We start from the raw sequence: 72,089 nt of genomic DNA, 5'->3' as shown, positions 1-72,089 counted from the left end.
CTGGCGGATGTAAAACTGATTGAGGACATCTGCTGACTTCTGGGAGCACTGCTTGGTCATCCTTATCTGTGGGCCCCAGCCAAGGCACCGCAGAAAGCTTGGTCTCTGGCTAGCATTCTGGACTGTGAGGCAGCATGGCAGCAGCTAGCACTGGATGGAGATAGTACAGTGTGGTGAAGTGGTGATAGTGGGCATTCTGCCACATGGCCTAGGGTTTCTCATGACTCTGGACTGTCCAGGTGGGGTGACCAGAAGGCAAACTGTTTGTAGGCAACAGCTCAAGGAGGGAGAACCCAAGCTGAGCCTGGTGATGCTCCTGAGTTGAGGAGATAACCTCAGAGTCCAGGGAGAGTAAAGAAGCTCAGATAAACTCTGCAGGGCAGCGTATTCAGGGCATGAAAAGGACAAAGTCACAAAACTGAAAAGCTCCAGAGTCTTCAGCTAAATAGTGATCAGCACATGTATGTGTGTAAACTACAAGTCTGGGGGAAAAATACCTGAAGGAAACAGGAAGAACAATGCTTGAAACTCCCACAGAACCATGCATATTTGGTGTTCCCGCCAGCAACAGTGGACAAATCTTATACTTCCCAGACCATTGGATGGAACACTCAGAAAAGAATTGCCTCAGTAGTGTGGAAGATTAGATCTAGGCAGAGACTGCTAAGTTCCTTCTTAACAAGACCTCAAAGAAAACACTCAAATAACCAAAATCTTTCCAGATAATTTAACTGCATCCTAGAACATAGCTCAATAATATTTACAGGAACCCAACAATATCCAACACACAATAAGATAAATTTCATGTTGTCTGCCATCTAGCTGAAAATTACCAGGCATGTGAAGAAAAAGGAAATGTCTCAGTAATGAGAAAAAATCTTGATCAATAGATACAGAAATGGCAAATAAGATGGAATTAGTAGGCAACGATATTAAAAGAGTTATTGTAACGATAACACTCCACAAGAAGAAGGCAAAGGGAAGCTAGAACATGGAAGTAGAGACATGGAAGACCCAGCTTGAACTTCTAGAGGTGAAAAATACAATGTCTGAGATGAAAAATATACTAAATGACATTTAAAATAGAATAGATATTATACAAAAAAGGATTAATTAACTGGAAGATGTGCAGTAGAAACTATCAAAAATGGAACATGGAAAAAATTGAACAGAAAATCAGCATCAAGAAGACAAATATGTGTGTAATTGGAGTTCCTGAAGAAGGTGGGGAGGAGTAGAAGAAAAAATATTTGAAAAACTGTGGCTGAAAAAATTTAAATTTGAGAAAAACTGTAAACCCAGAGATCTAAGAACCAATGAACCCATGGCACAAGAGACATGAGGATGGCACACTGAAGCACATCATAATCAAATTGCCCCAAACCAGTGACAAAGAGAAAATCTGAAAGGTTACCAAAGAGTAAAGGACATTATACAGAGAGGAACAAAGATGAAAATAGGCTGAGCATGGTGGCTTACACCCGTAATCTCAGCACTTTGGGAGGCTGAGGCAGGATGATCACATGAACCCAGGAGTTCAAGACCAGCCTGGGCAACATGGCAAAACCCCGTCTCTACTAAAAATACAAAAATTAGCAGGGCATGGTGGTACGCATCTGTAACCACAGCTACTCAGGAGGCTGAGGCAGGGAGAATCGCTTGAACCTGGGAGGTGGAGGTTGCAGTGAGCTGACTTGGCGCCATAGCACTCCAGCATGGGCGACAGAGCGAGACTCTGTCTCAAAAAAAAAAAAAAAAAGATGGCAGACATCTGGTTAGAAACAATACAAGGTCAGGCTTGGTGGCACGTGCCTGTTATCCCAGCACTTTGGGAGGCCAAGGAAGGATGATCACTTGAGCCCAGGAGTTCTACACCAGCCTGGGCAACAAGGCAAAACCTGGCCTCTACATAAAATGCAAAAATTAGCTGGGTGTGGTGGCACACGCCTGTAGTCCCAGCTGTGGCTGAAATCATGCCACTGCACTGCAGCCTGGGTGACAGAGCGAGACCCTGTCTCAAAAAAAAAAAAAAAAGAAACAATGCAAATCAGAAGATAGTGGAGTGACTTCCATAAAATACTTAAGGATAAACGATCATCAGTCTAGAATTCTACACCCAGCAAAAATATCTTTCAAGGATGATAGTGAAATAAAGACTTTCAGACATTGAAAAGCTTAAAGAATGCATTACCAGCAAGTCCTCACTACAAGGAATATTAAAGGAAATCTTTAATATTTCCTTTATTAAAGACAATAAAGGAGAGAGAAAGTGAAACCAAATGGAAGTCCAGAGCTACACAAAATAATAAATAGCACCAGAGATGGCAAATGTGTGAGCAAAAATACAACGTTAAAAAGCATTTCTAAAAGATAATTGACAGTTTAAGGCAAAAATCATAACAAATTAATATGAGTTTACAGCACATATAGAAGTAAAATGCATGAAAACCATAACACAAAACTCAAAAGGAGGGAAATGAATTGGCACTGTTTTAAGGTTCTTATCCTCTATGTGGAGTAGTATAGTGTTGATGGCAGCCAATGTTAAGATAAATACATATACTGTATTAGTCTCTTCTTGCACTGCTATAAGGAAATGTCTGACACTTCTCAAAAGAAGACATTTACTCACCCAAAAAACACATGAAAAAATGCTCACCATCACTGGCCATCAGAGAAATGCAAATCAAAACCACAATGAGATACCATCTCACACCAGTTAGAATGGTGATCATTAAAAAGTCAGGAAACAACAGGTGCTGGAGAGGATGTAGAGAAATAGGAACACTTTTACACTGTTAGTGGGACTGCAAACTAGTTCAACCATCGTGGAAGTCAGTGTGGCAAATCCTCAGGGATCTAGAACTAGAAATACCATTTGAACCAGCCATCCCATTACTTCGTATATACCCAAAGGATTATAAATCATGCTGCTATAAAGACACATGCACCCATATGTTTATTGTGACACTATTCACAATAACAAAGACTTGGAACAAACACAAATGTCCAACAATGATAAACTGGATTAAGAAAATGTGGCACTTATACACCATGGAATATTATGCAGCCATAAAAAATGATGAGTTCATGTCCTTTGTAGGGACATGAATGAAGCTGGAAACCATCATTCCCAGCAAACTATTGCAAGGACAAAAAGTAAAACACCACATATTCTCACTCATAGGTGGGAATTGAACAATGAGAACACATGGACACAGGAAGGGAGATATCACACAGTGGGGACGGTTGTGGGGTGGGGGGAGGAGGAAGGGATAGCACTAGGAGATATACCTAATGCTAAATGAGGAGTTAATGGATGCAGCACACCAACATGACACATGTATACATATGTAACAAACCTGCACATTGTGCACATGTACCCTAAATCTTAAAGTATAATGATTAAAAAATAAATTAATAAATTAAAAAAAGAAATGTCTGAGACTGGGGCTGGGCATGGTGGCTCACGCCTGTAATCCCAGCACTTTCGGAGACTGAGGCGGGTGGATTACGAGTTCAAGAGATTGAGACCATCCTGGCCAACATGATGATACCCTGTATCTATTAAAAATACACAAAAAATTAGGTGGGCTTAGTGGCATATGCCTGTAGTCCCAGCTAAGCTACACGGGAGGCTGAGGCAGCAGCATCACTTGAACCAGTGGGCTGAGGTTGCAGTGAGCTGAGATTGGACCACTGCACTGCAGCCTGGTTGACAAAGCGAGACTACGTCTCAAAAAAAAAAAAAAGTTTGATACTGGGTAATTTTTGAAGAAAAGAGGTTTAATTGGCTCATAGTTCTTCAGGCTGTATAGGAAGCATGATTCTGTCATCTGCTCAGCTTCTGGGGAGGCCTCAGGGAGATTGCAATCATTACGGAAGGCAAAGGGGAAGCAGGCACAACTTATGTGACTAGAGCAGGAGGAAGAGAGAGAGGGGGAGGTCACACACACGATTGAACAACCAGATCTTGTGAGAACCCACTCGCTATATAGTACCAAGTTGGGATGGTTTTAAACCATGAGAAACTGGCTCCATGATCCAATCACCTCTCTCCAGGCCTCATGTTTGACATTGGGGATTACATTTCCACATGAGATTTGGGTAGGGACAGAGATCCAAACCATATGATATACCGTAAACCATAGAGCAATGAATTAAATCTCAAAACCAAACGAAGCAAAAATAGTTATATGTAAAAGGTCAACAAAGAAGATTAAATGAAATAAAAATACTCAACAAATTCAAAAGAAGTCAGAGAAAGAGGAAAAGAAGAAGAAACTACAGATGGGACAAATAGAAAGCAAACAGGAAAATGACAAATTAAAACGAAACTCTCCGGCATTCCACCAGTTGCGTGTGATTATTTAGCAACTCTCTTCCTCCGACAACAATACCTGTCACACAGGTTTGTCATCAGAGCTTGCCACATGTGATATGGAAAGCCTGCTGTTTGCAGACCTGCAATCATTATACATTAGCTTGTATTGTTGGTAGCAGAGACCCAGGTCTCTGTGTTGGTCATGCTGACAGCTCCCTTCTCATTGCTCTGTTTTCCTCCTACTTCGATCCCTTTCTGTACTTCCACGCCCCACACCATCTGGTTTGAGAAGATTATGAGCCTCTCGGTCTGCAAGTGTTCAAAGTCCATGAATCAAATAGCCAAGAAATGTATTTCTGTACGTTTATCTGCTACCCAGGGATCCAGGAGAAATGCTTTCTTTTCTGCAAGAAGTCCGTGGCTGCTGATGCCAAGAATGTGTTCTGTCGGTCCTCTTCTCTTTTCTGATCTGCATATTCTCAACTGCCCTGCACTTCTTGGAAGACTTTAAACAGGTACAACTATGAGTTTTTGTAAGAAGATGAGAAGTCACCACTTTGGGAACCATCCATTAGACGTTCCAATATTGCTGCAGACATGGAATCTAGCATGTTCCCTTCTTCTCTGACACCCACCCCTTCCCCCATTGGCCACAGCAACTTAGGTTTGCTCTTCAGCTATGGCAGGGCCTACCTCTGGGGAACTGTGAGTTGCTTTATACCCTATCCAATAACACAGTGTGTCCTTATACACAGTAGGTGTTCAATATACATCTGTTGAAGGGATTTAATCATAGTTAAATCTGTGGAGAGTTCAGCAGATAAGTGAGTTGCTCAAGATGGTCAGAGGCTGTCTTATTCCATTTGGGCTACCGTAACAAAATGCCTTAGTCTAGGGGGCTTACAAGCAGCAGAAATATATTTCACATAGGTCTGGATGCTGGCAAGTGGAAGGTCAAGGTAGTGGCAGATTGGGTGTCTGTTGAGGGCCTGTTCCTTATAAAGGGTACCTCCTAGCTGTGTCCTCACATGATGGAAGGAGAGAACAAGGTCCCTTGATTCCCTTTTACAAGCCCACTTATCCCATTCATGGGGTCTTTGCTTTCATGATGAAATCACTTCCTAAAGTCTTTGCCTCCTAATTTAAACCTAAACTATCAGGGGTTAGGTTTAAACACACGGATTTTAGGGGCACAAAAACATTGACTATAGCAGAGACATAGTTGTACCTGGATATGGGACCTTCTGGGTTCAGCTCCATTATGACACCCACACTGCCCATGGTCTCCCACATGATGTAATTCTGTTCTGTGACATTTTGCTCACGAGGCAGGGTTGCAGTAGAGGCCTCTGCAGACATGGCTTGTTCTTGGGACGTCTGCATGGCTTTGTGCTGCAGGCCTGGAAGAATCCACCAGCTGCCCACTCTCATGCCTGACTCAGGTTCGTGGGTCCCTCCAGGCACATGTCAGATAGCCCACTCAATTTTTTACTTGCCTCACCTCCTGGGTTCCCTTCTGAACTCAGGGACCATGGAGGGAACTGGAGTCTCTGTTTTTAGTTCATGCTCTTTTCTCCTATTTGGGAACAATGCCCAGGCAAGAGAATATCTTTCCTACTGTTTTCTAAGAACATCAGGGGCTTCCTCCAAACTCTTCACCTACTCCCTCCACTAATCCCCACTCCCTCAGGGACACAGGGCAGAAGCCCACTTCCTGTATGAAGATCCTGACATAGGGTGGCTCTTTGGTTTTCTGCAGGCATCCAGAAAAGAAGCTAAAGGTGAATGCACTCCGGAATCCAGGAGCACTGGCGGTTTTCTCACCTTAGCTCAGAGAGCATCCCCACAGATACCCCTCGCCCCACCCCGGGCCCCCAGAATCCATACCATAAAATGTATGTCAGATTGTTCAACTAAGGAACCCGCTGAGTATTTAATCCCTATTTAAAGATGATGTTTATTTTATTTTTGAGCTTAAATTAATCAGCCGCAGGATACAGAATTAGATAAGGCCGGGATTTAGCTCCCCTGGAATGATTCATTTCACATCAAGCCTTCTTAACTCTTTGGCTGCAGAGGGGAAGTGCCTGTGCCGTTCTCTGCAGAGTAGCCTAGGGCTGGCCAGCTGAACAGACAGGCTCTTTCTTCCCCGTCCTGCCAGACAGAGCACGGTGTGTGCTTATGATGCATGGAGTTAGAATACTATCCTTTTCATCACAACAGTCTTAAATTCTCACACAGGGAAATAGAGATAATATACAAGTAGGAAAAAAAGAAAAAGAAGCAGTCTTGAATTCTGCTACCTAAAGATAACCATTGTTACCACGTAGGCAAGCTTCCTTTCATGCTGTGTCAAGTGTTTAAAAAATATGGCTCAATATTACAAACACACAGGACTATGTAGAGGATAATGATATCAAACATTCATGTACCTCCCAGTTAAAATTCAAACGTGGTAGATTTTGGATGCATTTGCTCCAGAGTTTAAGGGAAGAAAACTATGGATTCAGCCATAATGTTCACGCTGACGCTCGAGTTATATGTCCCTTTTCTAGTCCAGTTACCACCTCCCTCCCCACTATTCTGAAGTCAATGTGCGTCTTCCCATCCATGTTTAATACCTGGTGTGCCTGTCCATGAAGAATGGATAGTGCTCTTTGGTCTGTTTTTGCGATTTTATACAAATATCAGTCCGTACATACTCTCCTGAAAGTTGCTTTTCCCTTCAACAAGATCTTCCAGATGAATCTAGAATTCTGCATTTCTGGTGAGCAGAGGGCGCGTGAAGCCCCCTGCAAACCCCACCCCAAGCTGATGCTGATGTTCTGGTCCAAGGTCTGCACATAGCGTGGTGAGGCTTGGGTTCTTGGGACAGGTCTGTTGTCAGCCCTTCCTTTCTTGGAAGCACAGCCAGATGATCTTGGGGCTGGAGACCTCACTGTGCCCCTCGCCATCAGTGCCCACATCCGTCTTCACTCATCTTCATCAATATTTGTTATTGCACTTTCTGATATTGTTCCTAGATTTTGCTGTGCAGCTGAATGCGTGCCTTGTGTTTCCCAGCCCTTTGGGTCTCCTCCTCTGTGAATTGCTCCTGGTCCATATGTCTGTTCGGTCTTTGGTTTCTCCTTGCTGACTTGTAAGTGTTTTTTTTTTTTTTTTTTTTAGATGGAGTTTTGCACTTGATGCCTAGGTGGGAGTGCAACGGCATGATCACGTCTCACCGCAACTTCTGCCTCCCGGGTTCAAGCGATTCTCCTGCCTCAGCCTCCTGAGTAGCTGCGATTACAGTTAAGTGCCACCACGAACGGCTATTTTTGTATTTTTAGTAGAGACAGGGTTTCTCCATGTTGGTGAGACTGGTCTCGAACTCCAGACCTCAGGTGATTCACCCACCTCGGATTCCCAAAGTGCAGGGATTACAGGCATGAGCCACCACGTCTGGCCAGTTTTGATTTTAATGATCTGGATATCAATGCTTTTTTGGCCAACTACCTTACAAATATGTTTTCCCTATTGATGCACTGTATTAGTCCATTTTCACACTGCCGATAAAGACATACCCCAGACTGGGAAGAAAAAGAGGTTTAATTGGATTCACAGTTCCACAGGACTGAAGAGCCCTCAGAATCATAGTGGGAGGTGAAAGGCACTTCTTACATGGCAGTGGCCAGAGAAAAATGAGGACGATGCAAAAGTGGAACCCCCTGATAAAACCGTCAGATCTGGTGAGACTTATTCACTACCAGGATAACAGTATGGGGGAACTGCCGCCATGATTTCAATTATCTCCCACCAGGTCCCTCCCACGACACAGGAGAATTATGGGAGGACAATTCAAGATGAGATTTGGGTGGGGACACACAGCCAAACCATATCATGCACTGTCTTTGTCTTTTAACTTTATTCATTGCCTTTTTTATCAGATCAAAGCTTCTACATTTAATACGATGGAATTTATCAGTAATTTCTTTTATGGTGTCTGTGTTTTATTTCATATTAAAAAAAGTTTTTCTCCACTTAGTGTCATAAAATATGTCCTCTGTTTTCTTCTAAAAATTGGAAATCTGTTTTTCACATTTGGTTTTATTTCCTCGTTCTTTGATTCGTAGGGCTGTGAGGTAGAAATCTCTATTAATTAACTCTCGCTTTGTAGCAAGTAACCCCACACCTCAGAGGCCTACGGTCATAGGCCACCGTTTCTCACATGGGTTGCTTGGGAGGGAGGTTTCAGCTCGAACTGTGGTGGCTGAGCTGGATCTACTCCAAGTGTCTCTGATCCTCCTGGGTTTGGGGCCTGCCAGGGTGCCTTCTTCTCATGGCAATGGCAGGAGTGCAAAGAACGAAGGGAAATGTGAAGGTCTATTATCTTACCACCCAGGCTGAGAATGGGCAGACTACCACTTTACCACATCCACTGGCTAAAGTGAGTCACATGGCCAAACCAGAAGTCAAGGGCAGGAAGTTTAAGAATGAATCCCATCTCCATGTGCTATGATTTCCTGGTCTTTCAACTTCTTAAGGCTGAATTGTTTTATTCTCACCTCCCCAGACTGCAGAAAACACATTTTCTCCAGGACTCGTCAAGCCATAGGGCAGAATGATTGTAATTGACAAAGACTAGACGGAACTCAAGTCTCCAAACTCTGTGCAGTGGGCATGTGCCATTTGGCCACTGAGGACACTTCCTTCCCCTTGTCCCCATCTAGGGCCTCTGTTCTCCTCCAATCTCCCTGACATTCTACCCAGGCCTTCCAGGCATCAGCCTCTTAATAGTTCCTGGCTTCGTTCCCTCTCTTCACTTCTATTATGTGAGGGTTTCCATCCTTATTTGGTGTAGCAGGACTGGACTGAGTCAACTCAGCCTGTCACGTCCCCACTCTCGGCACCTGGGTACCCCTGAGTGCTCAGCATGAGTGGGGTCCCCTGGTGTCTCCCTCCACGGCACGTTCTGAAGGCATAGGAGCTGGACTGACATTCGGGACACCTAAACCTTTGCTCCACTTCTGCATGACAACTTCATTGGTTCAGGCAAATCATGGCAGCTCTCTATGCCTCATTTTTTCATTCCTCACACAATGGAATAACATAAGCCTCAGTGCTTACCTAAGGGAGGAGAAAGGATTCCCCTGCCTTCTCCCCATTTCTGCATTTGCCAAAGCATCAGATTTTTATGTCTGGCCAAGAATATAGGGAGGGAAGAGCAGGTAAGCTTTGGGCACAAAGAGGGCGTTTAGGGGTTTCACATAAGGAAAGAAAGTCAGGGGTCAGAGAGGGTTGGTGGAGCATGATCTTGGGCCAATGGTGAGGAACTAATGAAGCGCAATGTGCGTGGGTTAAGTTGTGTAGCAGCCTGGGTCCCATCAAGAGATAGAAACTACAAAGTGGGTCTAACGGTGAATTGTAGTACAAAGGATTGCAACCACGATAAAGGAGTCACTGTAAGACATAAAGCAACTCTGTCTGGTGCCCTAGTACAGAGGGAAGTACCCAAGGAAGCACAGATTTGAAAGGTGTTCAGATGTCATAAAATGTGGTTCAGCCACCACATAAGAGACGTTTGTGGATTTGGGCAGGCCGGAGCTCATCAGCAGCTTTTGCACAAGCACTAGGTCACCCACCGGAGTGCAAGTGAGGGAGCCGGTTGCGAGCCACTGGAGTGCAGTGGAGGGAGCCTGCTGTGAGCTGCTGGTGCAGGTAAGGAAGCCAGCCTGAGCCACTGGAATGCAGGGGAGGGAGCTGGCCATGAGCCGCTGGCGTGCAGGGGAGGGAGCAGGCCGTGAGCTTTTTGGGCAGGTGAGGGAGCTGGCCATGAGCCACTGGAGTGCACGTGAGGGAGATGGCCATAAGCCGCTGGTTCAGGGATGCATGGCAGGAGTCTCGCTGCCTTTGTAGGGCAGGAAGCCTCCCGAATACGTGAATCCCTCAGGGTCTGGCAGAACGAATGGCAGCTCTGTGCGGACCCTCTAGAATACAGGCCACTGTGTGCAGGTTGCACAAGCGGTACAAGAGGGGGTCTGGGAAACTTTACATGAAATTTCAGATCACATGGGCCCTGCAGCATTTTGGTTTCCAAATCAAGATGTTGCAAGCCAAGGCTGCAAGGTTGCTGAGGGACCACGCCTAAGTCTGTGGTTTTGGCTTGAACATGATCAAGGCCCAGCCAGAGAAATTCTTCCCCCTGCAGTCTCTCCATCCTCTACCTAGATGCCTGCAGAATGTTCACTTCCAGAGAGTATATTGAACAGTGTTTCCCAGTTTATCACAGTGCGTGTATTGAAAGGTGCACTAGGAGCTGGGAGGCAACAGACTGAAAACTGACACTGGAGACGCTGGCTCATAGCAACGAAGAGAAGCTGAAAAGGAGTGGGAAGGAACTAACTGTAATTTTACATCAATGAACTGCATCATTGTTTGGATGGTTTGTGGTAAACAAAATGACTATTCTTTCTACCCTCCTAGTTCAGACATAAACTGAGACTTTTTTTTTTGAGATGAAGTCTCATTCTGTCACTCAGGCTGGGGTGCAGTGGCCTGGTCTCAGCTCATTGCAATCTCCACAACCCGGGTCCAAGGGATTCTTCTGCCTCAGCTTCCAGAGTAGCTGGGGCTAACAGGCACTCGCCATCACGAATGGCAAATTTTCGTATTATTAGTAAATATAGGGTTTCTCCATGTTGGTCAGACTGGTCTTGAGCTCCTGACCTCAGGTGATCTGCCCGCCTCCGCCTCCAAAAATGCTGAGATTACAGATGTGAGCCACTGTGCCCGGCCTCCTGAGACATTTTGGGCAACAGCTGTGACAGAAGAAATGTGTATCCCTTCCGGGCAGGGGATTTAAGAAGTGGCTCATGGCTGATTGTGTCTTCTTTACTCTGTTTCTGGAACTGTGGGAGCATCATCTGGGATAAGGGTCTATCTGTTTGACTACGACTACAAGAGGCCCCTTGTTGACCCGTGATGGATGTGAAATCAATTGAGAAGTCAAGGCCGGGGGCGGTGGCTCACGCCTGTAATCCCAGCACTTTGCGAGGCTGAGGCAGGCAGATCATGAGGTCAGGCAATCAAGACCATCCTGACTAACACGGTGAAATCCAGTCTTTACTCAAAATACAAAAAATTAGCCGGGCATGGTGGCAGGCCCCTGTAGTCCCAGCTACTCAGGAGGCTGAGGCAGGAGAATCTCTTGAACTCAGGAGGTGGAGGTTGAAGTGAGCTGGGATTGCACCACTGCACTCCAGCTTGGGCGACGGAGCGAGACTCCATCCACCACACCCCACCCCCTGAAAAAGAAAAGAAAAGAAAAGAAAAGAAAAGAAAAGAAAAGAAAAGAAAAGAAGTCAACTTTGCTGTTGAAGCCACTGAAGTTTGGGGTCTTTTTTGTCAAACTGCGTCACCTGTCCTGACCAATGCATGACTCAATTCATCCTTGGCACAGCTCCTGACAGAAGGGGCTTTATCCTTATTTCACAAATGAAGGGTCAAGTCTCAGAGAGGTTAGCAGCATGAGCAAGGTCACACAGCGAGGGGTGGAGCTTGGATTTGAATCCAGGTCTGTCTAACCTCAAAGACTGATTTGGGGATGAAAATAAGTTGCCCTTGTTTTTTGCCTGTCACCCAGGTGATGTAACTCTTGTCTAGGCTCCGTCTACTGGGGCTTTGTGACATATCTCTGCCCTGATCACCCAGATGATCACCCAGATGATGAGACTATTGTCTAGGTTCTTCTATCCTTGTTTTGTAACCTTGTAGGATCTTGGACTCATATCATTTCAGGGATCATAGAAGTGAACACATCAAAGCTGCCAGGATAAAGTTGTGGAAAAGTGGGCAATATTGCCAAATGCAAAATATCTGGGCTATATTCCTGGAAGTTAGGGAATATGGAAGCTGACTCCTGTAAGGATGTTGTATAAGACTCCAATTCCTAAGTCAATGATCTCAACCCTGTGGATCAGCACTCACCATGTAATGGGACATCTTAACCCATTTTGTGCTGCTATAACAGAATACCATAGACTAGGGAATCTATAAAGAAAAGAAATTTATTTCTTAGAGTTCTGGAGGCTAGGAAGTCCAAGGATGAGGGGTCGGCATCTGGTGAGGGCCTTCTTGCTGTATTATCTCATGGCTGAAGGCAGCAGAGCAAGACTTTGAGAAAGAAAGGGAGCAAAAGCGGCTGAACTTGCTTTTAATACAAGACCACTCCCAAGGTAACTAACCCACCCCCAAGATAACTAGCCTATTCCTGAGATAGTGACATTAATCCATGCATGGGAGCAGAATCTCATAACCCAATCACTCTTATTAGGCTCCACCTCTCAACACTGTGACATAGAGGATTAAGTTTCCAACACTTCAGCTCAGGGGGACACATGCAGAGCATACATGGGGGATTGATGAATATATGGGAGGGACCAGTCATGAATATTTTGTCTGTGAGTTGTGTTTGGGAGCTGGAGCCATGCTCCATCATGGCAGGGCACACATAGACCTTTGAATGCTCTGAGGAATGAATATTGAACAGTGTAACTCATTGCAGAAGGTGGAATTTTTAAAAGGCAGAACTGAATGGGTCAACTAAAAGAGTGAACAAACAGCCTGTAGCCTGTGGCTGGCTCCTCTTCTCTTCCCGTCCCTACCTTTCACCTTTCTCTCTTTCTTTCCCTCCCTCTCTCTCTCCCTTCCTTCCCTCCCTCCCTCCTTCCTTCCTTCCTCTAACTTCTTCTTTCTCTCTTTCCCTGCTTCCTTGTTTCTTTCCTTCTTTCTCTTTCCCTCTTTCTCTCCCTCCTTCCTTCCTTCTTTCTCTCTCTCATTTCCTTGTCTCTTTCTTTCTCTCTCTCTCCATCTTTCTCTTCCTCCATCCTTCTCTCATTCTTTCCTTCCTTCTCTCTTTCCTTCTTTGTCCCCTTCGTTTCTTTCTTCCTCCCTCCTTCCTGCCTTCCTTTCTTCTCTCTTTCTTTGACTGATGTGTTCTGAGCCCAAGCACCCTGTGGGGAACTAAGTGGTACCAAAATTGACTCAAGAATCAAGAAGAAATAGAAAACCTAAGAAGTACTATAACATGAAGAACATAAAACCTCTAGTAAAATAAAATCTTTCACAAAGGAAGGACTAGGCCCAGAGGGTTATATGAGCAAATTTTACAGACTTTCAAAGAATGGATCATTCTAGTTATGTCCCAAACAACTATAGCTAGGAATATTAATGCTTGATTTTTCAAGAGCTTCGTTTCCTAAAATCAGTAGGTTCAAATGTAGATTGGCATGTGTTGGAAATCCTCAAATGTTGTGCAGTTCCTTGGAGTTTTAGCATTAAAAAAGAAAGGCCTTGCTTGCCTTAACTTTGAATTTTGTAAAAGTTACCAGTTAATAGAGATACTCTATGCATTTATATACACTCTGATTTCATAGGAATGGAGGCATATCAGACAATTGGCTCTGCACCCAGGTTTTTTACTTTGTAACATATCTTGGACATCATTTTTGAGCATCCTTTTAAAATTTATTTTTTTAAATAGCTGCATAGTGTTCTATCATATGAATAACCATAATTTCAATAAAAAATAAGGTGATAATCATTAATGTGATTGATAAACATTAAGGTGATTTCTACAATTTTTTTAATTAAAAAGGTGGTATAATACTATCTCCCATTCATGTATAATTCCAGGCATCATGAGTATGTCTGTAGGGTAAATTTCTGGAAATGAAATTGCTGAATCAGAAAGTATTTCCATTTATAATTTTGGTATATATTGTTTAATCACAATTGATATAGTTTGTAGGAATTTATAATCCCAGTAACAAGATATGAGTAACCTTTCAAACTCCACAACTTCACTGGCAGTGCTTGAAGTCATGATGCATATTGCCAGCCTCCCTCCAAGTTAAGTTGTATTAACTTTACAAAAATTTTATAAATAGCAGACGTTACATTTCCAGACAGCTTTGTGGTAACTAAAAAAGAATTGATTTATTAGAAATTTGTATATCACATTGAGACAAAATATATTTGTGATAAACATCATTATTGTTACTTATTTAAAACATCTCATGTATTAAGAAATCATACTTTAGATGGGGCCAAACTGGCCGATTAGAAGCATCTGTGGCCCGTGGTTCTCACAGAAAGCAATGAAAACTGTGAGTGAATTCTACACCTTCAATTGAGCTATTCAGGTTCTTGCATTGGGACTGACTAGGCAGACAGCTCGACCCACAGAAAGTCAGGAAAAGCAAGTGGGTCAATGACCCACACGGTTTTGGCATGGAGCTAGCCGAGTCCCCACTTGCAGACAAGGCAGGCCATGAGTGATTGTGTGACTCTGCCCAGGAAACCATGTTTCTCTGATGGATCTTTGCAACCTGCAAATCAGGAGGCCTCTTCATGAGCTCAGCCACCATGGCCTCGGGTTTGAAGCACAGAGCTGTGTGGAGTCTCAGTAGATTGCTTGCTGGCTTTCTTGGGCATGCATGGAAACCCAGGATTTTTGCATACTCTGCCCTGAGAATTCCAGAAAAGTGGGAGATACGTCTGTGCATTCCCCTAGGAAGGGGGCTGAATCCAGGGAGCCAAGTGACATAATCCTGAGGTCCCACTCCCACAGCACATCACAAGACCCATTGGCTTGGAATTCCAGCTGGCCAGTGGCAGCAGACTGGAGAAAGCTGGAGGTGGACCGAGTTCCCAGGGGGAGGGGCAGCCACTCTATCTGTGGTTTGAGTTGGCCGCTCTAGCCTGCTGGCACCAAAGACCAGAAGGAGTCCCCTATAACACAGTACAGCTCTTGTGACTGATTGTGGCCAGGCTGCTTCTTTAAGTGAGACTGAAATCCATCTCTCCTCACTGGACAGGGCCTCCCTATCAGAATTTTAGCAACTCCAGCCAGAGTTCTATGGACAGAACTCTGATTTCTCCCTGGGATGAAGTCCTCAGGGAGAAGAGTAGCTGCTGTCTCCCCAGTTCAGCCAACTGAAACTTTCCAGCCTACTGGCTCTGGAGACTCCTGGGGGTCAGAACAACACAACTCCTCTGTGAAAGAGCAGCCAGACTGCTTCTTTAAGCAGTCCTTGATCCTGTTCCTCCTGACTGGGTGAGACCTCCCAACACGGGTCTCCAGACGCCTCCTACAGGAGCGTTCCAGCTGGCATCAAGTTAGTTCCCCCTTGGACTGGTGCTCCCAGAGGAAGGATCAGGTTGCCATCTTTGCTGTTTTGCAGCCTTCACTGGTGATACCTCCAGGTGCAGGAGAGACTGATGTGACTAGGGTCCAGAGTGGACCCTCAAAAACCACAGCAGCCTTAGCCCTAGGGAAGTGTGGTCTGACTGTTAAAAACAAAAAGAAAGCAACAACAACAACATCAACCAAAAGACCCCATGAAAAACTCCGTTCAAAGGTCAGCAACGTCAAAGATCAAAGGTAGATAAGCCCACAAAGATGAGAAAGTATCAACACAAAAACGCTGAAAACTCAAAAAGGCAGAATGCCTCTTCTTCTCTAAATGACAACAACACTTCCCAAGGAAGGGCAGAGAACTGACCCCAGGCTGAAATAGCTGAATTGACAAAAGTAGGCTTTAGGAGGTGAGTAATAACAAACGCCTCTGAGCTGAAGGATCATATTCTAACTTAATGCAAGAAGCTAAAAATCATAAAAGAACATAGTAGCTGATAACCAGAATATTCAGTTTAGAGAGGAACATAACTGACATGATGGAGCTGAAAAACACAACATGAGAATTTCACACCACAACTATCACTCACAGAATAGGCCAAGTGGAGGAAAGAACCTCAGAGCTTCAAAACTATCTGTCTGATATAAGACAGGAAGAGAAGAATAGAGAAAGAAGAATAAAAAAGAAAGAACAACAAAACCTTCAAGAAATATGGGATTATGTAAAAAGACTGAACTTAAGACTGATAAGGGTACCTTGACCCACCACGATCAAGACGGCTTCATCCCTCGCATACAAGGTTGGTTCAACACAGGCAAATCTATAAATGTAATTCATCACATAAACAGAACTAAACACAAAAACAACACGATTATCTCAATAGATGCAGAAAAGGCCTTCAATAAAATTCAACATCGCTTCATGTTAAAAACTCTCAATAAACTAGGTATTGAAAGATCACACCTCAAAATAATAAGAGTCATATATGACAAACCCACAGCCAATATCATGCTGAGTGAGCAAAAGCTGGAAGCATTCCCCTTGAAAACTGGCACAAGAAAAAGATGGCCTCTCTCACCACTCCTATTCAACGTAGTACTGGAATTTCTGGCCAGGAGAATCAGGCAGGAAAAAGAAATAAAGATATTTAAATAGGAAGAGGTGAAGTCAAATTCTCTTAATTTGCAGATGACATGATCCTGTACCTAGAAAACCCCATCATCTCAGCCCAAGAGCTTCTTAAACTGATAAACCACATCAACAGAATCTCAGCATACAAAATCAGTGTGCAAAAAATGCTAGTATACCTATACAAAAACAACAGGCAAGTAGAGAGTCAAATCGTGAATGAACTTCATTCACAATTGCTACAAAGAGAACAAAATACATAGGAATACAGCTAACAAGGGAAGTGAAGAACCTCTTCAAGGAGGACTACAAACCACTGCTCAGAGAAATCAGATAGGACACAAACAAATGGAGAAGCATTCCATGCTCATGGATAGGAAGAATTCATTCCTGAAAATGTCCATGCTGCCCAAAGTAATTTATAAAAGAATTCAATGCTATTCCAATTAAACTACCAATGACATTCTTCACAGAATTAGAAGAAAGAATTTTAAAATTCTCATGAACCAAAAAAGAGCCCCAATAGCCAAGGCAATTTTAAGCAAAAAGAACAAAGCTGGAGGCATCACACTACCCTACTTCAAACTACACTATAATGCTAGAGTAACCAAAACAGCATGGTACTGGTACAAAAACAACCGATGAAACAGAATAGAGAGCTCTGAAATAAGACCATACATATACAACCATCTGATCTTTGACAATCCTGACAAACACAAGCAGTGGGGAAAGGATTCCTTATTTAATAAATCATGTTGGGAAAACTGGCTAGCCATATGCAGAAACTGAAAATGGACATCTTCCTTATACCTTATACAAAAAATAGCTCAAGATGGAATAAAGACTTAAACATACGTCCTAAAACCATAAAAACCATTGAAGAAAACCTAGGCAATACCATTCAGGACATAAGCATGGGCAAAGATTTTGTGACTAAAACACCAAAAGCAATGGCAACAAAAGCCCAAATTGACAAATGGGATCTAATTAAACTAAAGAGATTCTGCACAGCAAAATAAACTACCATCAGAATGAACAGACAACCTACAGATTGGGAGAAAATTTTTGCAATCTATCTGTCTGACAAAGGGCTAATATCCAGAATCTACAAAGAACTTAAACAAATTTACAAGAAAAAAACAGCCCTATCAAAAACTGGGCAAAGGAAATAAGCAGACACTTCTCAAAAAAGACATTTATGTGGCCAACAAACATGAAAAAAAGCTCATCATCACTGGTCATTAGATGAATGCAAATCAAAACCACAATGAGATACCATCTCACACCAGTTAGAATGGCGATTATTAAAAAGTCAGGAAACAGCAAATGCTGATGAAGCTGTGGAGAAATAGGAATGCTTTTACACTGTTGGTAGGAGTGTAAATTATTTCAGTCATTGTAGAAGACAGTGTGAATATTCCTCAAATATATAGAACCAGAAATACCATTTGACCCAGCAATCCCATTATAGGGTATATACCCAAAGCCTTATAAATTATTATACTATAAAGACACATGCACTGTATGTTTATTTCAGCACTGCATGTTTATTTCAGCACTGTTCATAATAGCAAAGATTTGGAACCAACAAAAATGCCCTTTAATGATAAACTGGATAAAGAGAATGTGGTACATATACACAATGGAATACTATGCATTTATGTCCTTTCCAGGGACATGGATGAAGCTGGAAATCATCATTCTCAGCAATCTAACATAAGAAAAGAAAACCAGGCCAGGAGCAGTGACTCATGCCTGTAGTATCAGAACTTTGGGAGGCTGAGTTTGAGATCACCCTGACCAACATGGAGAAACCCCGTCTCTACTAAAAATAAAAACAATTAGCCAGGCATGTTGACACATATCTGTAATCATAGCTACTTGGGAGGCTAAGGCAGGAGAATCGCTTGAACCCAGGAGGCAAAAGTTGTGTTGAGCCAAGATCACACCACTACACTCCAACCTGGAGAACAAGAGTGATATTTTGTCTCAAAAAAAAAAAAGAGAGAGAAAGAAAAAGAAAAAAGAAAAGAAAACCAAACACTGCATGTTCCCACTCAAGTGGGAGTTGAACAATGAGGACACATGGACACAGGGAGGGAAACATCAAACACTGCGGCCTGTCATGGGGTGGGAGGCTAGGGGAGGAATAGCATTACGAGAAATACCTATGTAGATGACGGGTTCATGGGTGCAGCGAAACACCATAGCACGTGTATAACAATGTAACAAACCTGCATGCTCTGCCCATGTACCACAGAACTTAAAGTACAACAAAGAAAACTTTACATAAATGCATAAAGTCTAGAACAGCTAATAAATAATAATGAAAAGTCAACTATAATCTCAGCTCAAAGAGAACACCATTAAATTATAAAGAGCTCTCCACAAATCTCTAAATTTATGTCCTCATAAGATTACATTTCTATTTCTTCTTGAATAATTTCCTCATTTTAGCTATGATTTAGTGATAGTAAGATGGTAATTATGACGAGAAAATTCTCCTAACATTCCATTGAGAAAATTCTGCCTCATTTCACCACACGCCTGAGTCTTAAGCAGTCACTTCTAATGTAGATGAATAATAGATCCTCACCCAGCTGAGTCTATGAGTTGAATCCATGTATGTGAGATAAGGCCCCCAAGGAGAGGAAATAAGCTGGGAATGCCATCAGCTCATTTTTTTCAGGCCTATATTTGACATTGTCACTTGTAGAAGCAGAACAGCCCTGGCATTGGGACTAGAAGTAACAGAGAGCATCAAAGGGAAAACTAACCTTACCTAATTTTTGGAAAAAAGCAGATTGGAAACAGATGGGCTCCAACGTTTTCCACGTGTGAGGTCATTGTCTCAGGTAGTCTTGCTCAGGACACTTCTTGTCAGCATAGCAGAAGTCAAACGATATTCCTACCTTCCAAGAGAATAGAACATAATATCAGATTTTCTCATGAATTCCTAGAAGTTCAAGAAACTTTCATGGCCTTATTTAACTGCTTAAGCATTTCAACTAAAAATTATTTGTCTTTCAAATACACAGGAATCTGTTTGGAAAAATTTTAACCAGAAAAATTTGGAATTCTAAAGTAAAAAATGCATAAGGCTATAAAAATTTTTTACATCTTTTAATTTGTATGTCAACTGTGGAAAGAAAAACATTCTCTGAAGTTTCCTTTTACAACATTAAAGACTTATTCTTTATTACCGGCAATACAGGGTGACTTATTCAGGTTGAATCTTGAAGGTAAACTTTAACTGAATTTTAAGTTTTGGTTAATTTTTAAGCACTTCTCAGTCACCTACCATGATTTCAACTCAGAAACCAAAATCTCAGTTTCATTTAGAACATTGAAATATTAAAACAGAAGGTTAAATTCTTCAAAATAATATTCATGTAGATACTTACATATGTGGACCAGGAATCTCCAGGTATTGCAAAGTTTATGAGAACATAACAAATGTTGATACATACATTTAATTCTGAAATAAAAACTTACAACAAATAAAACTAACAAATCAAGAAAATTTTGTAGGTTACACATTTTATGTCTAAAAATATAGGTATGAAACACTCAAGGATGGATAAAAGAAGAAATCACAAGAGAAAATAGAAAACGTGTAGAGACAAATTAAAAATATGAAATACCAAAAGTGAAGACATACATCAAAAACAGTACCATAAGGGAAAAATTTATAGGTATAAGTGATTATAAAAAATAAGATACCGAATCAACAACTTTACTCCTAAGAAACTCAAATCATAGGGAAAAAGAGGGACCATTAAAGAAGGACAACTAAAACTTGCAAAATTTAAAAAACGATAAAGATAGCAGTGTAAATAAGTGAAATAGAGAATAGAAAAACAATATCAAAAATCAACAAAGCCTAGTTTGTTCTCTGAAAAAGATCAAAACTGACAAAATTTTATCAAGATTGACTAAGAAAAAAGGGAATATTCAAATTACGAAATTCAAAATTAAAATGGGTATATTATTAACAAATTTTTGGAGTAAAAAAGGGATGTAGGAGACTACCATAAGGAAGTATACACTAAAAAATTGAATAGCCTAAATAAAATGAACAAATTCCTAGAAACAAAAAATCTACTGAGACTGAATTAGAAAAGTTGAATAAACCTATTCAGCAAGGAGATTCAGCAGGAAGATTACATCAGTAATCAAAAACCCAGCAAAAAAGAAAAGCCTGGACCAGATGGCTTCACTGTTGAATTCTACCCAATGTTTAAAGCAGAATTAACACCACTTTTTCTCAAACTTTTTCAAAATATTGAAGAGGAGGTAATTTTTTCTAACTTATTCTATGAGTCCAATATTACCCTGACACCAAGCCAGTCAAAGGCACCATAAGAAAACTACAAACAAACATCCCTTACAAATGCTGATGCAAAAATCCTCAACAAAATACCAGCAACTCAAACTTAGCACTACATTAAAAGGATTATACACTATGAATGAGTATAATTGACTCCTGAAATAAAAGTATGTTGCAAAACATGAAAATCAGCATAATATCACATTAACATAAAGAAGGAAAAAACCCTCATGTGATCATCTTTATCAAAGAAGAAAAATCATTTGTCAAAATTTAACCCACATTCATGATAAAATATAGTTAATAAACTATAAAAAGAAAGAAAACACCTTAATATAATGCTATACAAAAAAACAAAACTAAACAAAAAAACACAGCTAACATGGTGAAAGACTGATAGCTTTTACCCTAAGAGCAAAAACAAGGATGCCTGCTTTTATTAATTCTATTTAATATAGTACTGAAGGTTCTGGTTAGTTAAGACAATAAGGTGAGTAAAATAATTAAAGATATTCCAATTTTTTAAAAAGTAAAGTTATCTGTTTACACATGACATAACCTTATATATTAAAAATCTTTTAGTTTCTGTGAAATAAACTGTCAGATGCAATAAATAAAATTAAGCAAAGCTGCATGATACAAAATAATACACAAAAATCAGTTGTATTTCTACAATAACAATAAACTATCTGAAGAAGAAATCAAGACAACAGTGTCATGTACGATAGCATCAAAATAATAAAATACTTAGAAACCCACTTAACCAAGGAAATGAAAAACCTGTACAGCAAAAACTATAAACATGGCATGAAAGTATTAAAGATGACACAAATAAATGAAAAAACATCATGTGTTTATGGACTGGAAGACAAAATTTTGTCAAGGTGCCATTGTTATCTATAGTCTTCTACAGATTCAATAAAATCACTACAAAAATTCCAATATTTGCAAAAATAGAAAAATTTATTCTAAAATTCAGATGAAATCTCAAAAAACCCCAAGCAGCCAAATCAATCTTAAAAACTAACGAAGTTAGAGGACTAACACCTCCTGGTTTCAAACATCAGTAAGCAAAACAATGCTGTAGCAGCATAGAGACAGACACAAAGAACAATGCAATTGAAATAAAGAACCAAAAAATATGGTCATGATTTTTAAAAAGGGCGTCAGCACTGTTCAATGGGGAAAGGACGATTTTTTTTAAATGGTGTTAAAAACGGATATTTACATCTATCTATCTATCTATCTATTTATATGTATATGTATGTGTGTGTATATATATATATATATGTGTGTGTATATATATATATGTGTGTGTGTGTGTGTATATATATATATATATATATCTCCCAAATTAGCTTTTTGTCTGTCATGTATGTTGCAGATCTATTTCCCCAGTCTTTTGACTTTTGACTTTGAGGCATTTTTCTCTCATATAAAATTTTAATTTTTATGGAGTCAAGTACAACCTTGGCGCCAATCTGGTTCCCATACTTCCCGGCCTGCGTGAGCACGATTTCCTTCATGTCCAAGGCGGGATTAGAGCGGCAGTAGAAACGCAAGAAGGAGAAGCAGACCCACAGCTACCCAGACCGCCCTCCACTAACGCTGAAATAGCCCCGCCCCCACCTCCCTCAGCCTTGCATTCAGCTTCCAGAATAAGCAACAGCTTTACTTCCACACAGGTGTACCCACTTGTGAATCCCTTGGCGTTGAACGTCTGTTGGAGAGCTCTGGTGTCCTTGCTGTGGTCCTTTCCACGTTGGGGAAAGCTGGTCAGCTGGAGAACTTCCTCCCACATCTTTTGTAACACTAAATCCCTAGCTGAGCTGAAACTGAATTTTCCTCCCATGTGGGAGGAGAAGACTCTTGTTTCCATATTCACAGAGTGCCTTTGCACCTGTCCTAGACTGATGACATATTGTTGTAATTTTTGAGTCTTTTCGTCTATTAGGAGATCTGTGCTTAGGAAAGGTCTTCTGAATGTTAACTCAAGAGGATTTAATTATAAGTTTCACTTTGGAGCAGTTAAAACCCGAAGTACGCTATGGGTGTTAGGGATAGTCAGGCGTCTGATTTAGCTAGAGTCTTCTTTAGAGTAGGATTAGCCCTTTCACCTTTCCAGAGGACTGTGGTCTGCACACAGAGTGAAGGTAATATTGGATTCTTAAAGCTGATGATAGGTGTTGGGATACACCTGCTGTGAAAGACGGGCCATTACCACTTTGCAAGCTTTTAGATTACCCAAACTGAGGAGTTATTTCTTCTGGTAAACATTTTTCAGATGGGGTGGGGAATGCCTCGACCTAACCAGTGAAGGTATCAGTAAGCGTTAGCAAATATTTGAATCTCCCGCAGAAAGGTAGCTGAGTAAATTGGAGTTGCCAGTTCTCACTTGGATAGATTCCTCAATTTTGGACAGGTTTACCTGGAGAACGAGAAAATTGCTGGCCATTTGGGTCATGTCAGGCAAAGAGCTCACAGGGCTGAGTAACCTGTTTCAGTCTCTTGGAAAGATTTACCCCTATAAACAAATGAGATATTAACAGAAACCAAGAATCCCTTCTAGGGTGAAAAGAATCATGAAAGTGCTGAATTTTATTCCTGTGATTGGTACTTGGCATTAGTAATTTATTACCATCATTCAGCCAGCCAGAGGGGCCCTGGACTGAAATGCAAACCCTGACCCATTTTTGTTCTTCTTCAGAGTGTTCTGGCCCAGTTTTATGTATGCTGTCCAGCATGCCCATAAGCTTCATTGGCCCTTTCAGTGCAGAGACCTTGGCTGTGGTATCTATAAGGGCATTTCCTTTTACAAGGTCAGTCTCTCTTTTGATGTCCTCTGCAATTAATTGTAGTCACTTTTTGGCAGCAAAGCAGCATTCTAACAAGCTCAAAATCTGAATGATATTGTATGGAAAAGCCCTTGGGGGTCAGGAGTCCCTACCCATTCCAAATTGCAGCAAAAGCATGAAGCACTAAAAAGTCATACTTGGAATCATTGTAAATGTTAAATTTTAAATCCTTTCCCAACTGCAGGGGCTGAGTAAGTTCAATTAACACAGCTTTTTGAGCTGAGGTCGAGGCCAGCAAGACTTGTGCCTACTAATAGCATATCTACCCCTCCTGTTTTCCTGATGCATAAAACAACTTACATCTGTTAACCAATCTTCCTTGGGATGGTCAAGGGGCTCATCATTCTTAAGTCTGGCCTGCTAGAATAAATTTGTTTCATAACCTGTGACATGCTTTGGCTGTGTCCTCAGTCAAATCTTACCTTGAATTGTAGCTCCCATAATTCCTATATATCGTGGGAGGGACCCAGTGGGAGGTAATCGAATCGGGGGATGGGTCTTTCCCATGCTGTTCTCGTGACAGTGAATAAGCCTCGTAAGATCTGATGGTTTATTTATTTATTTTTGAGACATAGTCTTGCTCTGTTTCTCAGCTGGAGTGCATTACCATGACCTTGGCTCACTGCAAACTCTGACTCCTGAGTTCAAGTGATTCTCCTGTCTCAGCCTCCCAAGTAGCTGGGATTACAGGCGCCTACAACCATACCTATCTAATTTTTGTAGTTTAGTATAGACAGGGTCTCACCATGTTGGTCAGGCTGGCCTCGATCTCCTCACCTCAGATCATCCACTGCCTTGGCCTCCCAAAGTCCTGGGATTACAGCTGATGGTTTTATAAAGGGGAGTTTCCCTGCACAAGCCCTTTGGCCTGCTGCCATGTAAGAGATGTGACAGTGCTCCTCATTTGCCTTCTGCCATGAGTGTGAAGCTTCCCTGACCATGTGGAACTGTAAGTCAATTAAACTTCTTTTCTTTATAAATTACCCAGCCTCAGATATGTCTTTATTAGCAGCATGACAAGAGACAAATACAACCTGTATGCCAGAAAGGCTAGGAGCACCAGTGGACACTGGCAGATAAGTAGCTGGGTTTATGGTTTGGCAGGCTTAAAGGTTATGTCTGGAGTGTCTAGCCGTAAGGCCTGATACTTCCATAAATGTTCTCTTATTATCCACTGCTGCCCTTTAGCTTCTAGGACCACCTTCCCTTGGTGTGGGGTCAAAAACCTGCAGGTGCTTTTCTAATGTTAGTTTATTAGCTTTGCCTGTTAGAAAAGTGGTAGCAGCAATATAGCTCTAAGACATCAAGGCCACCCTGAGGCCACATGGTCTATCTGCTTAGAAAATTAGGCTACTGGCCTTAGAATGTCCCCCAGTTTTGGGGCAAGATTACTCAAGGCCTATGCCTGGTTTTAGGTCACATAAAGAAAAAATGGTTCATCCAACTTGGGTACTCCTATGGCTGCAGCAGAGCCCAATTTTTCTTTGAGAGTATTGAAGATTTGCTTGCAGTTCTCATTACATTCTAGGAGCTCTAAATCTTTCCCTTTAGTGTATCATATAAAGGCTTGGCTACATTTCCAAATTTGGGCACCCATAAGCAGCAGTACCCAGCCATCTCCTAAAATAGCCCACAGTCATTTTTTGGACAGGGACTCTTGGGTGACTAAGATAACTTTTTTATCTTCTAGGGATGTTGATCAGTTCCAGAGGTTAAGACAGATTCCAAATATTTAAGACTTTCAGTCAAAATCTGAGCTCTGTGTGGTGATGCCCTATATCTGCAAGTTCCCAGGAAGTTTACCAAGTTAACATTATTATTATGAGTCTTCTTTAGTTGAGATAGCAATGAGCAAGTCACCTGCATACTGAATAATTGTGTCCCTTTCCAATTGTAGATTTTTTAAGTCCTTAGCTAGAGCATTTTCAAATAAGTTGGGACCATCCCAGAACCCTTCAGAGATGACTGTCCAGGTTAGTTTTGAGGCTGAATGCATATCTGGATCAGTCCATTCAAAGGCAAACATATTATGAATCTGGATGCATTGAGATCCAGAAAAGTGCATCTTTCAGATTTAAGAATGTAAACCAGCTTGCATCCCCTGGGACATGGTAAGTATTGGGGACAATGAGGTGTATGGAGACAACTGCATTTCTTAATGCTCTAAGGGTTCTGATAAATCTGTACTTGCCATTAGGCTTTTTGTCTGGTAACATGTGAGTATTGTAAGGAGACTCCTATGGCCTTATTAACTCACATGGCAAGAATTTGTCAATAAGGGGTTGAATTTCCCCTCATGCTTCTTGCCTTAAAATGTATTGTCTCTTCTGAGGTCGAGGAGTACTAGGCTGAAGTTGGATTTGAATGGGGGAGGTGTTTAGTGCATTTCCCAGAGCCTGTGTGTCCCCAACCTCAAGATTTACTTAAGACAGCACCTCAGGTGGCAAATGTGACAGCTCATTCTTAACTTCTTTTTTCCCCTGATGGGTCAGGAACAAAAGTAACAGTTTCTATGCTTTATGATCTGTGAAGGTGACCATGACTTGGTCTCCTCAGTCAATAAACCTCTCCCCAGTAAGAGGTCAGACAATCAGACAGTACTAAAAAGGCAGGTGAGAAACCTAGAGGCTCTGGGGGACAACTTAGAAGATACAAAAAGGAGTGTTTTGGGGCCTGTCCTTCATGAGAAGACAGGAGCCCATTGTATTAAATCTGGACAGAGTAATCTGCTCCCACACCTAATACGAAGTTGATACTCCTACCTGCTACTTCAAGAGTCACCTGAGGCTCCTCCATCTCTCAATAGCTAGTAGTCCAATGGGAGCAGAGGTAGGAAGTATCAGGCCCTGCCACTTTTGAGTCTGCTGTGCTCTGATGATTGCTCCCTTGGAAGCACAATGCATTTCCTTCGGCAGTGGCTGACCTTCCTACAGAAGGCACATTGATTTATAACCAAGGCACAGTGGCCCAGAGGCACAGACTGGGACTTTCACCTTCTCACTTCCTCTGTGAGGGCCGGGGTTAAGGGGCTGCCTCTGAAGTGGTGGAGAGCACAAGGCTGCAGCTAGAAGCTGGGCCTCTTGGAAGATTTGCTTTATTTTATGTTTTCTCTGCTCAATTTCTGTGATAGAAAACTGAAAAATCCAAGTCTAAAATCTGATCCATGGGAGTCTGGAAGCCTAAGGCTGCTTTTGGCAGCTTCCTGCAGATATCAGAAGGAGACCGCACTATAAATTAAACTCCTAGAAATGCCTGTCCCTTTTTGGAGTCAGGGTCAGTGTTAGTGTATTTCCTCAAGGTCTAAATTATCCACCTTTTAATAACGCTAGGTTTTCATCTTTTTGCTGAGTAATTTTCCAGACTTTATAAAAATTAAAAAGCTGTATCACTTTTTTTTATTCCTCCATTGAGTCAAATGATCATAAGTTTTTCTCTCTATATCCCACTTTCTTCCTAATTCATTTGTTTTTTCTAGATTCTAGTTCTTTTGGGTTCTAGTCAGGCACTGCTGTGCCTCCTACTTGATAAGTGTCATACCCCTGGTTGCAGGATGCCACCCTATTATCATGTGCACTAGCCATTCCCATAATATACTGCTTTTCTACTACATGGCAGGTAAACATTAATATATGCAAATCCTGCCTTGTCAGATCATACTTCAAGGTTAGCCTATTAAATTTGTCTATGAATTTTCCCGGAATCTCTGAAAACCGTTTTAGTTTTTCCTTGCATATGACTAATTCAGATATAGAAAAGTGTACATGTACCTATATAATGTGGGGAAAAGAAAGAGAGATCAGACTGTTACTGTGTCTATGTAGAAATAAGTAGACGTAAGACCCTCCATTTTGTTCTGTACTAAGAAAAATTCTTCTGCCTTGAGATGCTGTTAATCTGTAACCCTAGCCCCAGCCATGTGCTCACAGAAACATGTGCTGTGTTGACTCAAGGTTTAATGGATTTAGGGGTAGGTATGCAGGATGTGCTTTGTTAAACAAATGCTTGAAGGCAGCATGCTTGTTAAAAGTCATCACCACTCCATATTCTCAAGTACCCAGGGATGCAAAACACTGGGAAGGCCACAGGGACCACTGCCTAGGAAAGCCAGGTATTCTCCAAAGTTTCTCCCCATGTGATAGTCTGAAATATGGCCTCATGGGAAGGGAAGGTCCTGATCATCCGCCAGCCCGACACCTGTAAAGGGTCTGTGCTGAGGAGGATTAGTAAAAGAGGAAAGCCTCTTTGCAATTGAGATAAGACAAAACAATCTGTCTCCTGCTCGTCCCTGAGCAATGGAGTGTCTCAGTGTAAAACCCGATTGTATATTCCATCTACTGAGATAGGAGAAAACTGCCTTAGGGCTGGAGGTGAGACATGCTGGAGGCAATACTGCTCTTTAAGGAATTGAGATATTTATGTATACGCACATCAAAAGCGCAGCACTTTTTTCTTTACCTTGTTTATGTTGCAGACATTTGTTCACATGTTTTGCTGCTGGCCCTCTCTCCACTGTTACCCTATTGTCCTGCCACATCCCCCTCTCCGAGAAATGCCCGATAATGATCAATAAATACTAAGGAAACTCAGAGACTGGTTCCGGCGTGGGTCCTCCATATGCTGAGCTCTGGTCCCCTGGGCCCACGTTTTCTCTATACTTTGTCTCTGCATCTCTTTTCACAAGCCTCTCGTTCCACCTGATGAGAAACGCCCACAGGTGTGGAGAGACAGGCCACTCCTTCAATATAGTGTCCCTGTTATCATCTGTCACTTCCCAGAGAGGGCAAATCTTCAAATTTGCCAGCTGATAAGAGGCCCCACTGCATGTTATTCTGGTGAAGCTCGGGTGTTTCAGGAGTGGGATATGTACGTAAGACAGGACTCGAAGGGCAGGGATAAGATGATGACCGGACACTAGATAACCCTGGAAAACTAGAAGAAATTAATAACATGTCGCACACATCACTAGAACTGTAAGGAGTCTGACTGAGTTCTTCTGGGGTGTTTGGGCTGGGAGGGGGAGATCAGCCCCAGCTAAGAAAAGCCTAATATTAAGAGTAACTTGCATTAAAAGGAGAATCAATTATGTGCCATCCCTATTTTGTCTTTTCCTCCATCAAACATATAGAAGCCCATTTTAATTTTTTATCCTAAACAAGCATCAGAGAAGCCTGTGTATAATGTATTTCCTCCCTCTTAGTTTCTCTTCTATAAAACCAATGAAGCTGCAAAATAGGAGTCAGATCAAACAGGGGAAATGGGAAGGCTGCAACTTGTATATTGTAATGAATTAGTCCGTTTTCTTTTTTTTTATACTTTAAGTTTTAGGGTACATGTGCACAATGTGCAGGTTAGTTACATACGTATACATGTGCCATGCTGGTGTGCTACAACCATTAACTCGTCATTTAGCATTAGGTATATCTCCCAATGTTATCCCTCCCCCCTCCCCCCACCCCACAACCGTCCCCAGAGTGTGATGTTCCCCTTCCTGTGTCCACGTGTTCTCATTGTTCAATTCCCATCTATGAGTGAGAACATGCGGTGTTTGGTTTTTGTCCTTGCGATAGTTTACTGAGAATGATGATTTCCAATTTCATCCATGTTGCTACAAAGGACATGAGCTCATCATTTTTTATGGCTGCATAGTATTCCATGGTGTATGTGTGAAACATTTTCTTAATCCATTCTATCATTGTTGGACATTTGGGTTGGTTCCAAGTCTTTGCTATTGTGAATAATGCTGCAATAAACATACGCGTGCATGTGTCTTTACAGCAGCATGATTTATAGTCCTTTGGGTATATACCCAGTAATGGGATGGTTGGGTCAAATGGTATTTCTAGTTCTAGATCCCTGAGGAATCACCACACTGACTTCCACATGGTTGAACTAGTTTACAATCCCACCAACAGTGTAAAAGTGTTCCTGTTTCTCCACATCCTCTCCAGCGCCTGTTGTTTCCTGACTTGTTAATGATTGCCATTCTAACTGGTGTGAGATGGTATCTCATTGTGGTTTTGATTTGTATTTCTCTGATGGCCAGTGATGCTGAGCATTTTTTCATGTGTCTTTTGGCTGCATAAATGTCTTCTTTTGAGAAGTGTCTGTTCATATCTTTTGCCCACTTTTTGATGGGGTTGTTTGTTTTTTTCTCTTAAATTTGTTGGAGTTCATTGTAGATTCTGGATATTAGCCCTTTGTCAGAGGAGTAGGTTGCGAAAATCTTCTCCCATTTTGTAGGTTGCCTGTTCACTCTGATAGTATTAGTCCATTTTCACATTGCTATGACAAAACTGACAAAACTCTCTCAGGAAGAAAGTGACCTGCTGGGTTAAGAAAGTAGGGTCCAGCTGTCCTATACCAGCTCATCAAAGATGGCGTTATGGTTAAGAAATGAGAGAAAACTGTTAAGAGAAAGTCTCATGTTCTCCATCTTGAGGGTAATTGTTTGCAGAGGGTTGTCGTAAAAGAGGCTGTCACTAAACAGGCATTATCTGATCTTATCATGTAGAGCTCTTAAATACCACATTTAAATTTCTAGTCATAATGATGGCGAGATTACTGCTGATCTTTTCTGATAATTATGGTACAAAAATACTAGGTTCCAAGACAATTCTTTTTTTCAGTGTCACTTGGATCGGTGACAAATTATACAAGCAGTCAGTTGAGAGTCAGAAGATCGCTGAGGAAAGTAAAAGGTAAACTGTTTGGGTCCTCAGTCCTGGGGCAGCCTACAGGCTACTACAAAACAGAGGCAGTGAGCAGAAAGGTGACAAGATGTAGAGCACTCAGGTGAGGGACAGAGAGCACAAGGTGCACGTCCAAAAAGAGAAAGTGGAAAACATCTTGTTTGGCCAAATCCATTCTTCTCAATATTCCCCAGGGCTTCTAACCCTATGGGTTTGGCCTCTAATCTGAGTATGATAATAGTGAATAATCATTCTTGCCCACCAAAATGGCTTCACGACTCTAAAAGACAGACCACTTGCCACGTGTCAGCTGATTGATTGTGTGTGGATTGTTTTCCTTGGAGTAGGGGTCTTGCCTTGGTGTCCGTTCATGGTGTTGCTGAAAGATTTTGCTGGAAAAGAGGGTCCTGATACAGACCACAAAGTAGGATTCTTAGATCTTCTGCAGGAAAAAATTTGAGGTGAGTCAGAGAGCACAGTGAAAGAAGCAAGTTTATTAGATATTACTCCATTACAGAGTTGAACATCCTCAGAAAACAAGAGCAGGAATGCATTGTCTTTTGTTAGTGTCTCTACTTATAAGTAAGTATCAAGAGAAAGAGTTATAATTAAACTTGGAAGGTGCAGATGTAGTCACTAAAGTCAGGGCTATTTGTTTTAACAGTAACCATTAACCCATTGACCTAAGGTAGGTCATTAATAATATCCTTACAAAAAAATTCTGCACTCCTAAGACATTTATACATTTTTCAAGCTTGGTGGAAGATGTCTTGTATGAATACAAATATTCTGCAATTGTAATTTGCGGCCAGTTATAAAATGTGACTATTTTCATACCATGAACATTAATCTTCTAGATGCCGTGTGTGTACCTAGCTACTCATATTAAGAAAGAATAGTCTAGTCATGTTTATCAAACTAGAAGCTAGGTAACCATGAGTTCCTCTAACACAGCAAGTCTACTTCTCAAGGAGAAAATGTATTTGTCAGGAATTTTGTGCATTTTGTTTGATGGCATTTAGTATGTTTACCAAAATCGCAGAAAGGAGTGAAATTAGTCCTCAGAGATTTCTCAGGATTGGATATAAAGTAAACGAAATGATTACAGTTGATATGCAAGTTGATACAGTTGATATTCAAAAGAAATTTTGTTTGAAACAAAATGAGATTTTAATTTTTACTTATTTATTATTATTGCTATTATTATTATTATTATTATTTTGAGACAGAGTCTTGCTCTGTTGCCAAAGTTGCAGTGCAGTGCACTATCTTGGCTCACTGAAACCTGTGCCTCCCGGGTACAAGCAATTCTCCTGCCTCAGCCTCCCAAGTAGCTTGGATTACAGGCATAAATCTCACCACACCCAGCTAATATTTGTATCTTTAGTAGAGATGGGGTTTCACTGTGTTGGCCAGGCTGGTCTCAAACCCCTGACAACAAGCGATCTGCCCACCTTGGCCTCCCAAATAGCTGGGATTACAGGCATGAGCCTCCACTCCCAGTCACAATGAGGTTTTTAAATAATTCTGATTTCCAGCTGTTGAGCAGGGAGCTGAGCAAATTCAACAGATCATGGGCCTAAACTAGGGGAAGACTGAGAAGAAACTCTAGAACACATGTGATTAAATTAATTACAATGGAAACCAAATCAAATTTAATAAGGCTGTACCTCTTAGTTGCAAAATATTTCCCCTCATTTTGAAATGCGTTGTTATTCCATGGAAAAGAAAACTAGTGTTTACCTCCAGAGTAAAGAACAGTGTTCCCTGCAAGGATTGATTGACTGAGAACTATGGCTCAGGATTAAAAATCGTTCCTTTTTCCATTTATAAACTAAAAATAAATTTCTAAACCCCTGTTGACTAAATGGACCTCTCTTCTTGGATAAGGACATTCCAAAGTTAACCTGAAAAGCTAGTTCAAGCCATGGGTCACACATGCCTCATTATAATCTCCGCCCTTTGGTTTTAACTTTTATTTTAATTTCAATTTTTAATTTATTTTTGTGGGTACAAGATGTACATATTTATGGGGGTAGATGACATACTTTGACGCAGTCATGCAATGAGTAATACATAATAAAAAACAGGGTATCTGTCCCCTCAAGCATTTATAACTTGTGTTACAAACAATCCAATTATACTCTTTTAGTTTTTCGAAATGTGTAATTAAATTATTTTTTACTATAATCACCCTGTTGTGATATGAAATGCTGTCTCATTCAATCTTTCTAACAATTTTTTTTTTACCCATTTAGCATTCCCACTATCCCCTTGTTCCTTCCCTGCCCTTCCCAGCCTCTGGTAACCATCCTTATACTCTCTAGCTCTATGACACCAATTGTTTTGAATTTTAGCACCCACAAATAAGTGAGAACATGTGACATTTGTCTTTCTGTGCCTGACATTTCACTTAACATAAAGACTTTCAGTTCCATTTATGTTATTGCAAATGGAAGACTCTCATTATTTCTTACAGCTGAATAGTACTCCATTGTGTATATGTACCACATTTTCTCTATCCAGTCATCTGTTGATGGACATTTATTTTCCTTCCAAATCTTGGCTATTATAAACCCTGCTGTAGCAAACATGAGAGTGCCAATAGGTCTTTGATTTACCAATTTTATTTCTTGTAGGCATATACTGAGCAGTGGGATTGCTGGACCATATAGTAGCTGTATTTTTAGTTATATCGGGAACATCCAAACTGTCCTTAAATGTGCTCTCAACAGCAGTGTACGAGGGTTCCCTTCACTACACATACTCACCAGCATTTGTTTTTCACCAACTTCTGGATAAAAGCCACCTTAACGGGTGAAATGGTATCTCATTTTGTGTTTGATTTGAATTTCCATGATGATCAGTAATGTGGAGCACCTTTTCATTTGCCTGTTTCACATTTGTATGTCTTCTTTTCATAAATGTGTATTTAAATTTTTTGTCCGCTCTTTATTTGGGTTATTACTTTTTTCTATAGAATTTTTTGAACACAATATATTGTAGTGTATTAGTCTGTTCCTGCACTGCTATAAAAATACCTGAGACTATGTTATCTATTTATTTACTGAGATGAAGTCTTGATCTGTTTCCCAGGCTGAAGTGCAGTGGTGCAATCTCGACTCACTGCAACCTCCACCTTCTGATTCAAGGAATTCTCTGCCTCAGCCTCCTGAGTAGCTGGGATTACAGTCACCTGCCACCATGCCTGGTTAATTTTTGTATTTTTAGTGGAGATGGGGTTTCACCATCTTGGCCAGGCTGGTCTTGAACTCCTGACCCCATCGTCCACCCGCCTCAGCCTCCCAAAGTGGTGAGATTACAGGCATGAGCCACGGCACCTGGCAAGACTGGGTAATTTATAAAGGAAACTGGTTTAATTGACTCACAGTTCTACATGGCCGGGGAGGCCTCCGGAAACTTACAACAATGGCAGATGGGGAAGCAGGCACCTCTTACATGACAGCAGGCGAGAGAGCGTGTATGTGAAGCAAAGGGGGAAGAATTGCTTATAAAACCATCAGATCTCATGAGAAATCACTCATTATCAGAAGAAAAGCATGGGGGAAACCACCCCCATGATCCAATCACCTTCTACCAAGTCTCTCCCTCAACATCTGGGGATTACAATTAATATGATATTTGGGTGGGGACACAAATCCTAACCATATCATGTAGCTATTGATTGTTTTTCAGAGGGATAATGTACAAATATTTTCTCCCATTCTGTGGATTTTCTCTTCACTTTGTTCCTTGTTTCCTTCACTTTAAAAAGGCTTTCTGACTTTCTGTAATCCGATTTGTCCATGTTTGTTTTGCTTGTCTCTGCTTCTGGGGCATTATTTAAGGAAGTTTTGCCCAAACCAATGCCCTAAAGAGTTCCCCCAATGTTTTCTTGTAAAAGTTTGATGGTTTGAGGCATTAGGTTTAGGTCTTTAATTCATTTTAATTTGATTTTCGTAAGTGACAGGAAATAGGGTTCTAGTTTTATTCTTCTTCCTATGGCTTGCCTGTTTTCCCAGCCCTATTTATTACAAAAGCTGTCTCATTTTTTTATTGTAAGTTCTTGGCACATTTGTTGAAAATTAATTTAGCTGTCCCTCCCATAGTATTCCAGAACACTGCTATGAGGGTCTGAATGTTTGTCCCTCGCATAGGATTCCAGAACACTTCTACGAGGGTCTGAAAGTTTGTTCCTCACAAAGGATTCCAGAACACTTCTGCTGTGGTCTGAATATTTGTCCCTCACATAGGATTCCAGAACACTGCTATGAGGGTCTGAATGTTTGTCCCTCACACAGAATGCCAGTTTTACCAGCCGTATTTATTATAAAAACTGTCTTATTTTTTATTGTATGTTCTTGGCACTTTTGTTGAAAATTATTTTAGCTGTATGAGTTTGTTTCTAAGGTCTCTATTTCGTTCCATCTGTCTTTATGTCTTTTTTTATGCTAGTGTCATGCTGTTTTAACTACTATAACTTAGTAATATAATTAAAAACCAGGTAATGGAATTCCTTCAGTTTTATTTTATATACTTAGCATAGCTTTGACTATTATGGTGTTTTGTGATGTTTCCATATAAATTTCAGAATTCTGTTTCTATATCTGTGAGGAATGTCTTCTTTTTTTTTTTTTTAGATGGCGTCTTGCTCTGTCACCTAGACTGGAGTGCAGTGATGTGATCTCGGCACAGTGCAACCTCCACCTCCTGGGTTCAAGCAATTCTTTGCCTCAGCCTCCTGAATAGCTGGGATTACAGGCACCCGCCACCATATCTGGCTAATTTTTTTGTATTTTTATTAGAGGTGGGGTTTCACCAAGTTGGCCAGGCTGGTCTTGAACTCCTGACCTGGTGATCCACCCACTTTGGACTCCCAAAGTGCTGGGATTACAGGCATGAGCCACTGCCCCTGGCGTTTTATTCTGATAGAGATGGCATGAAATGTATACATTGCTATGGATTGTATGGACATTTTTTAAAAAATACTGATTCTTCCAATCTGTGAACATAAAAATATCTTTCCAATTTTTGGTTTCTTTTTCATTTCTTTTATCAGTGTTTTACAGTTTTAATTGTTGACAACTTTTATTTCTTTGGTAAATTCCCACACATTTTGTTTTATTTGTGGCTACTGCAAACAGTATTACATTTTTGAGTTCTTTTTCAGTTTGTTGACAGTTGGCATATAGAAACCCTACTGATTTGTATATGTTGATTTTGTATTCTGCAAATTTACTCAAGTTATTACCTCTAATAGATTTTGGCAGATGTGTTAGGCCATTCTCATATTGCTATAAAAAGTAATCAGTGACTGGTTAATTTATAAAGAAAATAGGTTTCATTGGTTCATGCTTCTAAAGGCTGTACAGAAAGCATAGCATTGGCTTCTGCTTCTGGAGGAGACTCTGACAACTGACAAGGTGAAAAATAAATCCAGTGCTCGCACATCACATAGTAAGTGTGACGACAGAGGGGAAGTGCTACACACACTTGTAGATAACCAGCTCTGATAAAAACTTACTATTGTGGGAATGGCACCAAAGGAAATTATGCCAAACTGTTCATAGAAATCTTGTCCTCATGATTCAATCACCTCCCTTCTAGGCCCACTTCCAACATTGAGGATTATATTTCAATATAAGATTTTGGTGGGAATACACATCCAAACTGTATCATTTTGCCCCTGTCCATTCCAAATCTCATATCCTCGTCATATTTCAAAATACAATCATGACTTCCCAATAATCCCCAAAATCTTAACTAATTTCAGCCTTAACTCAAAAGTCAAAAGTCTCATCTAAGACAAAGCTAATTTTTTCCTCCTATAAGCCTGTAAAATAAAAAAAAAAAGTTAGGTTCTTCCAAGATACAAATGAGGCAGTGGCATTGGGTAAATACTCCTATTCTAAAAGGAAGAAATCAGCCAAAAGAAAGTGGTCACAAGACCCATGATAGTCTGAAAACCAGAAGGGCAGTTGTTGAATTTTAAGGCTCCAAAATAATTATTTTTGACTCTGTGTCCCATTTCCAGGGCACGCTAATGCCTTGGGAAGGTTCTACCTTGTGACTTTGCATGGTTCAGCCCCCGCAGCTGCTCTCATGGTCTGGTATTCTGTGCCTCTGGCTTTTCAAGGTGCAAGGTACAGGCTGTAGCTAGATCTACCATTCTGAAGCCTGGAGGACAGTGATCCTCTCCTCACAGATCTACTAGGCCGTGACCCAGTGGGGAGCCTGCCTGAGGACTGTCACCGCACATTTCTTTTCTCCATTGTTTTAGTAGAGGATCTCCATGAGGGCTCCACCCCTGCAGCATGCTTCTGCCGTCACACCCTGTCTTTTTCATACATCCTTTCAAATAAAGTTGGAGGCTCCCAAGTCTCAACTACTCGCATTTGGTAAACCCACAGGCCTAACACCACATGGAAGCTAGCAAGGTTATGGCTTGCACCCTCTGAAGCAGTAACTGGAGTTGTAACTGGGTCAATTTGAGCTACACCTGGAGTTGAAGTAGTAGCCAGGATGCAGGGAGCTTATTCCAAAACTACCTAAGGCAGCAGGTCCTAGGCCTGATCCCAGAAAGTATTCTCTTCTTTTAGGTCTCAGGGCCTGTGATGGGAGGCTGCATTTCAGATTTCTAAAATGCCTTCAATTCCTCTTTCCCATTGTCTTGGCTATCAACACCTGCTTTTTTTAGGTTATAAAAATATCTCTAACAAGTTGTTAACCAATATCCTGCTTGAGGTCCTCTCTTATAAAAGCTTTTTATATTTCAGCCACATGACTAGGCTGCAAAGTTTTCAAGCTTTTACACTATGCTTCTTTTGTAAATATAATTTACTACTTATTTTATTTTTAGTTTTTTGCTAGAACATGTGAGCATAGGTTGTTAGAGGCAGCCAAGCCACATCACAAATGCTTTGCTGCTTAGACATTTTTCCAACAGAAACTCTAAATCATCAATTTCAAATTCAAACTTTTATATATCCCTAGATCATGACAGAAATTCAGCCAACCACTTTGGTAAGACAACATGCATGACCTTTGTTTCAGTCCCAGTAAGTTTCTAGTTTTCATCTGAGAACTCTTCAGCCCGGCATTTACTGTCCAGATCACTATGAGCATTTTGGTCACAGATATTCAACCAGTCTCTAAGAAAACCTCAACTTTCCCTCATTTTTCTGTCTTCTGAATCCCACAAATTCTTCCAACTTCTGCCTGTTTACCCAGTTACAAAGCTGATGCCACATTTTGGGGTATTCTTATAACCATTTTCCATTCCTTGGTGCCAATTTTCTGTATTAAGCTATTTTTGCATCACCATGAGAGTGGGGCTGGATAATTCATTTTTTAAAAAGTAGGTTTAAGTGCCTTATGATTCTACAGGCTGTAGAGAAAACATAGTACTGGAATATGCTTCTGGGGATGTCTCTGGAAGTTTACAGTCATGGCAGAAGTTGAAGCAGAATCTTGCACATCACAGGGCAAAAAGCAGGAGCAAAAACCAGAGGGGCGAATTGTTACACAGTTTTAAATAACCATATCTTATGGAAACTCACTCACTATCATGAGGATAGCACCAAATGGGATGGTGCTAAGCCATTTATGGTAATCCATCCCAATGGTTAAATCACCTTTCACCAGGCCCATCTCCAACATTGAGAATTACATTTAAATATGAGATTTGTGAGGGGACACACATTCAAACCATATCAGAGGGGTCTTTAGGCTTTTTCCAATATAACATTATAACATTGGGAAAAAAAAAAAGGGTAATTTGACTTTTTTCCAATTTGGATGCGTTTTATTGCTTTCTCCTGTCTGATTGCTCCAGATAGGACTTTCAGCATTATGTTGAATAACAGTGGTAAAAGTGGACATTCTTGTCATCTTCCAGATTTTAGAGGAAAGGCTTTTAGTTTTTCCCCACTTAGTGTGATACTAGCTGTGGATCTGTCATATATGACTTTTATTATGTTGAAGTATGTTCATTCCATACCCAGTTTTCAAGGGTTTTTTTATTATTAAAGAATATTAAATTTTATCAAAAGTTTTTAGCATAATTGAAATGATTATATGGATTTTGTCCTTGTTTTTCTGGTTTTTTTTGTTTTTTTTTTTTTGAGATGAAATAGTGTTGGGTGCATATATATTTTCCATTATTATATCCTGTTGATGTATTGATCTCTTTATTATTATATAATGACCTTTTAATTTCTTCCTACAGTCTTTTGTTGAAATCTTTTTCTGTTATAAGTATGGCTATTTCTGCTTTTTTTGGTCTCTATTGGCATGGAATAACTTTTTCCATCCTTTTATTTTCAGTCTAAATGTATCTTTATAGGTAAAGTGTGTTTTTTTGGTAGGTCACAGATTATTCTCCTGCTTCTCTATCCATTCATCCACTATTTTTCTTTTGACTGGAATATTTAGTTCATTTAAATTCAATGTTATCAGTGATAAGCACTTACTCCTGCCATTTTTTAATTTGTTTTCTGATTGATTTTTGTCTTCTTATCCTTCTTTCCTTTCTTCCTGTCTTCCTTTTAGTGAAGGTGATATCTCTTGAATTATAATCTAATTTCTTGCTTTTTACTTTTTGTACATCTGTGGTACACCTTTTGACTTGAAATTACCATGAGGCTTGAAAATAATATAATAATGATTTTAGACTGTGAACAATTAAACACTGATTGCATAAACAAAGAATCAAGCAAAACAGAGGTTTGAGCCAAGATGGCTGAATAGCAACAGCTCCAGTCTACAGCTCCCAGAATGAGTGACACAGAAGATGGGTGATTTCTGCATTTCCAAATGAGGTACTGGGTTCATCTCACTCGGGAGTGTCAGAAAGAGGGTGCAGCACAGTGGGTGTAGTGCACCGAGCATGAGCAGAAGCAGGGTGAGACATCACCTCACCCGGGAAGCACAAGGGGTCAGGGAATTCCCTTTCCTAGTCAAAGAAAGGGGTGACAGATGGCACCTGGAAAATTGGGTCACTCCCACCTTAATACTGCACATTTCCAATGGTCTTAGCAAACGTCACACCAGGAGATTATATCTCACGTGTGTCCTGGAGGGTTCTACGCCCACAGAGCCTCACTCATTGCCAGCACAGCAGTCTGAGATCAAACTGCAAGGTGGCAGTGAGGCTGTGGGAGGGTCCCCTGCCATTGCCAAGTCTTGAGTAGGTAAAGCAGTTGGGAAGCTCGCATTGGGTAGAGCCCACTTCAGCTCAAGGAGGCCTGCCTGCCTCTGTAGATTCCACTTCTGGGGGTAGGGCATAGCCAAACAAAAGGCAGCAGAAATCTCTGCAGACTTAAATGTCCCTTTCTGACAGCTTTGAAGAGAGCAGTGATTCTCCCAGCATGCAACTGGAGACCTGAGAACAAGAAGATGGCCTCCTCAACTGGTCCCTGAACCCTGAGTAGCCTAAGTAGGAGGCACCCCCAGTAGGAGCGGACTGACACCTAACAAGTCCGGGTACTCCTGTGGGACAAAACTTCCAGAGGAACGATCAAGCAGCAGCTTTTCCAGTTCAGCAATATCCGCTGTTCTGCAGCCACTGCTGCTGATGCACAGGCAAACAGGGTCAGCAGTGAACCTCCAGCAAACTCCAACAGACCTGCAGCTGAGGGTCCTGACTGTTAGAAGGAAAACTGACAAACAGACAGGACATCCATGGCAAAAAACCATCTGTACATCACCATCATAAAAGATCAAAGGTAGATAAAACAACAAAGATGGGGAAAAAACAGCAGAAAAACTGGAAAATCTAAAAATCAGAGTGCCTCTCCTCCTCCAAAGGAACGCAGCTCCTCGACAGCAATGGAAAAAAGCTGGACAGAGAATGACTTTGACGAGTTGTGAGAAGAAGGCTTCAGATGATATCTGGAATGGAGTGGAGTTGAGTGGAGTGGAGTGGAGTGGAGATCCCATTCAGCTCAGGCTGGATTGCAGTGGCATAATCTCAGCTCAGATTACATGTCAAATTTCCATTGAATTGCACTCTATTCCATTGCATTCCATTGCATTCCATTCCATTCCACTCCATTCCACTCCACTCCACTAGATTCCATTACATCCAATTCCATTCCACTCCATTTCAATTTATTCCACTCTTCTCCACTCCACTGTACTCCACTCCACTCCATTCCACTCCATGCCATTACATTCCACTCCATTCCACTGCACTCCATTACACCACACTCCACTCCACTTCATTCCATTCCATTCCATCCCATTCCATTCCTCTCCATTCCTCTCCACTCCACTTAACTCCACTCCACTCCACTCCAATACATTCCAGTTCACTCCATTCCATTCCATTCAATTCCACTGCATTCCATTCCATTCTTTTCTTTCGAGAGTATCTCACTCTGTCTCCCAGCCAGGAGCACAGTGGCACAATTTCAGCTCACATTCCATTCCACTCCGTTCTGTACCGTTCTGTTCCGTTCCGTTCCGTTCCATTCCACTCCACTTCACTCCATTCCATTCCATTCCATTCCACTCTATTCCTCTCCACTCCACTCCAATCCATTCCAATCCATTTCATTTCATTCCACTCTTTTCTTTCAACAGGATAACCCTCTGTCACACAGGCTGTAGTGCAGTGGAAAAATCTCAGCACACATTTCCCATTCCGTTTCATTCCGTTCCATTCCGTTCTGTTCTGTTCCATTCCGACACGTTCCACTCCACTCCAATACATTCTATTAGATCCGATTCCATTCCACTCCACTCCACTTCCCACCGCTCCACTCCACTCCATTCCACTCCAATCCACACAACTCCACTCTACTCCATTCCTCTCCATTCCATTCCACTCCACTCCATTCCATTCCACTCCACTCCATTCCATTCCACTCCACTCCATTCCATTACACTTCATTCCATTCCACTCCAGTCCATTCCATTCCATTCCATTCCACTCCTCTACATTCCATTACACTCCACTCCAATCCACTCCATTCCACTCCACTCCACTCCATTACAGTCCACTCCACTCCACTCCATTCCATTCCACTCCATTTAATTCCACTCCACTCCACTCCATTCCACTCCACTCCATTGCACTCCATTCCATTCCATTCCATTACACTCCATTCCATTCCACTCTACTCCACTCCATTCCACTGCATTCCTCTCCACTCCACCCCATTCCACTCCCCTCCATTACATTCTACTCCATTCTACTCCATTCCACTCCACTCGATTCCATTTCATTCCACTCCACTCCATTCCACTCCACTCCTCTACATTCCATTCAATTCCATTCCATTCCGTTCAATTCCATTCCACTCCACTCCACTCCACTCCATTCAATTCCACTCCATTCCATTCCATTCCACTCCACTCCACTCCATTCCACTCCATTCCATTCCATTCCACTCCACTCCATTCCACTCCAATCCAAACCACTCCACTCCATTCCATTCCATTCCATTCCATGCCATTCCATTCCATTCCATTCCAATCCATTCCAATCCATTCCACTCCAATCCACTCTACTCCATTCTATTCCATTCCATTCCATCCACTCGATTCCATTCCACTCGACTCCTTTCCACTCCACTCCACTCCACTCCATTCCACTCCACTCCACTCCACTCCATTCCACTCCACTCCTCTCCAGTCCACTCAATTCCACACCATTCCGTTCCACTCCGTTCCACTCCTCTACACCCCTCTCCACTCCAATCCACTTCATTCCACACCACTCCACTCCTCTCCACTCAAGTCCACTCCACTCCATTTCATTCCACTCTATTCCATTCCACTCCATTCCAATCCATTCCATTCCATTCCACTCCTCTCCACTCCACTCAACTCCACTCCATTTCATTCCATTCCTTCCACTCCATGACATTCCATTCCAAAACCCTCCATTCCACTCCATTCCAATCCATTGCACTAAACTCTACTCCACTCCACTCCATTCCACTCCACTCCACTCCACACAAGTCCACTCAATTCCACTCCATTCCATCCCTCTCCATTCCACTCCAATCCACTCCACTTCACTACATTCCACTCCGCTCCACTGCGCTCCATTATATTCCATTCCACTCCAATCAATACCGATCCATTCCATTCCACTCCTTTCTTTCGACAGCATCTCCCTCTGCCACACAGGCTGTAGCGCAGAGGCACAACCTCAGCACACATGTCTCTATTCCGTTCCATTCCATTCCGTTCTGTTCCATTGTGTTCTGTTCCATTCCGTTCCACTCCATTGCATTCCACTCCACTCCACTACATTATGTTACAGCCGATTCCATTCAACTCCATTCCACTCCTCTCCACTCCACTTAATTCCACTCCACTCCATTCCACTCCATCACATTCCATTCCACTGCATACCACTGCACTCCACTCCACTCCACCCCACTCTACTCCACTTCATTCCATTCCATTCGATCCCATTCCATTTCTCTCCATTCCACTTCATTACACTTCACTCCACTCCACGCCACTCCACTCCAGTCCACCCCACTCCTTTCCTTTCTAATCCACCGCCTTCCATTCCATTCCTTTCTTTCGAGAGTATCTCTCTCTGTCACCCAGTCAGGAGCTCAGTGGTACAATCTCAGCTCACATTCAATTCCGTTCCATTCTGTTCCGTTCTGTTCCATTCTGCTCCTCTCTGCTTCACTCCAATCTGCTCCATTCCGTTCCATTCCATTTCATTCCATTCCATTCCATTCCATTCCATTCCATTCCATTCCATTCCATGCCATTCCATTCCATTCCATTCCATTCCACTCAATTCCACTCCGCTTCACTCCATTTCATTCCATTCCATTCCATTCCATTCCACTCCTTTCTTTCGACAGGGTCTCTCTCTGTCTCACAGGCTGTAGCGCAGTGGCACAATCTCAGCACACATTTCTCCATTCTGTTCCGTTCCGTTCCGTTCTGTTATGTTCCGTACCATTTCATTCTTTTCCACTCCACTCCACTTCACTGCATTCCTTTACATCCGAATGCATTCCTCTCCATTCCAATCCTCTCCACTCCACTGCAGTCCATTCCACTCCATCCCAATCCATTCCTCTTTATTCCACTGCACTCTACTACACAACACTTCACTTCATTCCATTCCAATGCATCCCATTACATTCTTCTCCATTCCACTTCACTCCACTACACTTCACTCCACTCCAGTCCAGTCCATTCCATTCCATTCCATTCCACGGCATTCCAATCCATTGCTTTCTTTCGAGAATGTCTCACTACGTCACCCAGACTGGAGTGCAGTGGCACAATCTCAGCCCCCATTTCATTTCACCACTACATTCCATTCCATTCCATTGCATTCCATTCCATTCCCTTCCATTCCATTCCACTGCACTCCATTCCACTCCAATCAATTCCACTCCACTCCACTGCACTCCATTCCAGTTCACTCCACTCCTTTCCATTCCATCCCATTCCATTCCATTCCTTTCCACTCCACTCCACTCCATTTTGTTCCATCTGACTCCATTCCATTCCATTCCTTTCCTTTGTCAGGATCTCAGTCTGTGAGCCAGGCTGTTGTGCAGTGCCACAATCTAAGCTCACATTTCATTTCACCATTCCATTCCATTCTATTCCATTCCATTCCATTCTATTCCATTCCATTCCATTCCATTCCATTCCATTCCGTTCCATTCTATTCCATTTTATTCCATTCCATTCCATTCTACTGCACTCTACTCCACTCCACTCAATTCCACTCCACTCCACTTAAATCCATTCTATGACATTCCATTCCAGTCCCTAGCATTATACTCCTTTCTTTCTACAGAATCTCCCACTGTCACATAGGCTGTTTCACAGTGGCACTATCTCAGCACATATTTCTTCATTTCATTCCTTTCCATTCCATACCACTCCTTTCCATTCAATTCCATTCCACTCCACTCCACTCCATTCCACTTAATTCCATTCCACTCCACTCCATTGCATTCCATTCCACTCCACTCCATTCCATTCCACTTCAAGCCATTCCATTCCACTACACTCCATTCCTTTCCAATCCACTCCACTGCATTCCTTTCCACTCCTATCCATTCCGTTCCATTCCACTCCGTTCCATTCGATTCCACCTCAATCTATTCCATTCCACTCCATTCCATACCGTTCCAGACCTTTCCACTACATTCCATTCCACTCCACTCCATTCAATTCCATTCCAATCCACTCCATTCCACTCCAATCCACACCATTCCATTCCACTCCATTCCTTCACATTCCAGTCCATTCCACTCCATTTCATTCCACTACACTCCATTCCATTCCACTCCATTCCACCCCATTCCACCCCATTCCATTCTATTTCAATCCACTCTATTCCAATCCACTCCATTCCACTCCATTCCATTACACTCCATTCTATTTAACTCCACTCCACTGCTCTCCATTCCACTCCACTCCACTCCACTCCATTCCATTCCACTCCACTTCATTCGGTTCCACTCCATTCCATTCCATTCCATTTAATTCCACTCCTCTCCATTTCATTCCACTCCATGCCATTACATTAAATTACATTCCATTCCTCTCCATTCCATTCCACTAATACACTCCATTCAACTCCACTCCATTCCACTCCATTCCACTCCACTACATTCCATTTGACCCACTCCACTTCACTCCATGCAACTGCACTCCACTCCATTTCACTCCACTCAATTCCATTCCACTCCATTCCACTCTATTCCACTCCACTCCACTCCATTCCATCCCACTCCACTCCATTCCATTCCACTTCACTAAACTTCATTCCAGTCAACTCCATCCCATTCCACTCCACTCCATTCCATTCCATTACACTCCATTACATTCCAGTCCATTCCACTCCATTCCATTCCACTCCACTCCATTCCATTCCACTCCATTCCATTCCATTCCACTCCACTCCATTCCAGTCCATTTCATTCCACTCCTTTCCATTACACTCGTTTCCATTCCACTCCACTCCACTCCATTTCAATCCACCCATTCCACTCCACTTCACTCCACTCAACTCCACTCCATTCCACTCCACTCCATTCAATTCCACTCCACTTCATTCCTTCCCAATCCATTTCATTCCATTCCATTTAATTACACTCCTCTCCATTTTATTCTACTCCCCTCCATTCCATTCAATTCCATTCCACTCCTCTCCATTCCATTGCACTCCACTCCACTCCATTCCACTCCACTCCATTCCAGTTCAACCCACTCCACTCCACTTCCTCCACTACATGCCTCTCCACTCGTCTCCATTCCACTCCACTACATTCCATTCCACTCCATCCCATTCCATTCCACTCCATTCCATTCCACTCCCCTCCACTCCACACCATTCCACTGCAATCCATTCCATTCCACTCCCCTCCATTCCATTCCACTCCACTCCACTGCATTCCACTCAACTCCATCCCATTCCACTCCACTCCATTCCATTCCACTCCCCTCCACTCCATTCCATTCCATTCCTCTCCATTCCTCTACCCTCCATTCCTCTCCATTCCACTAGACTTCACTCCTTTCCATTTCACTCCATTCCACTTCACTCCATTCCATTCCACTCCACTTCACTCCCCTCCACTCCACTCCACTCCATTCCACTCCACTCTACTCCACTCCATTCCACTTCATTCCACTCCATTCCATTCCAATCCTTTCTTTCCACAGGATCTCACTCTGTCACAAAGGCTGCAGTACAGTCGCACAATCTCAGCTCACATTTCATTTTGCCATTCCATTCCGTTCCATTCCATTCCATTTCACTGCACTCCACTCCACTCAATTCCACTCCCCTCCACTCCAATGCATTCGTTTCCATTCCATTCCATTCCATTCCACTTCTTTCTTTTGACAAAATATCGCTCTGTCACTCAGGCTGTAGCGCAGTGGCACAATCTCTGCACAAATTTCTCCATTCCATTCCATTCTGTTCCGTTCTGTTCCTTTCCTTTCGGTTTCTTTCCAATCCATTCCACTCCACTCCACTCCACTCCACTACATTCCATTACATCCGACTCCATTCCCTACCATTCCACCCCTCTCCACTCCACTGCACTCCACTCCATTCAACTCCATACAATTCTATTCCACTTCATTCCACTGCACTCCATTTCACCCCACTCCACTTCACTTCATTCCATTCCTTTCCATCCCATTCCATTCCTTTCCATTCTACTCCACTCCAGACCACTCCATTCCATTCCATTCCATTCTTTTCCACTCCATTCCATTCCCTTGCATTCGATTCCATTTCTTTTTCTTTTGAGAGTATCTCACTCTGTCACCCAAACTGTAGCGCAGTGGCACAATCTCAGATCACATTTCACCTCGCCATTCCATTCCATTCCTTTCCATTCCAATGCACACCACTCCACTCCACTCAATTCCACTCCACTCCACTCCAATTTATTCCCTGACATTCAATTCTAATATCTTCCATTCCACTCCTCTCTTTCGACAGGATCTCCCTCTGTCACACAGGCTGTAATGCAGCGGTACAATCTCAGCACACGTTTCTTCATTCCATTCCATTGCATTCCATTCCCTTCCATTCCACTCAAATCCACTCCGAACCACACCATGCCACTGAACTCCACTCCATTCCACTCCACTACACTCCATTCCTCTCCATTCCATTCCACTCCACTCCTCTCCATTCCAATCCACTCGACTCCATTCCATTCCACGCCACTTCATTCCACTCCATTCCTTTACACTCCATTCCATTCCACTCCAATCCACTCCTCTCCATTTCAGTCCACACATTCCACTCCACTCCACTCAATTCCATTCCATTTCACTCTACTCCATTCAATTCCACTCCGCTTCATTCCATTCCAATCCATTTCATTCCATTCCATTTAGTTACACTCCTCTGCATTTCATTCTACTCCCCTCTATTCCATTAAATTCCATTCCACTCCTCTCCATTTCATTGCACTTCACTCCACTCCATTCCACTCCACTCCACTCCATTCCATTCCAGTTCAACCCACTCCACTCCACTTCACTCCACTACATGTGACACCACTCCTCTCCATTCCACTCCACTCCATTCCATTCCATTCCACTCCACTACATCCCACTCCCATCTGCTCCACTCCATTCCACTCCACTCCACTCCATTCCACTCCACTGCATCCCATTCCACTCCACTCCACTCCATTCCATTCCATTCCTCTCCATTCGTCTCCCCTCCATTCCTCTCCATTCCACTCGACCCCACTCCTTTCCATTCCACTCCATTCCACTTCACCCATTCCATTCCAATCCACTCCAATCCATTCCACTGCATTCCACTCCATTCCACTCCAGTCCACTTCACTCCACTCCAATCCACTCCACTCCATTCCATTCCATTCCACTCCATTCCATTCCAATCCTTTCTTTCCATAGGATCTCACCCTGTCACAAAGGCTGGAGTGCAGTGGCACAATCTCAGCTCACATTTCATTTCGCCATTCTATTCCGTTCTATTCCATTCCATTCCATTCCATTCCATTCCACTGCACTCCACTCTACTCAATTCCACTCGCCTCCACTCCAATGCATTCATTTCCCTTCCATTCCATTCCACTCTTTTCTTTTCACAAGATATCCCTCTGTCACTCAGGCTGCAGCTCAGTGGCACAATCTCTGCACAAATTTCTCCATTCCATTCCGTTCTGTTCCGTTTTGTTCCATTCTGTTCCATTCCTTTAGGTTTCGTTCCAATCCGTTCCACTCCACTCCACGCCACTCCACTACATTCCATTGCATCCGACTCCATTCCCTACCATTCCACCCTCTCCACTCCACTGCACTCCACTCCATTCCACTCCATCCCATTCCATTCCACTCCATTCCACTTCACTCCACCCCACTCCACTCCACTTCATTCCATTCCTTTCCATCCCATTCCATTCCTCCCCATTCCACTCCACTCCACTTCATTCCAATCCATTCCATTCCCTTGTACTCCATTCCATTTCTTTTTCTTTCGAGAATATCTCACTCTGTCACCCAGCCTGGAGTGCATTGGCACAATCTCAGCTCACATTTCACCTCACCATTCGATTCCTTTCCATTCCATTCCATTCCACTGCACACCACTCCACTCCACTCAATTCCACTCCACTCCACTCCACTCCATTTCAAACCATCCATTCCACTCCACTCCACTCGACTCCATTCCATCCCACTCCACTCCATTCATTTCCACTCCACTTCATTCCTTTCCAATCCATTTCATTCCATTCCATTTAATTACACTTCTCTCCATTTCATTCTACTCCCCTCCATTCCATTCAATTCCTTTCCACTTCTCTCCATTCCATTGCACTCCACTCCACTCCATTCCACTCCACTCCACTCCATTCCACTCCACTCCATTCTAGTTCAACCCACTCCACTCCACTTCACTCCACTACATTCCACTCCACTCCTCTCCATTCCACTCCACTCTCTTCCATTCCACACCATCCCATTCCATTCCATTCCATTCCACTCCACTCCACACCACTCCATTCCACAGTACTCCATTCCATTCCACTCCCCTCCATTCCATTCCATTCCACTCAACTCTTTTCCACTCAACTCCATCCCGTTTGACTCCACTCCATTCCATTCCACTCCACTCCATTCCATCCCATTCCACTCCACTCCATTCCACTCCACTCCACTCCACTCCATTCCACTCCACTCCATTCCATTCCACTCCACTCCATTCCATTCCATTCCTCTCCATTCCTCTCCCCTCCATTCCTCTCGACTCCACTCCTTTCCATTCCACTGCATTCCACTTCAATGCATTCCACTCCACTCCACTCCACTCTACTCCACTACGTTCCATTCCACTCCATTCCATTCCAATCCTTTCTTTCCACAGGATCTCACTCTGTCACAAATGCTGGAGTGCAGTGGCACAATCTCAGCTCAAATTTCATTTCGACATTCCATTCCGTTCCATTCCATTCCATTCCACTGCACTCCACTCTACTCCACTCAATTCCACTCGTCTCCACTCCAATCCATTCATTTTCATTCCATTCCATTCCACTCCTTTCTTTTGACAAGATATCCCTATGTCACTCAGACTGTAGTGCAGTGACACAATCTCTGCACAAATTTCTCCATTCTATTCCATTCCGTTCCATTCTGTTCCATTCTGTTCCGTTCTGTTCTGTTCTTTTCTCTTTTGTTCCAATATGTTCCACTCCACTCCACTGCACTCCAATACATTCCTTTACATCTGACTCCATTCCCTACCATTCCACCCATCTCCACTCCACTGCACTCCACTCTATTCCACTCTATCCCATTCCATTCCACTCCATTCCACTGCACTCCACTTCACCCCACCCCACTCCACTTCATTCCATTCCTTACCATCCCTTTCCATTCCTCTCCATTCCACTCCACTCCACTTCACTCCACTCCACTCCAGTCCACTCCATTCCATTCCTTTCCATTCCATTCTATTCCATTCCATTCCATTCCCTTGCATTCCATTCCATTTCTTTTTCTTTCGAGAGTATCTCACTTTGTCACCCAGCCTGGAGTGCAGTGGCACAATCTCAGCTAATATTTCACTTCACCATTCCATTCCATTCCACTGCACACCACTCCACTCAATTCCAGTCCACTCCACTCCAATCCATTCACTGACATTCCATTCCAATACCTTGCATTCCACTCCTCTCTTTCGACAGGATCTCTCTCTGTCACACAGGCTGTAACACAGTGGTACAATCTCAGCACACGTTTCTTCATTCCATTCCATTGCATTCCATTCCCTACCATTCCACTCCATTCCATTCCATTCAAATCCACTCCACACCACTCCACGCCACTGCACTCCACTCCATTCCAGTCCACTCCACTCATCTCCATTAGAATCCACTCGACTCCATTCCATTCCACTCCACTCCATTCCATTCAACTCCCCTCCTGTCCATTCCATTCCACTCCAATCCACTCCATTCCCTTCCATTCCACTGCACTCCCCTCCACTCCAGTCAATTCCACTCTCCTCCACTCCAATCCATTCCTTTCCATTCCATTCCATTCCACTCCTTTCTTTCGACAGGATCTCCCTCTGTCACTCATGCAGTAGTGCAGTAGCACATCTGCACACATTTCTCCATTCCGTTCCATTCTATTCCTTCCTGTTCCATTCTGCTTCGTTCCTTTACGTTTCATTCAACTCTTTTCCACTCCACTCCACTCCACTACATTTCATTACATCTGATTTTATTCCATTCCATTCCACTCCATTCCTCTCTTTCCACAGGATCTCACTCTGTCACACAGCCTGGAGTGTAGTGGCACAATCTCAGCTCACATTTCAATTCACCATTCCATTTCATTATATTCCATTCCACTGCACTCCACTCCACTCCACTCCACTCAATTCCACCCCACTCCACTCCAATCCATTCCATGATGTTCCATTCCAATCCCGTGCATTCCACTCCTTTCTTTCGACAGGATCTCCATCTGTCACACAAGTTGTAGTGCAGTGGCATAATCTCAGAACACATTCCTTCATTCCAATTCATTCCATTCCATTCTATTCCACTCAATTCCATTCCATTCCATTCCAGTCCAGTCCACTCCACTCCATTCCACTCTACTCCATTTCACTCCATTCCATTCCACTCAACTCCACTCCAATCCATTCCACTCTGCTCCACTACCTTAAACTCCACTCCATTCCATTCACCACCACTTCATTCCATTCAATTCCACTCTATTCCAATCCACTCCACTCCACTCCATTACACTCCACTCCATTCCCTTGCACTCCACTCCAATGCATTCCATTCCATTCCACTCCTTTCTTTCGGCAGGATCATTCTCTGACACACAGGCTGTAGCGCAGTGGCACAATCTCAGCACAGATTTCTCCATTCTGTTCCGTTCTGTTCCGTTCTTTTCCATTCTGTTTCATCCCTTTCCGTTTCATTCCACTCCGTTCCACTCCACTCCATTCCACTCCATTACATTCCATTACATCTGATTCCATTCCTCTCCATTCCACTCCTCTCCACTCCACAGAAATCCAATCAACTCCATTCCACTGCATCCCCCTCCATTCCCTTCCATTCCACTGCACTCCACTGCACCCGACTCCACTCCACTTCATTCCAATCCTTTCCATCCCATTCCATTCCTCTCCATTCCCCTCCACCGCACTTAACTCCACTCCAATCCAGTCCACTTCATTGCATTCCATTCCCCTGCATTCCATTCCATTCCTTTCTTTAGAGAGTATCTCACTCTGTCACAAAGGCCGGAGTGCCGTGGCACAATCTAGGCACATATTTCCCCATTCCGTTTCGTTCTGTTCCATTCTGTTAGATTCTGTTCCATTCCTTTCCACTCCACTCCACTCAAATCCACTACCTTCCACTACATCTGATTCCATTCCACTCCATTCCACTTCACTCCACTGCACTCCACTCCACTCAAGTCAACTCCATACCATTCCATTCCACTCCATTCCACTGCATTCCACTCCACCCCACTCCATTGCACTTCATTCCATTCCATTCCAACCCATTCCATTCTTCTTCATTCCACTCCACTCTACTCCACTCCACTCTACTACACTCCAGTTCACTCCATTCCATTCGACTCCATTCCACTGCAATTCATTCCATTCCTTTCTTTCGAGAGTATCTCACTCTGTCACCGAGCCTGCAGCGCAGTGGCACAATCTCAGCTCACATTCCATTCCGCTCCTTTCGGTTCCGTTTGGCTCCATTCCGTTCCATTCCGCTCCGCTCCACTCCACTCCGCTCCAATCCTCTCCATTCCATTCCATTCCATTCCATTCCACTCCACTACACTCCATTCCACTCAAGTCGACTCCATTCCACTCCACTCCACTACATTCCATTCTATTCCTCTCCATTCCATTCCATTCCACTGTACTCCATTCCACTGCAATTCATCCCACTCCACTCCATTCCATTCCATTCAACTCCATTCCACCCCATCCTTCTCCATTCCACTCCATTCTATTCCATTCCACTCCATTGCATTCCATTCCACTTCATTCCATTCCACTCCACTCCAATCCATTCTATTACATTCCAATCCATTCCATTTCATTCCATTTCAATCCTTTCAACTCCAATCCATTCCATTCCACACCACTCCATTCCACACCACTCCACTGCACTCCACTGCACTCCTTTCCATTCCATTCCACTCCATTCCATTCCATTCCTTTCTTTACACAGGATCTCACTGTCAAAAGCTGGGGTGCCGTGGCACAATCTCAGCTCACATTTCTTTTCATCATTCCATCGCATTCCTTTTCAGCACATTCCATTCCATGCCATTTCCCTCCACTCCCCTGCACTCCACTCCATTCCATTACACTCCACCCCATTCCATACACCTACATGCCAATCCACCCCACTGAACTCCACTTCCCTCCACTCTATTCCACTACATTCCATTCACTCCATTCCACTCCACTACATTCCATTCCATTCCAGTCCACTCCATTCCATTCCATTCCCTTCCATTCCACCCCATTCCAATCGATTCCACTCCATTCCTTTCCATTCCATTCCACTCCATTCAATTCCTTTCCACTCCACTCGACTAGATTCCTTTCCACTCTATTCCACTCCATTCCACTCCACTCCATACAACTCCAGTCCACTCCACTCCATTCCATTCTGCACTACTCCACTCCATTTCACTCCATTCCATTCCACTCCTTTCCACTCCAGTCCACTCCTTTCCACTCCATTCCAATCCATTTCAGTCCTTCCCACTCCACTCCACTCCACTCCATTCCATTCCATTCCATTCCACTCCACTCCAATCCATTCCATTCCCTTCCAATCCCTTCCATTCCATTCCTTTCAAATACAATCCATTCCATTGCACACGACTCCATTCCACACCACTCCACTACACTGCACTCCACTCCTTTCCATTCCATTCCACACATTCCATTCCATTGTTTCTTTCCTCAGGATCTCACTGTCACAAAAGCTGGAGTGACGTGGCACAATCTCTGCTCACATTTCTTTTCATTATTACAGTGCATTGCATTCCATTCCATCCCATTCCATTCCATGCCATTTCCCTCAACTCCCCTGCACTCCACTCCATTGCATTCCACTCCATCCCTATCCATTTGCCTCCATTCCAATCTACTCCATCCCATTCCATTCGCCTCCATTCCAATCCACTCCAATGCACTCCACTCCCCTCCTCTCCATTGAACTCCATTTCATTCCACTCCACTGCATACCATTCCATTCCAGTCCACCCCACCCCAATCCATTCCATTTCACTCCATTCCACTCCACTCCAATAGATTCCACTCCATTCTTTTGCATTACATTCCGCTCCATTCAATACCTTTCACTACACTCCACTAGATTCCTTTCTACTCTATTCCACTCCATTCCACTCCAATCCATAAAACTCCATTGCACTCCACTCCATTCCAATCCATTCCACTGCATTATAGTCCACTCCACTCCACTCGTCTCCATTCCATTCCTTTTCCCTTCACTCCAGTCCATTCAATTGCAATGCAATCCGCTACACTCCATTCCATTTCACTCCACTTCACTCCATTCCAATACATTCCACTCCATGGCACTCCATTCCACTCCATTCCATTCCATTCCATTCCACTCATTTCAACTCCACTCCACTCCTTTCCACTCTACAGCACACCACTCATTCCATTCCATTCCTTCCATTCTGTCCTTTTCGATTTCATTCCACTCCATTGCATTCCATTCCACTTCATTCCAGTCCCTTCCAGTCCATTCCACTTGATTCCATTCCATTCCAGTACATTCCAGTCCACTGCACCGCATTCCACTTTAAACATCTCCATTCAACTCCATTCCCCTCCATTCCACTCCATTCCATTCCACTCCACTCTATTCCATTCTATTACACTCCACTCAACTCCATTCCATTCCATTCCACTGCATTCCTTTGAATTTCATTCCCCTCGATTACACTCAATTCCTCTCCACCGTATTCTTGTCCCCTCTACGACATTCCATTCCATTCCATTCCATTCCATTGACCTTCACTCCAGTCTATTACAGTCCACTACACTCCATTCCATTCCATTCCACTCCATTGCACTCCAATCCATTCCTTTCAATTCAACTCCACTCCACTCCATGCCACTTCACTCCATTCCATTCCACTCCACTGTATTCTTGTCCTCTCTATGACATTTCATTCCATTCCATTCCATTGACCTCCACTCCAGTCTATTAAAGTCCACTACACTCCATTCTATTCCATTCCACTCCTTTACCCTTCAATCCATTCCTTTCAGTTCAACTCCACTCCACTCCATGCCACTCCACTCCATGCCACTCCACTCCATTCCACTCCACTCCACTGCATTCCATTGCATTCCATTCCATTCCATTTCACTCATTTCGCGTCTAATCCACTCCATTCCACCTACCCCACTCGTTTCCATGACATTGGATGTCATTCCACTCCATTCCATTCCATTCCACTCCACTCCATTCCAGTCCACTCAACTCCATTCCACTTCACTCCACTCCATTCCACTTCACTCCACTCCAATCCATTCCACTCCACTCCATTCCATTCTATTACATTCCATTCCATTCTACTCAATTCCATTCCACCTCACACCTTTCCACGCCGCTCCATTCCATTCCACTCCATTCCACTACACTCAACTACATTCCATTACACCCCTCCCCTTTCCATTCCATTCCATTACACTGCACTGTACTCCGTCAACTCCAATCCTCTCCATTCCACTCCAATCCATTCCAATCCACTCGATTCCATTTCATTTCATTCCACTCCACTCCACTCCACTTCATTCCGTTTCATTCCTTTCTGTTCCACTCCATTCCATTCCACTCCTTTCTACTCCATTCAACTCCATAGCCGTCCATTCTGGTCCACTCCTTTCCAATAAACTCCATTACATTTCATTCCTCTGCACTCCTCTCCATTCCATTAAAATTCATTCAAATCCACTCCTTTCCATTCCACTTCACTCCTTTCCACTCTTTTACATGTCAATCCACTGCATTCCATTCCATTCCATTCCACTCAACTGCACGCCATTCCATTCCACTCAAATCCACTGCACTCCATTCCATTACTCTCTACTCCATTTCATTCCATCGCATTCCACTGCATTCCACTCCATTCCATTCCAAAGCCTTCCAATACATCCCAGTCCACTCCGCTTCACTCCACACCATTCCATTGCTTTCTACTGCATTACATACCATTCCTTTCCATTCCACTCCACTCCACTCCATTCCCTTCCCTTCCAATCCACTCTACTCCACTTCATTCCATTTAATAACATTCCACTCTATTCGACTCCTTTCCACTCCACTCCACTCTCTTCCATTCCAATCCACTCCACTTCCTTCCATTCCAATCCATTCCATAACATTCCACTCCATTCCTCTCCTCTCCACTCCTTTCCATTCCATTCCAGTACCATCCACTGCACTCCACTACAAGCCATTCCATTCAAATCGATTCCATTCCTCTCCATTCCATTACACTCCAATCTATTCCACTCTATCCCTTTCCATTCAATTCCCTTTCATTCCACTCCACTTCTCTCCACTCCATTCCATTCCATTCCACTACCCTGCTCGCCACTCCACTCCATTTCACTCCTCTGCATTCCACTCTATTCCATACCATTCCATTCCACTCCCGTCAACTTGATTCCTCTCCTCTCCACTCAACTCCACTTCATTCCACTTCATTCCATTCCAGTCCACTCCATTCCGTTTCACTCTATTCAACTCCATCCCACTCTATCGACTCCATTCCACTCCATTCCACTTCATTCCACTCTATTCCCCTCCATTCGGGTCCTTTAAAATCCAATACACTACATTCCATTCCATTCCGCTACACTCCACTGCTTCCCTTTCCAATCCATTCAAATCGTGTCCATTCTTTTCCACTCTATTCCATTCCAATAAATTCCAATGCACTCCATTCCATTCCAGTCCACTCAACTACATTCCTTTCCATTACATTCCATACATTCCACTCCACTCCACTTCATTACATTCCATTCCACTTTAATCCACTCCATTTCTTTCCTGTCCATTATTCTCCTCTCCTTTCCATTCCACTCCTCTCCACTCAACTCCTCTGCATTCCATTTAATACCTCTGCTTTCCATTTTACTACATTCCACTCCAGTCCACTCCATTCCACACCACTGCATTCCATTCCATTCCATTCCAGTCCACTCCAATCCACTACTTTCCATTCCATTCCATTCCACTCCACTCCACTATACTCCATTCCATTCCACTCCATTCCATTCCTCTGTATTCCATTACACTCCACTCTGTTGCACTACATCCCTTTCCATTCATTTCCATTTCATTCCACTCCACTTCAATCCTGTCCGCTCCATTCCATTCTACTCCCCTGTACTCCACTCCACTCCATTCATCTCTACTCCTTACCACTCCACTCCATGCCTTTCCATTCCATTCCATTCAACTCCTCTCCATTCCACACCACTCCACTCCTCTCCTCTCCACTCCACTGCATTCCAATCTATTCTATTCAAATCTATTGCACTCCACTCCACTCCATTTCAATTCACAGCAATCTGTTCCATTCCATTCCGTTTCACTTCACTCCTCCCCACTGCATTCTACCTCACTCCACTCTTTTACATTCCATTCCAGTTCATTCCGTTCCATTCCATTCTGTCATTCCATTCCATTCCATTCCACTGCATTCCATTCCATTCCATTCCACTCCATTCCAATACATTCTATTCCATTCCACTCTACTCCACTCCACTCTATTCCATTCCACTACAATGCATTCTATTTTACTCCATTCAACTCTACTCCACTACACTCCTTTCCATTCCACTCCACTACTTTCCATTCCATTCCATTTCACTCCACTACTTTTCACTGCATTCCATTCCATTGCACTCCATTCCTTCCACTCCATTCCATTCCACTCCACTAAACTCCATTCCATTCCATTCCATTCCTCTCAACTCCATTCCATTCCATTCCATACCGCTGCATTCCACCCCACTCTGCTCCAATCCATTCCAATCCATTCCACTCCATTCCACATCACTTCACTCTGTTCCATTCCAATCCATTATATTCCACTAAATTCCCCTCCACTCCATTCAATTCCATTCCAGTCCATTCCTCTCCATTCCATTGCACTCCACACCAGTCCCCTCCATACCATTCCATTTCACTGCACTCCACTCCATTCGATTCCATTCCATTCCACTCAAATCTATTCCATTCCATTCCATCCCAGTGCATTCCATTGCATTCCATTCCAGTGCATTCTATTCCATTCCATTCCATTCCACTGCATTCCATTCCGTTCCACTCCATTTCATTCCAATCCACTCCAATCAAGTCCACTCCACTCCATGCCACTCCACTCCAATCCAATACTTTCCAATCCATTCCACTCCATTCCAGTCCACTTAAGTGCATTCCATTCCATTCCATTCCACTGCACTCCACTCCATCCATTCCACTCTATTCCATTCCACTCCACTTCATTACACTGCACTCCACTCCATTTCATTTCACTCCACTCCACTGTATTCCACTCCATTCCATACCACTCCCCTCCGTTTCATTCCCTTCCACTCTATTCCATTTTACTGCACTCCATTCTATTACACTCCACTCTAACCCATTCCAATCCATTACACACCATTTGAATAGACTCCACTGCCTTCCATTCTATTCATTCGATTCCACTCCATTTCAGTCCATTCCACTCTACTCCATTTCACTCCACTCGCTTCCACTCCACTCCATTCCATTCCTTTCCATTCCACTTCGTTCCAGTTCACTCTACTCATTTCCACTCCACTCCACTCCACTCCACTTCACTCAACATCTTTCCATTCTACTCCACTCCATTCGTTGCCACTCCACTCCATCCCATTCCATTCTATTCAACTCTATTCCACTCTATTCCTCTCCACTCCAATACATTCCATTGCATTCCATTCCACTCCAGTCCATTGCGCTGCACTCCATTCCATTCCATTTCATTCAACTCTATTCCACTGCACTTTGCTCCATTGCATTCCATTACATTCCACTCCACTCCACTCGATTCCAATTTCTTCTGCTCCATTCTGCTCCACTCTAATCCATTCCACTCCTCTCCATTCCATGGCTTTCCATTTTACTCCCTTCCACTCCACTGCACTCCATTCCTCTCCACTCCCTCCTTACCATGACATTCCATTCCACTCCACTCCATTGCACTGTACTCCACTCCAATCCATTCCATTCCATTCCATTCCCCTCCATTCTTTCCACTTCTCTCCATTCCAGTCCACTCTACGCCACTCCACTCCACTCAACTCGACTACATTCTACTCCAACCCACTCCGTTCCATTCCACACCACTCCATTCCATTCAACTCCATTGAATTCCACTCCACTCAGCTCCTTTCCATACCACTCCACTCCAGTCCATTCCAATCCAATCCACCCCATTCCACTCCATTCCCCTCCATTCCAAAACATTCCACCCCATTCTAATCCACTCCAGTCTATTCCAATCCATTTTATTCCATTCCACTACGTTCCACTCCACTGCATTCCAATCCATTGCACTCCATACCACTCCATTCCAGTCCATTCCACTCTACTCGACTCCTAAACATTCCGTTCATTGCACTCCACTCCAATCGATTCCAAGCCATTACACTCCAATCCATTCCATTCCACTGTACTTCACTCCATAACAATAAATTCCACTATATTGCACTCCACTCTCTTCCATTCCATTCCATTCCTTTCCATTCCATTCCATTCTACTCCTTTCCACTCCACTCCACTCCACTCCACTCGATTCCATGTCATTCCATTCCATTCCAATCCATTCCATTTCATTTCACTCCATTCCATTCAATTCCGCTTCATTCCCATCTATTCCACTCCACAGCACTCCATTCCATTCAATTCCATTCCACTCCATTCCAGTCCATTCGACTCTATTCCACTCCAGTGCACTCCATTCCACTCCATTCTATTCCATTCCCATCCATTCCACTCCGTTCCATTCCACTCCTTTCCACTTCATTCCACTCTATTCCATTACACTCCACTCCACTCCTGTCCATTCAATAACACCCCATTCCACTCTACTCCTTTCCATTCCTCTCCACTCCACTCCTCTCCACTGCATTCATTTCCACTCCATTCCATTCCTCTCCATTCCAATCCAATACACTATGTTCCAATCCAATCCATTGCATTCCACTCCACTTCATTCCAGTCCACAACACTCCATTCCACTCCGTTCCATTCCACTTCAATGCAATGCACTCCTCTCCATTTCACTCCACTATATTCGACTTCACTACTTTCAATTCCATTCCTTTCCTTTCCATTCCATTCCACTCCAATCCCTTCCACTCCACTCCGTTCCACTCCAGTCCACTCCACTCCGTTCCATTCCATTCCATTTAACACCTTTGCACTACACTCCACTACATTCAACTCCACACCACTCCACTGCATTCCATGGCATTCCACTCCACTTCATTCCACTCCACTCCACTACATTCCTTTCCAATCCACTCGATTCCATTCCATTGCATTCCACTAGGCCCCATTCCACTCTAATCCATTCCATTCCATTCCATTTCATTCCTCTCCATTCCACTCCACTGCATTCCACTCCACTGCATTCCACTCCACTGCATTCCACTCCACTGCATTCCATTCCATTCCAGTAAAATCCATTCCATTGAGTTCCACTCCACTCCATTCCATTCCATTGCATTCCACTGCACACTACTGCAATCCACTCCACTCCACTCCATTCCTCTCCGTTACATTCCAATCCATTCCACTCCATTCCATTCCATTCCACTGCACTCCACTCCACACAACACCATTGGATTCCATTCCACTCCATTCCATTCCATACCACTCTACTCCACTCCACCCCATTCCAATCCACTCCAGTAGATTCCATTTCACTCTACTCCATTCCATTCCATTCCACTCCATTCCACTCTACTGCATTCCACTACATTCCATTCGATTCCATTCCACGCTATTCCTATCTATTCCACTCCACTCCACTCCATTCCATTCCATTCCCCTGCACTCCACTCCATGCCATTCCATTCCAGTTCACTCCACTCTATTCCATTCCACTCCACTTCACTCCACTCCATTCCATTCCAATCCATTCCAATGCACTCTACCCCATTGCAGACCACTCCATTCCCTTCCATTCCACTCAACACTACTCGATTCCACTTAACTTCATTCCATTCCATTCCACTCCAGTCCGCTCTACTCCATTACACTCTATTCCTTTCCACTCAATTCCACTCCATTCCAATCCACTTCACTCAATCCCATTCCACACTACTCCATTGCAATCCACTCAATTCAACTCCATTCCACTCCACACTAATCCACTACATTCCATTGCGTTCCATTCCATTGCATTCCTGTCCATCGCATTCCAATCCACTGCATTACATTCCATTCCTCTGCACTACACTCCATTTTATTCCAATCCAATTCATTCCACTCCTTTCCATTCCACTCGATTCCACTCCCTCCATTTCATTTAATATCACTCCATTCCATTCCACTCCACTCCATTCCAATCCACTCCACTCCATTGCAGTCCATTCCATTCCTTTGCATTCCACTCAACACTACTCCATTCCTCTGCATTCCAATCCACTCCACTCCTGTCCAGTCCGTTCCATACCATTCCACTCAACTCCACTCAACTCTATCCCACTCTACTCAATTCCATTCCTTTCCACTGCATTCCACTACATTCCATTCCACTCCATTCAATTGCATTCCACTCCATTCCAGTCCACTACACTACACTCCATTCCATTCCATTCCATTACATTCCAAATCATTCCACTGTACTCCATTCCTTTCTATTCCACTCCACTGCATTCCAGTCCACTGCTCTTCATTCCAGTCCACTATACTCCATTCCGATCCAATCCCCTCCTCTCCATTTCAGTCCATTCCATTCCACTCCTCTCCTTTCCATTCCATTGTATTGCACTGCACTCCACTCCACTCAACTCCACTCCACTCCATTCCACTGCATGCCATTCCAAACCATTCCACTCCACTCCATTCCACTTCACTCCTGTCCATTCCTTTCCATTCCACTACAATGCAATCCACTCCACTCCACTCCATTCCATTCCATTCCAACGCACTCCACTCTTCTCCATTCCACTCCACTCCATTCCACTCCACTCCTGTCCATTCCTTTCCATTCCACTACAATGCAATCCACTCCACTCCACTCCATTCCATTCCATTCCAACACACTCCACTCTTCTCCATTCCACTCCACTCCATTCCACTCCTCTACATTCCATTTCTTCCCATTCCATACCATTCTACTGCAATCTAATACATTCCAACCCACTCCATTCCACTCCACTCCACTCCATTCCACTGCCCTCCATTCCACTCCATTCCATTCTATTCCACTCTATTCAATTCCCCTCAACTCCATTCCACTCAATTGTCTTCCATTCCATTCCATTCCATTCTACTACATTCCACTCCACTCCACTATATTTAACTCCACTACACTCAATTGCATTCCATGGCATTCCACACCCCTCCATTCCACTCTACTCCACTGCATTCCTTTCCACTCCAGTCGATTCAATTCCATTCTATTCCATTACGCTACATTCCATTCCACTCCACTCCATTCCACTCCATTCTCCTCCACTCCATTCCACTCCATTCCAGTCCTTTCTACTCCATTCCAGTCCACTCCACTCCATTGCATTCCACTCCACTCCATTCCATTCCATTCTATTAAAATGCACACTACTGCAATCCACTTCAATCTATTCCATTCCTCTCCTTTCCATTCCACACCTTTCCACTCCATGCCATTCCATTCCATTCCACTTCACTCCATTCCACTCCAATCCATTGCACTCCATTCCTCTCCACTACATTCCATGCCACACCACTAAACTCCAATCCAATCCACTCCACTCCATTCCATTCCAATCTCCTCCATTCCATTCCATTTCTTTTCACTCCATTACACTCCACTCCATAAAACTACATTCCATTTCATTCCATTCCATGCCATTCCTGTACATTCCACTCCACTCCACTACATTCCATTCCACTCCCCTGCACTCCACTCCATGCCATTCCAGTCCAATTCCCTTCAATCCATTGCATTCCACTCCATTCCACTCCACTCCAGTCCAATCCATTCCATTCCACTCCATTCTATTCCTCTGCATTGCACACCATTCCAGTCCATGGCACTCCATTCCATTCCATTCCATTCCATTCCATTCCATTCCACGTTTCTCCACTCCACTCCATTCCATTCCGTTTCACTCCAATTCACTCCACACCTCTCCATTCCACTCCAATCCATTCGATTCCAATCCATTCCATTGCACACCGTGGCATTCCACACAACTCCACTAAATTCCACTCCACTCCACATCACTCGATTCCATACCATTCCATTCCAATACACTTCATTTCATTCCTTTCCACTCCATTCCAGTCCACTCTACTCCAGTCCACTCCAATCCAATCGAATCCACTCCATTCCCTTCCACTCCACTCCATTGAATTCCACTGCATTCCATTCAATTTTATTCCATTCAATTGCATCATACTGCAATCCACTCCACTCCACTCCATGCCACACCTTTCCGTTCCACTCCCACCCAATCCACTCCACTCCATTCCAATCCACTGCATTCCAATCCAATCGAATCTGTTGCTCTCAATTCTACTCCAAACCATTCCATTCCTCTCCATTTCTTTCCATTCCATTCCACTGCATTCCATTCCTTTCCACTCCACTCCACTACATTTCAGTCCACTCCACTCCACTTATTTCCACTTATCTCCAATCCTTTCCATTCCACTCTACTCCATTCCTTTCCATCCCATTGCACTCCAGTCTGCTCCACTACATTCCACTGCATTCCACTTCATTCCATTCCACTCCACTCCACTCCATTCCATTCCATTCCACTGCATTCCATTCCATTCCATTCCAATCCAATTCACTCCACTCCATTCCCCACTACACACCACTCCACAGCACTCCATTCCCTTAAATTCCACTGCATTAAATTCCACTCAGTTACAATCCACTCCACTCCACTTCATTCCACTCCACTCCATTCCATTCAATTCCACTCAACTGTACTCCATTCCACTTCACTCCATTCCACTCAACTCCACTCCAGTTCATTCCATTGTATTCCACTTCACTTCACTCTATTGCTATCCATTCCGCTGAATTCCACTCCACTCCACTCCCCTACATTACGTTCTATTCCATTCCTTTCCAATCCACTCCACTCCATTCCACTCCACTCTAGTCCATTACATGCCATACAATTCCATTCCAATCCATTCCATTTATTTCCACTCCATTCCATTCCATTCCACTCCATTCCTGTCCATTCCACTACAATCCAGACTATTCCATTGCATTACATTCCTCTCCATTCCAGTCTACTCCACTCTAATCCATTCCTTTCCATTCCATTCCATTCCACTTCTATCCATTAAATTCCACTGTACTCCATTCAACTCCACTCCATTCCACTCCACTCCACTCAACACCATTCCACTCCACTCGACTCCATTCCACTCCATTCCATACCATTTCTTTGCTTTCCGTTCCACTCCATCCTATTCCATTCCATTCACCTCCATTCCAATCCTCTCCACTCCATTCCACTCCACTCCACTTCATTCACTTCCATTCCATTCCACTCCACTCCATTCCACTTCACTACTCTCAATTAGACTCCACTCCTCTCCATCCCATTGCATTCCATTCCACTCCGCTCCATTTCTGTCCACTCCTCTCCATTCCAATCCACTCCAGTCTACTCCATTTCATTCCTTTCCACTCCACTCCATTCGTTTCAACTCCAATCCATTCCATTCCATTCCATTCCACTGCACTCCATTTCATCCATTCCACTCCTCTCAATTCCTGTGCATTCCATTCCACTCGATTCCAATCCACTCTATTACGTTCCATTCCATTCCATTCCATTCTATTCCATTCCATTCCATTCCTTTCCGTTACACTCCATTCCAGTCCATTCCAATCCATTACCCTCGACTCTACTCCATTCCACTCGATTCCCCTCCATTCCACTCCATTCGATTCCACTCCATTGCACTCCATTCCATTCCTTTCAATTACACTCCACTCCACTCCACTCCATTCAATTCCACTCCATTCCCCTCTACTCCATTCAGTTCCACTCCACTCCAGTCCACTCCATTCTATTCCACTCCATTCTATTCCTCTGCATTGCACACCATTCCACTCCATGGCACTCCATCCCATTCCATTCCATTCCATTTCATTCCACGCTACTCGACTCCACTCTAATCCATTCCGTTCCACTCCAATTCACTCCAATCCTCTCCATTCCACTCCATTCCCTTCCATTCCAATCCATTCCGTTACTCCATTCTATTCCACTCCGTGGCATTCCACACCACTCCACTAAATTCCATTCCACTCCACTCGATTCCATGCCATCCCATTCCATTACACTTCATTCCATTCTTCTCCACTCCATTCCAGTCCGCTCCACTCCATTCCACTCCACTCCACTCCAATACAATCCATTCCATTCCACTTCACTCCATTCCATTGCATTCCATTCAACGTCATTATTCTGCAATCCACTCCTCTCCACTCCATGCCACACCTTTCCTTTCCTCTCCAATCCTCTACAATCCACACCGTTCCAATCCACTGCACTCTAATCCAGTGCAATATATTGCTTTCCATTCCACTTCACTCCATTCCATTCCACTCCATTCCTTTCCATTCCATTCCCCTGCATACCATTCCATTCCATTCCTGTCCACTCCACTACATTTCAGTCCACACCACTCCACTTCATTCCACTCCCCTCCAATCCTTTCCATTCTACTCTACTCCATTCCATTCCATTCCATTGCACTCCATTCCACTCCACTACCTTCCCCCACATTCCACTCCATTCCACTCCCTTCCACTCCACTACACTCGATTCCATTCCATTACACTGCACTACATTCCATTCCATTCAAATCCAATTCTCTCCATTCCATTCCATTCCAGTACACACGACTCCACTGCACTTCATTCCATTAATTTCCTCTCCATTACATTCCACTCCATTACAATCCACTCCACTCCACTCCATTCCACTCCACTCCATTCCATTCCACTCAACTGTACTCCATTCCACTCCACTTCATTCCACTCAACTCTACGCCAGCTTTCTCTATTCCATTCCACCCCACTCAACTCTATTGTTATCCATTCCACTACACTCCACTCCAATCCACTTCATTCCATTCCTTCCCATTCCACTCATTTCCAATCCACTGCCCTCCATTGCACTCCACTCTACTCCATTCCATGCTTTACCATTCCATTCCAATCGATTCCATTTAATTCCACTCATTCCATTCCATTCCACTCCATTTCTGTCCATTCCACTACAATCCAGGCTATTCGATTGCTTTCCACTCCACTCCATTCCACTCTACTCCTCTCTAATCCATTCCATTCCATTCCATTCCACTTCAATCAATTAAATTCTTATCTACTCCATTCCATTCCACTCGATTCCACTCCACTCCATTTAACATCATTCCACTATACTCCACTCCATTCCACTCCAATCCACACCTTTCCATACCATTTCTTTGCTTTCCATTCCGCTCCATTCTATTCCATATCATTCAACTCCATTCCACTCCACTCCACTCTATTCTACTCTACTCCACTTCATTCATTTCCATTCCACTCTCTTCCACCCCATTCCACTTCACTCCTCTCAATTCCACTCCACTCCAGTCCTTTCCAGTCCACTCCACTCCACTCAAATCCACTCTAGTCCACTCCATTTTATTCTATTCCAGTCCACTCCATTCCATTCCACTCCAATCCAATCCATTCCATTCCATTCCACTGCACTTCATTTCATCCACCTGACTCCACTCAATTCCTGTCCATTCCATTCCACTCCATTCCACTCCACTCCATTTCGTTCCATTGCATTCCACTACACTCCATTCCATTCCACTCCATTCCAATCTACTCTGCTTAATTCCATTTCATTACATTCCACTCCGTTCCAATCTATTCCATTCCAATCCTCTCCACTCCACTCCTCTCCACTCCTCTGCATTCAATTCCACCTCATTCACTTCCCCTCATTCCACTCCACTCCATTCCAGTTCAATCAACTCCATTCCAATCCTTTTCATCCCACTCCACTCCACTCCACTCCATCCCACTCCACTCCACTCCATTCCATTCCATTACCCTAAACTCCACTGCACTCCACTACACTCCCCTCTATTCCATACCATTCCATTCCTCTCCACTACATTCCATTCCGCTTCCTTGTATAACATTTAATTCTATTTCACTCCACTCCACACAATTCCACTCCACTCCACACAATTCCACTCCATTCCATTCCATTCCAACGTACTCCCCCATAGTCCATTCCATTCCATTCCATTCCTCTCCAGCACACTCCGTAATATCCCATTCTTCTCCATTCCACTCCACTCCATTCCATTCCGTTATATTCAATTCCTTTCGACTCCATTCCATTCCATTCTTCTCTACTCCAGTCCACTCCACTACTATCCACTCCACTTCATTGCATTCCATTCCTATCAACTCCAGTCCTTTCCACTCCAATAAATTCAAATCCAATCCACACCATTCGACTCCATTCCATTCCACTTCACTCCATTCCACTCCACTCCACTCCACTCCATTCCACTCTACTCCACTCCATTCCATTATATTCCATTCCTTTCCACTCCAATCCATTCCACTTCACACCATTCCAGTCCACTATAATCCATTCCATTCCAGTCCTTTCCACTCCACTCAAATCCTTTCCATTCAATTCCATTCCATTCCACTCCCTTCCATTCCACTCCCCTCGACTCCACTCCAATCCATTCCACTCCATTTCACTCCAATGCACTCCAATGAACTCCACTTGAATCCATTCCGTTTCACTCCACTCCATTCCATTTCACTCCACTCCACTCCTTTACTATTCATTGAATTCCACTCCACTCCATTCCAGTCCATTCAAATACATTCCAGTCCAATCCACTCCACTCCATTCCATTTTATTCCACTCCAATACAATGCATTCATTTCCAATGCGCTCCACTCCACTCCACCACATTCTACCCCATTCCTTTCCACTTCATTCCTCCCTAATCCTTTCAATTCCATTCCTCATCACTCCACTCCACTCCTGTGCACTCAATTCCACTCCACTCCTTTCCATTCCACTCCATTCCATTCCATTCCACTCTGTTCAACTCCTCTCCACCCATTTCCATTCCATTCCACTCCATTACATTCCACTCCACTCCAATGCACTCCACTCCACTCCATTTCATTCATCTCTATTCACTCAATTCCATTCCAATCCACTCAATTCCAATGCATTCCACTCCATTCCTATCCACTCCACTCCACTCCGTTCCATTACACTCCATTCAATTCAATTCCATTCCATTCCATTCCACTCCACTCCTCTCTATTCCATTCCACTCCATTCCTTTCCACTGAACTCTACTCCACTCCACACCTCTCCATTCCATTGTACTCCATTTCATTCCACTCCAATCCACTACACTCGTCTCCATTCCACTCTTCTTCCTTCCACTTCTTTCCATTCCACTCCACTGCTTTCCACTCTATTCCATTCCACTCCATTCTACTCATCTCCAATCCACTACCCTCTATTCCACTCTATTCTACCATACACCACTCGACTCCACTCCATTCCATTCCACTCCATTCCATTCCATTCCACTCTACTCCACCACTTTCCACTCTACTCCTCTCCATTTCTCTCCTTCCCATTCCCCTCCACTCTGCTCCAATCCATTCCATTGCTTTCCACTCCACTGCACTGCAATCTAATCCATTCCACTCCATTCCACTCCACTCCCCTCATTCCACTTCATTCCACTCCTTTCCACTCCACTCAACTCCACTGAACTCCTTTCCATGCCATTCCTTTCCATTCCTTTCCATTCCATTCAACTTTACTCCATTGCCTTCCATTCCACTCCATTACAGTCCTTTCCACTTCACTCCCCTCCATTCCATTCAATTCCATTTAATTCCATTCCATTCCATTCCACTCCATTCCATTCCATTCCACTCCATTCTATTCCATTCCCGTCCATTCCACTCCATTCCATTCCATTCCCGTTCATTCCACTCCATTCCATTCCACTCCATTCCATTCCACATCACTCCATTCCATTACACTCCAATCCACTCCACTCTGTTCCTCTCCATTCCATTATACTCCATTCCATTCCTCTCCTTTCAGCTCAACTCCACTCCATTCCATTCCTCGCCTTTCAGCTCAACTCCACTCCATTCCTTTCCACTCCATTCCATCCGATTTGATTCCACTGCACTCCATTCCACTCCACTCCATTCCATTCAACTCCCCTCCACTCCACTCCAATTCATTACACTCCATTCCACTACACTCCAATCCATTCCAATCCACTTCACTCATTCCACTCCATTCCATTCCATTACACTCTCATCCACTCCACTCAACTCCACTCCATTCCATTATACTCCATTCCATTCCTCTCCTTTCAGCTCAACTCCACTTCATTCCACTACACTCCATTCCATTCTATTCCATTCCACTGCACTCCACTCCATTCTACTGCATTCCATTCATCTCCTCTCCAATCCACTGGAATCCGTACAACTCCATTCCACTCCCCTCCAATCCAATCCACTCTACTTCACTCCATTCCATTCCATTCCACTACTTTCCACTCCACTCCACTACATTCCACCCCACTCCACTCTATTCCATGCCATTCCATTCCATTCCACTCCATTGCATTCCATTCCACTAAACTCCATTCCATCCCATTCCGCTCCATTCCATTCCTTTCCACTGCACTGCACTCGATTCCATTCCATTCCATTCTAATTCATTCCATTTCATTACATTCCATTCCATTCCATTCCACTCGTCTCCATTCCTCTGCACTCCATTCCATTCCACTCCATCCTTTTCCAATCCCCTCCACTCCACTGCACTCCACTCCAACACACTCCACTCCACTTCATTCCATTCCATTCCATCCCATTCCTCTCCATTCCTCCACTACACTTCATCCACTTAACTCCACTCCATTCAGCTCCAGTCGACTCCCATCCATTCTATTCCATTCCATTCAACCGCATTCCACTCTACTCGATTCCATTAAAGTCCACTCCTCACCATTACTTTCTAATGCATTCCATTCCATTCCAATCCATTCTATTCCATTCTACGCATTTCCAGTCCGTTCCACGATATTTCACACAACTCCACTCCACTTCATTCCACTCCGCTTTATTCCATTCCATTCCAATCCTTTCCATGGCCTTCCATTCCCTTGCATTCCATTCCATTCCATTCCATTCCTTTCCATTCCATTCCTTTCCATTCCATTCCATTCCATTTCATTCCATTCCATTCCATTCTATTCCATTCCAATCCTTTCCACTCCACTCCACTACATTCCATTACATCCGATTCCACTCCACTACACTCTGCTCCACTCTCCTCTATTCCTTACCACTCAATTCCACTCCACTCCATTTCTCTCCGCTGTACTCCATTCCACTCCACTCCACTCCACTATAGTCCTATCTAGTCCACTCCACTCCAGTACATTCCATTGAACCTCGTTCCATTCCATTCCATTCTTTAAACAGGTTCTCACTCTGTCACAAAGCCTGGAGTGCAGTGGTACAATCTCAGCTCACATTCCTTTTCACAATTCCATTGCATTTCATTTAATCCCTTCCCATTCCATTCTATTTCACTCCACTCTGGTCAACTCCACTCCACTCCATTCCACTCCTTCCCATTCCATTTGACACCATTTAACTCCACTCCACTCCACTCCACTCCATTCATTTCGAATCCATTCCATTCTGTTTCATTCCATTGAATTCCATTCATTTCTTTTGACAGGATATCACTGTGTCACCCAGGCTGGACTGCATTGTCGCAATCTCACCTCACATTACATATCAACATTCCATTACATTGCATTCTTTTCCATTGCATTCTGTTCCATTCCATTCCATTCCATTCCATTCAATTCCATTCATTTCCACTCCATTCCACTCAACTCCACTCCACAACATGCCATTATATCTGACTCCATTCCACTTACTTCCACTCCTCTTCTCTCCACTCCATTTTGCTCCATCCCATTCCATTCCCCTCCATTCCACTGCACTCCACTCCACCCCATTCCACTTCACTTCATTCCATTCTATTCTATCCCATTCCATTCCTCTCTATTCCACCCCACTCCACTCCATTCAACTACAGTCCACTCCCTTCCATTCCTTCCATTTTATTCAACTCCATTGTACTCTACTCCATTCCATCCCACACCACTCCCCACCATTCAATTCAATTGCATTCCATTCCATTCCACTCCATTCCAGTCCATTCCACTACATTTCACACCTCTCCACTCCACTCCATTCCACTCCACTTCATTCCAATCCATTATACTCCATTCCATTCCACTCCGTTACACTGCATTCCATTCCATTCCATTCTTTCGAGAATATCTCACTCTGTCACCCACCCTGAAGTGCAGTGGCACAATCTCAGATCACATTTCATTTAGCCATTTCATACTATTCCGTTCCACTCCACTCCACTCAACAACTCTCCACTCCATTCCAATCCTTTCCACTCCACTCCTCTAATCCGTCCCATTCCACTCTACTCCTTTCCATTCCATCACACTCCTTTCCACTCCACTCCACTAACTCCATTCAACTGCACTTCACTTCACTCCACTTCACTCCTATTCCATTCCGTTAAATTCCACTGTATTCCATTCCATTATTTTCTTTCAAGAGCATTTCACTCTGTCACCCAGCCAACAGCAGAGAAGCACAATCTCAGATCACATTTCATTTCAGCATTCCGTACCATTCCGTTCCATTCCACTGCAGTCCACTCCACTCAACTCAACTCCAATCCATTCCACTTCAGTCCACTCCAGCCCATTCCAGTCCTCTCCACTCCACTCCATTCCATTCCTTTCCAGTCCTGTCCATTCCATTCCTTACTTTAGAGAGGATCTCACTCTGTCACCCAGGCTAGTGTGCGTTAGCACAATATCAGCTCATATTTCATTTCACAATTCAATTCCATTCTTTACCATTATATTCCACTGCACTCCATTCCACTCCAATCAATTCCACTCCACTCCACTACAGCCCACTCCATTCCATTCCATTCCAATTCCTTCCATTCCACCCCCTTCTTTTGACATCATCTCCCTCTATCACAAAGGCTATTCCACAGTGGCACAATCTCATCCAAATTTCTTCATTCTATTCCATTCCACTCCATTCCATTCCATTCCATTCCATTCCATTCCATTCCAATCCACTCCACTCCACTTG

This window comes from Pongo abelii, chromosome Y (assembly GCF_028885655.2).
Source record: "Pongo abelii isolate AG06213 chromosome Y, NHGRI_mPonAbe1-v2.0_pri, whole genome shotgun sequence".
Lineage (NCBI taxonomy): Eukaryota > Metazoa > Chordata > Mammalia > Primates > Hominidae > Pongo > Pongo abelii.
This window is presented reverse-complemented; position numbering follows the sequence as displayed.